The sequence below is a fragment of the Cibotium barometz genome, chromosome 55, assembly GCF_041138505.1.
Source record: "Cibotium barometz isolate CiBa-2024 chromosome 55, ASM4113850v1, whole genome shotgun sequence".
NCBI lineage: Eukaryota > Viridiplantae > Streptophyta > Polypodiopsida > Cyatheales > Cibotiaceae > Cibotium > Cibotium barometz.
Genome location: NC_141100.1, coordinates 11,982,806 through 12,054,894, shown reverse-complemented (window position 1 = coordinate 12,054,894; position 72,089 = coordinate 11,982,806). Strand labels below are relative to the sequence as shown.

The window sequence follows — 72,089 nt, the reverse complement described above, 5'->3', positions numbered from 1 at the left end:
GAATATTTTTGGATAGAAAAAATTCTCATCTTATTAAAATAAGTTCCCCTGAAACAGAAGTTCAAAAAGATTTTCAGAAGGTGCATTAGAAATCAAGTATAATCTGTTCAAGAGGCCTTACCCTAGGGGTCCAGATTTTCGAAAAAAATTAAATTAAGGTTTTGAGGGGCCAATCAGATTCATCCAAATGTGTAGAGAAGAAAAATAGAAGAAATAAAGAAAATCCCCCCAAAGATGAGTAAATGCTCACATAAGATGAAGAGTGGACTAAGGACCAAAGGAATTGCTAAAAAAAATGGGGGGATTCCCCCCTCATGAATGAGGCGTCTACTTCACATGTGGAGTGGAAAATCATCAAAAATTGAGATATTTCATCTCTCCTCTCTCATAATCCAAGTCTAGTTCCAAAAAGTAAGCTAAACTGACCTAAAAATGGTGACTCAAAATTTGACCAAACTGATCCACAAAATTCTAGAATCAATTTGCTTAGTTAGGGGCTCATTTTTTTCCTACAAATAGAGCCTCCCCCTTTGTTAAAGCTTAATAGTGTTTTATGCACTGTTACTCTACTCTTTTCAAGAGCCAAGAACTGTGAATTTCTTAATAGTGTTTTATGCACTGTTACTCTACTCCTCCCAAGAGCCAAGAACTGTGAATTTCTTAATAATTCACTAGTTTTTGGCATTCCCTCTTCTAAAGATTTGGAGGCCACTCTTGTTGCAAACAAGAGTAGAATCCTCAAACCATCAAGCCAAAGGAAGCTCCCAGAATTCATGTAAGTTAGTAATTTTGCCGTTTCCTTATTCTTTTAATGGGTTTTCTAGTTTTTGTTTTGTTGAAATGATAATCTAATGCTATGCCTTGCTGGAAAGGCTTTCCCCCTCTCTCATTCTTAAAATCAGCCCTTCTTTATCCTAGTGAAGTGACCTAATAGTGGAATTAAACTTTTCATATTGTTTCTCTCTTAAAAGTGAAAATTGATTAGTTTAGAATGCTTAAAGTAAATTGGTGATTTTTAATAGAATTAAATTTTATGCATAAATAGATGCATAAAAGAATTTTTTTAAATTATAAAAATGTTAATTACATCAAAATGAATTTTTATGCATAAATAGATGCATAAAAGAATATTTTTTTATTATAAAAGTGTTACTTTCATCAAAATGATTTTTATGCATAAATAGAAGCATAAAAAAATATATTTTTTATTATAAAAGTGTTACTTTTATCAAAATGATTTTTATGCATAAATATATGAATAAAAGAATATATTTTTTTATTATAAAAGTGTTACTTTCATCAAAATAGATTTTATGCATAGATAGATGCATAAAAGAATATTTTTATTATAAAAGTGTTACTTTCATTAAAATGGATTTTTATGCATAAAATGATGCATAAAAGAAATTTTTTTAATTGTAAAAGTGTTACTTTCACTAATATTGATTTTATGCATAAAATGATGCATAAAAGATTTTTTTTTATTACAAAATTGTTGCTTTCATGAATATTGATTTTTATGCATAAAATGATGCATAAAAGAATTTTTTATCAAAATAAGAGTTCACTTTAATCCTATGCTTAAATCCCATGAATATTAGAAAAGTGAATAAGTAAATACTCAGTGAAGAAAAATTATACCGTTTTATATTCTCTAGGATGGTAATGAGAAAATTCAGTAAAGCTATCGAAGTCGGAATTCTAGATAAATGATTAATTGATTCCTCATAGGAATTTGTGACCACTTTTGAATTCAGCTAGGCAAAATATCAAAATGAATGTAATTCAATAAAGTAGTAATTGAAATATTACCCCTCGAGAAAGATAGTTTATAGAGAACCTTTTCAGACTCAAACCCTGAATCAGAATATGACCAAGACGTAACTCCGTCAGTTTCAAGAAATGACGAAGTGACCAGTTCACTAATCTACACTCAAATCACCCACCGAATCTGAAACTAGTAGTTGAGACCTTTGATTTTGATCTGAGGATCAAGATTACTGAATTCGAGGAATTCTGCTTGGGAATCCAGACCTGTGATCTAGAAGTCTTGGTATACGGAATTAAGATATACTCATTGTTTTCTAAAGAAAATCAAAACTGAAAACTTGCATAGAAACCCTGTTTTCTTAAAGGACTGTCTTACGCTAGAATGCTGGACGGAGCATTTGGTATATGTGTGTTCTAAGGGAATTTTTGTTGAAGGACTATTCTATGCCAGAATGCTGGAGGAAGCATTTGGCTTATTGTTAATCTAAGGAGAGTTTACGTTTGTAATAGCTGGCAGGGAGTCATCAAAGGACGTCTCTTGTGTGGCAAAGCCTGCCAAGGTCTTGACCAGCCTCGGTACAGTTAAAAATGGTGTGTTTCTAGTACGATGGGTGGCAAGGGCTGATGAAGCTATCTGCATCATATGGAATAATCGACGTCCCGAGCTACCCATATCAACATAGAGAGTCATAAGTGTCTTAATGAGTCACATATGTCCATCCATAAACAATCAGGTTGACTATATAAATCACATAAAGTACGGAACTAGAGAAAGAAATGCCAACAAAGGAAGAATCCAAATTTCCTTATCCGAACACAACAAGATAAACTTGTTTGAACTCTAAAGAAAGAGATTTCAACAAGTGAAAATGTCGACGAGATTACCCTCATCAAAACATGCAGGCTATAAATAAAAGAAGTTTATCTAGAGAATGCCCACACTATAACTTCTAGTGAATTTAGAAAATGAGATTGTCTTTGAATGTTGAGGCCAACATGCTAAGTGAGGTAAGCAAAGCAACAATCTTGAGCCCAAATTATCCCATAATATATGTGAGCGATCACTAGCGTCCCATACCACCATGATACCACCCATACATACCTAGCGTCCCATACCACCATGATACCACCCATACATACCTTAACAATTTGAAACTCCCTAGTATGCCGTCTAGGAAAATATGAATAAAATCCTGTATAAAAGGGATAAGATGGCCTTATCCAGACTTTCACATACTAAAACCTGTCTCTATAGCCTGAGACTACATCAAGGAATAACTCCTTCCGAGTACATCATTAGAAAAGAAATTAAATTATTGGCACCTTTCTAATGATAACTACCCAAAACACAATAAAGTTAGGATAGAAAAATAACTCACCTAGATATATAAGCAACTAGGTATCCGAGTTGGAATATATACAAGAGTATAAGAAATATACTCCAAAATTATGTGCAAAAAACGAAGGGAAATGCTACCTTCAAGGCACATGAAATTATCCACAAAAGATCAACAAAAGATCCTTATAAAACCATGGATAAATGCATAGAAGCTCCTTAAATCCATGAAAACCATAGTTGATCATAAAAATCAATGCATACCATCTAATGGACATAAATCATGCCAAAAGAAGCATTAAAATTGGTGGCCAACTCATCAATCCGGAGTATATGAACGTTGTGTTGTTCAAATAAAACTCCAAAGTAAGAAAGTGAAACACATGTGTGTAATACTCAATAAAAAACCCCTAGACACAAGTGATCTAGGTAGAACCTGATGAGTCCATATAAAACTTGGAAAACATTCAATAAAATCCACCAAAACAAACCGATCAACTAATCCATGATAGAATTGTATTAGGCTTAAGAAATTAAGCACAAACCACACTTAAACAAGTGCAAAATAAGTTATCATGGAAAAGTGTCAAAGGTGAAACACACTTTAAACGCAAATTATAGCCATCAAAAGAAATTAAGGAACATGTCCAAAAAGAATGGCTAAACAATGGTAAAAAAACAATGAATACATCATTTAGAATTAATCCAAATATAAATATCCATTAATACGAGATATAATCGTATTAATAGTATGCGAATAACCCGCATCTATCTAATGTCAGCACGAGAAAACGTACTTCAACATTAAATAACCCTCGAAAATATTAAATTCTCAAGAAAAAGAATTATCATGATTTTTTCCTAATTTTTCCTAATTTTATAGGGCCTCAAAATATGATAATTTTGAATTCCACCAAACCTATCTTATGGCATTCCAAACCTATATTTTTTCAGAAAATTTTTAGCAATTAAATCTACCAAAATACCATTGATATTTTAAAAATATAAATTTTTAGGATTTCTAAAAATAATTTCTAGAATATTCGAGATGATTTTTGGTCTTAGGGAAAAACTTCTCTAAATCATCCAGTTATCCACCACTAAAGAAATGGGAATGGTCACAAGACTTGGCTTAATTTGTGATTCAAGAGATGGGCATGCATCTTACTGACCCACCTTTCTCACATGATCATGGTCTAGCACCGAATTACTTGAATCTAAAGATATTTAATAAAGATATTTCTCCATCACGTAATCGTAAGGGTAAATATCCAAAAATATGAAAATTCATTCTTCCTAGGGCATAATAGAACTATAAAAAATTCTATTCATGAATAATGGAATTACACAAGGATATTTCTTTGTCCAATGATCCATTAATGAATATGCATACATCATTTTATTAAAATATTCACATACAATTATACTAAAATATTCTTTTCTTCATTTGGACCTAGGCATCAAGATGCCATAAATTATCTATGTAGAAATACGATGAAACATTCTTTTTTTGATACCAATATTAATTTATGCATTTTCCTATTTAAAAATATGATGGAATTTTTTTTTATAATTAAAAATTAAATTAAAATCATAAAAATGCTTAATCTCCATCTCTAGCTTGTTAGGCCTAGAGTTTTGGGTAAGAAAATGACATTAGGACTAAGATCTATCCTTCCAAGAAGGATTAATCCATAAAGGTGAGTATTCTTACAAAAAGAGAGATTTACAAATCAAAAACATTACATTTAAGCATAAAAGATTAACATTTATCCATTTAAATAATATAAATCAATAAAAGCATGGTTTTAAGAAGAAACCATGGATTAAAATGCTTCCCAAGCATTAGAGAGGTTGGAAAGAATATTACCATTGAAGAAGAGAGTAAAACACCATTGTTTTAAGCTTACCCTTGGTTTTTGGCTTGATTCTTTAGGGAGAAGTGAAGCCCTCAAGAAGAAGCTTGGCCACCAAGAAGAAGAAGGTAATCTCCAAGAGAAGAAGAGCATTAGTGAAGGTCCAAAGCTTCACAATGGAGAGGCAAGGTAGAGAGATAATGGAAATACACTAAACTGAAAATTATGCTAGCATAGAGTTACTCCAATATGAAAATACAAAGGAATGGGGCTCTATTTATAGGATAGGGAGACCACTAACCAAGTCCAACTAAGATCTAGAGGCAGAATTCCATCTTCAATTCGATCCAATTTGAACAAGTTTTGGACCAGTTTGGCTCACTTTTTTGATCTAGTTTGAAAGAGGAGAGAGGAGAGATGAAATATCTCATTTTTTGAATTAAAAATTGGGGGTAATGATGAGATTCTAGGCGCCTCCTTCATGAGCTCCTGAGGTGTCAAAATTCTAATTTTTTACTAATAAATCCTCATTTTTTAACTATTAAGTACCTGTACTAGTCAACTCTTCATCTTATGTGAGAATTTACTCCTTTTGGGGGATTTCTTTTATTCTTGCATTTTTCTCATCCCAACACTAGAATTAACCGCATTGGCCCTTTAGAACACTCTTTGGACCTAAATCCATAATTTTTTGAAAATGTGGACCCTTAGGCTAAGGTGTCTAATGCATATATTCAATTAATTCCTAATGCATATTAGAAAAATCTTTTTAATTTTCTGTTTCAGGGGAATTCATTTTAAATAAAAGGGATAACTTTGTATCTAAAAACTTTCCCATAGAACAAGAAACTTTGTATTTTTATAAAGAGGGAGTGGCTGGGCGGTTGGATAACCCATAGGCTGGATATCGGTGGATTCCTATAACAAAATTTAGTTAAGTTTAAGTTACCATAGTTAAAGTAAGTCACAAGGAGATTCTTGTTCTATGGGAAAGTTTTTAGATACAAAGTAATCCCTTTTATTTAAAATGAATTCCCCTGAAATAGAAAATTAAAAAGATTTTTCTAATATGCATTAGGAATTAATTGAATATATGCATTAGACACCTTAGCCTAAGGGTCCACATTTTCAAAAAATTATGGATTTAGATCCAAAGAGTGTTCTAAAGGGCTAATGCAGTTAATTCTAGTGTTGGGCCCATGCATCGCCTGGTCAGAACGCCTGGTCAGAACCCTCTAGGATCCTCCATAGGTGTCCTAGCACTTTACTTAGGGACCGCTTCGTTAGCCCTCGCCCATCGTACCAGAAACACACCATTTTTAACTGTACTGAGGCTGGTCAAGACCTTGGTAGGCTTTGCCACACAAGAGACGTCCTTCGATGACTCCCTGCTAGCTATTACAACCATAGTTTTTCCATCATAATTCTCAATATTCCAGTTCCATTGTTTTACAAACAAATCTCATCTAGAGTCTCCCTGTGAAGACAAGCTAGTCAACCAACGAGATCCAATTCCATAGTTTTCCAGCTCACTTAAGTAATTTCTCGCCAATCCATGAATATCTTCCTCGACATACGCATGGGTGTCCTAGCAACCCCACGAGCCCATGCATCGCCTAGTCAGAACCCTCTAGGATCCTCCTTAGGTGTCCTAGCACTTCACTCAGGGACCGCTTTGTCAGCCCTCGCCCATCGTACCGGAAACACATCATTTTTAACTGTACTGATGCTGGTCAAGACCTTGGCAAGCTTTGCCACGAGAGACGTCCTCCTTCGATGACTCCCACCAGCTATTGCAATATAAACTCTCCTTCGATTAACAATAAGACAAATGCTTCCTCCAGCATTTTGGCGTAAGACAATCCTTTACAAAAATAGAGTTTCTATGCAAGTAATAATTTCCCATTGAGTTTGATTTCCTTTCATGAAAGCCATTTCACGCGATGAGAACATTTTTGGTGTTGGTTTCACAAGACCCTCTTTTCAAAACCCGAACTTTCTTAACGAAAATCACGAATCTCGTATCTCGATGATCCATCCATCAATTACAACAAGTTTCTAACTTATTTCTAAACGATTTCTAGTCTTAGGGAAAAACTTCTCTAAATTAGCCGGTTATCCATTCTTCGTACAACTGAAGAAATGGGAATGGTCACAAGACTTGGCTTAATTTGTGATTCAAGAGATGGGCATGCATCTTACTGACCCACCTTTCTCACGTGATCATGGTCTAGCACCGAATTACTTGAATCTAAACATATTTCTCCATTTATCTGATAAAATATTTGTGATTTTCAATCGTAAGGGTAGATATCCAAAAATATGAAAATTCATTCTTCCTTGGGCAAAATAGAACGATAAATAATTCTATTCATGAATAATGGAATTTAAAAAGTGTTATATGCACATTATGAGTGCATATACTAGGAGGCTAACCCACATTAGGCTTGTGAGCATGGGGGCATGGGAACAAGCTCTAGTGGAGCATGGGTTGGGACTAACCTTAAGGGTTAAGGTTAGGGTCAGACATCCAAGGGTCACACATGGGAAATGGAGAGTCAAGCGTCACTTGAGGGTCCTCCTATATAATAGGGGCATGGGGCACACTCAAGGGAGGCTTGGAGGCTTGGGGGGCTTGGAGGTTTATGCTATGGTCTCTTGTGTAGAGGTCCATATCTACTCACCTACCATTTCACACTATAGCTACATGCTATTGGATTGTGTTATACCTCTTGATGGTATGGGACATCAAGGTAGAGGTATGATGTATTTCTTTATATTTCATGTGTGCATCCCCCCCCTTGGGCTCGTCGGGGGTGGTTGGGTGGTTGAGTTTATGTCTGATTTATGCATGTTTATACATAACAATTGTCTAGAGAGATCTTAGGGTTTTAACAGTGGTATCAAAGCAATCTCTATTTAATTATTGTTGATTTTTTAAAATTTAATATTTACTAATAAAAATGTTATTTTATTGATTTGTGTTGATGAATTACACATGGATTGTCGATATGGCGATTGGAATGCATGTTATTACAATTCAATGGATGAATCGACGTTGCGGGGGAGACCCGTGAGTTTAATGCTATTTTTATCTATTTTTTATGGTTTAAAATAAGCATTAATGGAATTTTTACAAAAATACCATATATTTTATTGTGGATATTTTGGTAGAATGGATTCCCTAAATTTCTAGAATTTTTTGGAATTTTTTTCTAATTTTTTAAAAAATTTTAAGCATTTTTTTAATTTAAAATATATTTTTTATACATTTGCGGGGGTATGCGATCAAATTTCTGTCAATTTTCTGCTGAAATGCAGTAGGGGACAGCATGTTGATGCATGAAATGCTCTCTCGTGTGCATGGGGTCCTCTCTGCCTCCTCTCAATTCTAATTTTTACTTCCTTTTTGCTTGAGAATTTCTCTTAAAAATGATTTTTTTAAACATTAATCATAATTAATGTTAATTATGATTAAGTGAAGTTTAATTAAAAACTTTAATCAAAAGATTAAAGTTAATCAGCTGTTAAGAGTTAACAAAGGAGAGAGGGGAGAGGAGAAAGGAGTATTGGATGGAGGAGGAGGGGAGAGAGGGGAGAGGGAGAATTACCTCTCCCTCAATTCCATCAGGCGCAACGCGAGGGGGGTGCCCGGCGAAAAACGCCCCCCCCCCTTAAAAAAATCAAATCCCTCAAAGCTTAATAAAAGCTTTTTTTTATTTTATTTAAATTTTTTTTAAAAATGAGTTTTTTTATTGAAAAAAGCTTTGGAAAATATTTCAAAAAAAAGCTTGGAAAAAAAAGCCAAAAAATGTGAAATTTGAGATAAAAATTCTCTGAAAATTTTTTTGAAAAATTCTTCTTGAACCTTTTTGGCTTTTCATCTTCCAGAAAACCTTTGGCTTTCCGTTTTCCCAAAACCTTGTGGCTTTCCGAATTCCGGAAAATCTTTTGACCTTCCATATTCTGGAAAGTTTTGACCTTTCACATTTCGATTTTTTTTGTCTTTTCATTTTTCCAATAAACTTTTGGTTTTCCGTATTCCTGAAAAAATGTTGGAATTGCAAAATTTTTTGACCGTTTGTATTTTAAATGCGTTCGGGGTAATTTAAAATTTTCAAAAAAATCTTAAAAATTAGTGAAAAATTAGACAAAGGTGTAAGGAGAGGAGGACTCTTGAGGTAGGTGCCTAAATCACACATGTGGATGAGTATTTAATTCAAAAACATTGTGATATTTTTATCTCTCCTCTCTCCTGGATCAAACCAAATAAAAAAGGGAGCTAAGCTGATCCAACTCTTGTCCAAATTGAGTCAAATTGAACCTGGAAAATTCTAGAGCCTAGTTGGACTTGGTTAGTGGCATCCCTCACCTATAAATAGATCCTTAGTCTTTTGTAAAAAAATCTGTGAACTATACCATGCAAGTATTACATTAAAATAATGATATTTTCTATTTTCCCTTAAAAATCCTCTACTTTTGGAGAGATTGGAGCTTCTCTCTCTCTTCAACAATCCTTGGAGCTTTCTTTTCAACATACTAAACCAATTGATTGGTTTTTGGGGGCTTCCTTCTAAGATAAAGAAGCAAGCCAAATCTAGAGGTAAGAAGTAATTTCATGGTTTTCATTAATATTGTCAAAAGATTTCACTTCTCAACCCCTCTCAGGCTTGAGAAGTTTTAAATTAATTGTTTTCAATTCAAATCAAGCTTTCTATAAGAATTCTAATGATTAATCACAAAAAATTTAATCTTTATACTTAATTAGATTGCTTTTTATGTATATCTCTCTCTCCCAAAAGAATAGTCATTCCTATGACTAATTCTTAGCAAATGAATGCTTCTCATTGATAAATTCTTAATTCAAAATCAATCTCTAAGCTTGTTAAGCTAGAGGTTAAGAAAATGGCTTTTTATGCTTTTATGTTAATAAAATTATGGTAAATTTGTGATTTGATTCCATAAATTGGATTTAAGTTCAAAGATAGTTCTTCTATCATAATTGTATTACAAAGTCTTATTCTTTCTAGAAATATTAAAAATTATCAGTAATAGAGCGAAGCTATGGTAAAATTTTTAGAAATTAATACATAGCTCCTTTTTATGCATAATGTGAAAAGAGGACGTCCTACCATATTCTAGGATTGAACATCCTATGCTAAAAGAATGATTTTCATCAAATTGATGGAAAACTAATTTTTAGTATTAATGCATAAATAATTAATTAAAGAAAAGTGGAATTTTTGGTATTTTTATTTTTATGCAAAAAGAGGAACTCCCATGATAATGGAGATCCATGTAATTAAATGGAAAAAGAGAAATTTTGGTATATTTAAATAATGAATATTTTTATTTAATTTAAAGAGAAATTTTAGATAAAGTTATTTTATGCATGAGAAAATTTAAATGATAAAAGAGGAATTCCCATCATAATTGGAATTCAATCATTTAAATGGTAAAAGTGAAATTCTTTGCATATTTGAAATAATGGATATTTTTATTAAAGAAAAGAGAAATTTTAGATAAATTTATTTTATGAGATAAAAGAGAAATTCCCATTACATTTGGAATTCAATCATTTAAATGCAAAAAGAGGAATTCCTATGATATTTAAGATCCAATAAATTAAATGAAAAAAGAGGAATTTTAGCATAATTCAAATTATGTGTATTTATCAAAAGTGGAATTTTGAGCATTATTAATTTTATTGGAAAATATGGATAGAATTGATTTTTGTAAATCCCATGAATCTTTTACTCAAAAGAAGAATACTGAATATATTTCACTTGAGAAATTTGAGAAAGAATATGAAAATATTCATCGAGAAAAAGTACCTCTAAACTAGGCCAGGCAATTGGCAGAAATTTAGAAAAAGACCCATCATTGGTGTCGAAGTAGAAAAAGCTACTAAATGTGATTATGATGTGAATGGATGTGATAAGATGTGAGTGGATGTGATAAGATTTGAATGGGTGTGATAAGATGTGAGTGGATGTGATAAGATTTGAATGGATATGATAAGATGTGAGTGGATGTGATAAGATGAGAATGTGATATAAATGGAGGTAGATGTGAAGAGATGTGGATGGGATGTGATGTGATGTAAAAGGATGTTGATGTGAAGAGATGTGATGTGATGTGATGTAAAAGGATGTTGATGTGAAGAGATGTGGATGGGATGTGATGATGTGATGTAAAAAGATGTTGATGTGAAGAGATGTGGATGGGACGTGATGTGATGTAAATGGATGTGGATGTGGATGTGGATGTGAAGAGATGTGGATGAGATGTGATGTGATGTAAATGGATGTGGATGTGAATGTGATGAGATGAGATTGATATGTGATGATATGTGATGATATGTGATGTGATGTGATGTAAATGGATGAGAATGAGATGTGGTCGTGATGTAATGTGCATGGGATGTATGTGATGTGATGTATGTGATGTGATGGGATTCGGGTAGTGGCCGCCGCTTCTCGGAAGTGGATATAGACCCCGATCCTGCTGATGTGCTCCCGGATTGGCGCATATGGGCATATGCAGTGCGCCCCTTGGCCCGGCTACAGTGGGACCCCGAGGAGTACGAGTGGCATGATCCTTATGCATCCCTTGAGGCCATAGAGATTACCTTTTTCCAGTATACTGTTCGGCTGGGGCGGCATATTTTGACGGCGAGGAGGACGGTCTCTCCAGCGGCGGCGGCAGCGGGGAATTGGCGGCTACAGGGACTCTCACAGGAGTTCCTGGAGGATTTTTGGGCTCGGCTCTGGGCTAGTCGACAGGCCCGCAGGATCTCGACTTTTCAGTGCTGGTCGCCCACAGGGGCTCAGCAGTTGGCACTTGGCTTGTTTACAGCGGTCTTCCGGCGGCCTGCGTCCGATGCAGCCACCCTATGGAGACACAGAGACACTGCCTTTGGGATTGCCCGCAGGCGCAGCAGATTTGGCTGCGGATGCTGCGTATTCTGGCTCCCCTCTCTCCAGAGGGTATGCTTACGTAGGGTGCCGCTGCTTGGTCGACTTCGTCAGGGCTTGCTATGGGCTATGAGATGGAGCAGGGCAGTCAGGTGAGCGAATGGTGTTAGACCTAACTCCTAAATGACCCCCCATAGCTTGACCCCTATGGCCAAACAATCATCACTCCTTTTAGTGACCCAAACTCCATGGCTTGGGGAGACTCCTTTAAGAAAACAATGTTAGGATTAACTCCTGATTCCTCATAGCTTGACCCCTATGGTGAAACGGTCTAGGCCTACCTTACTAGTGACCACAAAGACTACATCATTGGAGGAGACTCCCAAACTCCATGCCTTTCAAAAACCCCTATGGCTAAAAAATCATATACCTATGTCCCTAATGACCCCAAATCCTGCATGGCTTGAAGAAACCCCAAGAATCCATGGCACAAGGACATTGTGACAAGGTCATAAATGCAAGAGACCCTATGGCTACATGGTCATAGGCCTAACTCATAGTGATCCCAAACACTCCATGATTGGAGGAGACTACAAGACTCCATGGCTTGAGGAGACCCTTATTGGCCAAACAATCATAGGCCTAAGTTCCTAATGACTCCAAAAGCCTACATGGCTTGAGGAAATCCCAAGACTCCATGGTGTGAGGACATGGTGACAAGGAACTCCTAGTAAGTTAGAAATTCTACTTTTTCTTATTCTATTTTATGGTTTTCTGATTTTTGCTTTCTTTAAAATGAAAATGGATGTTATGCCTTGCTGGAAAGGCTTTCCCCCTTCTCTTCATTATTGAATTCAGCCTTTCTTTATCCTAGACGTGTAATCAAATTGATGGAATTAGACTTTTCATATTGTTTACTCTTAATAAAGTGGAAATTGATTAGATTAGAATGATTTAAATCATCTTGGATAATTTCTAGTAAATTTTAGAGTGAAAATTTAAAAAAATGATCAGCCATACAAAGGAGGTTATGGCAAAATTTTCTTAAATTTGGTGAAGTAAGTTTTATCTTTTTATTATTCAAAAAGAGTAATCCCCACCGCTTGTGTATTCTAAAATTGTTATTTTTATTCTATGCATATTAAAAATATTTTTATTATTAAAGTGTTATTTTCATTAGAATTAATTTCTATGCATAGAAAGATGCATATTGGGAATATTTTGATTATAAAAATGTTACTTTCATCAAAATTGATTTTTATGCATAAAAGAATTTTTTTATTATAAAAGTGTTACTTTCATGTGATGTGAATAAGATAAATGTGAATGAATGGATGTGATGTCATGTGAATCAGGATGTAAATGAATGATATAGGATGTGAATGCATGTGTTAGCATGTGAATCGAGATGTGAATAAATGATATAGGATGTGAATAAATGAAAAAGCATGTGAATCGGGATGTGAATGAATGATATAGGATGTGAATCGAGATGTGGATGAATGATAAGGGATGTGAATGTATGTGATGTGATGTGGATCAGATAAATGTGAATGAATGGATGTGATATCATGTGAATCAGGATGTAAATGAATGATATAGGACGAGAATGAATGTGTTAGCATGTGAATCGGGATGTGAATGAATGATATAGTATGTGAATGAATGTGATAGCATGTGAATCGGGATGTGAATGAATGATAAGGGATGTGAATGGATGTGATGTGATGTGAATGGGGATGTGAATAAATGATAAGGGACGTGAATGAATGTGTTAGCATGTGAATCGGGATGTGAATGAATGAGATGTGATGTGAAATGGATGTGATAAGATGCGATGTAAACTGGATAGATGTTAATGTATGTGAAGTGATGAGATGTAAGGGTAGATGCAAGTGGATGAGATCTGATGAGGATAAATGAGGAAATAAGTGATGAGATAGAAAAAGATGTGATTAGATGAGAATGGGAATACTTATGAAATGAATGTGGATTGATGTGTGGATAATGTGGATTGATGTGGATGGATGTATGGATGATGTGGATTGATGTGTGGGTAATGTGGATTGACGTGAATGGATGTATGGATGATGTGGATTGATGTGTGGATAATGTGGATTGACGTGAATGGATGTATGGATGATGTGGGTTTATGTGTGGATAATGTGGATTGACGTGAATGGATGTATGGATGATGTGGATTGATGTGTGGATAATGTGGATTGATGTGGATAAATGTATGGATGATGTGGATTGATTAGTGGGTAATGTGGATTGACGTGAATGGATGTATGGATGATGTGTGGATAATGTGGATTGACGTGAATGGATGTATGGATGATGTGTGGATAATGTGGATTGATGTGGATGGATGTATGGATGATTTGGATTGATGTTTGGATGGATGTGGATGGATGTGTGGATAATGTGGATTGATGTGGATGGATGTATGGATGATGTGGATTGATGTGGATTGATGTGGATGGATGTAAGGATGATGTGGATTGACGTGTGGATTGATGTGGATGGATGTATGGAAGATGTGGATGGATGTGTGGATAATGTGGATGTGGATAGATGTATGGATGATGTGGATGATGTGGATGGATGTATGGATGATGTGGATTTATGTGTGGATGATGCGATTGGATGTGATTTGATGTGGGAATGATGTGATGTGATAGGGATTGATGAAGAAAAAAAATTGTGGGAAGATGAGAAAAGATGGGGACTAATGTGAAAGGATGTGGAGTGATGAGAAAAGATGGAAATATTGTTAGAACTGTATTTGTATGTGAAATCTATTTTTAAATGACTGTTTTATGTCAAGAATGCTAGGGAAGCATTTTGACTGTCTTGTGAATGAGGTCCTGTTTATACATAGAAAGATGCATAAAGAAACTTAATTTTATTTCAAAAGAGTTACTCTCATTAATTTTGATTTTATGCATAGAAAGATGCATAAAGAAATTTATTTTTATTTCAAAAGAGTTATTCTCATCAACTTTGATTTTATGCCTAGAAAGATGCATAAAGAAATTTATTTTTATTTCAAAAGAGTTATTCTCATTAATTTTAAATTTTTTTTGCATAGAAAGATGCATAAAGAAATTTATTTTTATTTCAAAAGAGTTTCTCTCATTAATTTTGATTTTATGCATAGAAGGATGCATAAAGAAATTTATTTTTATTTCAAAAGAGTTATTCTCATTACTTTTGATTTTTTTTTTGCATAGAAAGATGCATAAAGAAATTTATTTTTATTTCAAAAGAGTTACTCTCATTAATTTTAATTTTATGCATAGAAAGATGCATAAAGGAATTTATTTTTATTTCAAAAGAGTTATTCTCATCAATTTTGATTTTATGCATATAGAAAATGCATAAAGAAATTTATTTTTATTTCAAAAGAGTTATTCTCATTAATTTTGATGTTTTTGCATAGAAAGATGCATAAAGAAATTTATTTTTATTTCAAAAGAGTTATTCTCATCAATTTTGATTTTATGCATAGAAAGATGCATAAAGAAATTTATTTTTATTTCAAAAGAGTTATTCTCATTAATTTTGATCTTTTTTGCATAGATATTGCATAAAGAAATTTATTTTTATTTCAAAAGAGTTATTCTCATCAATTTTATTTTATGCATAGAAAGATGCATAAAGAAATTTATTTTTATTTCAAAAGAGTTACTCTCATTAATTTTGATTTTATGCATAGAAAGATGCATAAAGAATTTTTTCTTCAAAAGAGTTATTTTTTTTATTTCGAAAGTGTTATTCTCCTTAAAATTGAATTTATGCATAAATAGATGCATAAACGGATTTTTATAAAAGTGTTATTTCCCACTGAAGTTGTTCTTATGCATAAATAGATGCGCAAAGAATCTTTATATCAAAAATAAGAATTCTCTTACATTCTATAAATAGATGTGATAAGATGTAATATGAATCAGATAGATGAGAATGAATAGAGAATGGATGTGATGAGAATAGAAGTGATGAGAATGAAAGGTAAACAGATGTGATATGAATCAGATAGATGAGAATGAATAGAGAATGGATGTGATGAGAAGTGATGAGAATGAGAGGTAAATAGATGTGATGATATGTAATGCGAATCAGATAGATGGGAATGGATGGATGGATGGATGTGATGAGAATGAGAATGAGAGGTAAATAGATGTGATGAGATGTAATGCGAATCAGATAGATGGGAATGAATGGATGGATGGATGTGATGCGAATAGATGTAATGAGAATGAGAGGTAAATAAATGTGATATGAATCAAATAGATGAGAATGAATAGAGAATGGATGCGATGAGAATAGAAGTGATGAGAATGAGAGGTAAATAGATGTCATGATATGTGATGCGAATTAGATAGATGGGAATGAATGGATGGATGGATGGGATGAGAATAGGAGTGACGAGAATGTGAGGTAAATAGATGTGATGAGATGTAATGCGAATCAGATAGATGGGAATGAATGGATGGATGGATGTGATGAGAATAGATGTGATGAGAATGAGAGGTAAATAGATGTGATGAGATGTGATGTGAATCGGATAAATGTGAATGAATAGATGAGATGTGATGTCATGTGAATCGGGATGTGAATGAATGATATAAGATGTGAATGAATGTGTTAGCATGTGAATCGAGATGTGAATTAATGATATAAGATGTGAATGAATGATATAAGATGTGAATGAATGTGTTAGCATGTGAATCGGGATGTGAATGAATGATATAGGATGTGAATGAATGTGTTAGCATGTGAATCGGGATGTGAATGAATGATATAGGATGTGAATAAATGTGTTAGCATGTGAATCGGGATGTGAATGAATGATATAAGATGTGAATGAATGTGTTAGCATGTAAATTAGGATGTGAATGAATGATATAGGATGTGAATGAATGTGTTAGCATGTGAATCGAGATGTGAATGAATGTGTTAGCATGCAAATCGGGATGTGAATGAATGATATAGGATAAGAATGAATGTGTTAGCATGTGAATCGGGATGTGAATGAATGATATAGGATGTGAATAAATGTGATAGTATGTGAATCGGGATGTGAATGAATGATAAGAGATGTGAATGGATGTGATGTGATGTGATGTGAATCGGGATGTGAATGAACGATAAGGGACGTGATTGAATGTGTTAGCATGTGAATCGAGATGTGAATGAATGAGATGTGATGTGAAATGGATGTGATAAGATGCGATGTAATCTGGATAGATGTTAATGTATGTGAAGTGATGAGATGTATGGGTAGATGCAAGTGGATAAGATCTGATGAGGATAAATGAGGAAATAAGTGATGAGATAGAAAAAGATGTGATTAGATGAGAATGGGAATACTTATGAAATGAATGTGGATTGACGTGAATGGATGTATGGATGATGTGGATTGATGTGTAGATAATGTGGAGTGATGTGGATGGATGTATGGATGATGTGGATTGATGTGGATGACGTGGATGGATGTATGGAGGATGATGTGGATTGATGTGTGGATGATGCGATTGGATGTAATTTGATGTGGAAATGATGTAATGTGATAGGGATCGATGAAGAAAAAAAATTGTGGGAAGATGAGAAAAGATGGGGACTAATGTGAAAGGATGTGGAGTGATGAGAAAAGATGGAAATATTATTGGAACTGTATTTGTATGTGAAATCTGTTTTTAAATGACTGTTTTATGTCAAGAATGCAGGAGAGGCATTTTGACTGTCTTAAGAATGAGGTCGTGGAGACCTATCTGTTAAAGTTTCAACTGCTACTGACAGAGAGTCAACGGAGGAGGTCTCGCGTAGCAAGGTCGGCCGAGGTCCAGGCGAGCCTCGGTTTGATTTAAATGGTAAGCTTCCAGTACTATGGATGAGGGACCAAGGAAGCGGCCTATGAGTGAAGCGCTAGGTGACCGACGAAGGATCCTAGAGGGTGCTAACCATACGGTGCTCAGGCTCTGGGTCGTCGAAGATACCCACACATACGTCGGGGAACAAGGAGTAAGAGTTGTTTTCTAAATTCGAGCATGGATCTGGTTGCTTGACCTTGCTGGTCCTCAACACGGATGAGTCCATGGCTCTTTTATATGGATCCGTTGGTTGATCTTGCTGATCTTTAACAGAGATTCCATTTTGATATGTGAATATATTGCGGGTTACTATGAGCTAGGAACTATCGAAAAGGCCCCTGAGTGAACAGGTGGTGAGCGTTCTGGTTGCCAATGATGCCATAGGTACACCGATGAAGGAATGATTGGAAATAAGGATTCAACCAGAGATTTTGAGGACTGTGATCAGTGACACAATGGTTTCATTAAAAGATAGATGATGCTGAGAAAAAGGCAATTTCATATTGGGTGTGTAAGTGGTGTGACTAGTTTTAAGTTTGCATGAATATCCGGCTAGGGGGCCTGGGAACTCTTTTCCCTGGTACCCGGGACAAAACCTAACCAAATTCTTAATTGGATCCCATCACTACTGTTACATTCCCGTAACGCCGCTCTACGGGCATTACCACAAGAGGGGACGGCCTCTGGCTCACCACCCAGCCATAGAGGAAGAATGAGGATTGCCCCTCATCCCCCAGGCTATATAGTGTGTGGCCTGCCGTCCACACTAGCCTGGCCGCCCATGACTCCGCATGGGCGTCCTCTCCCACTGAACCCCGGATATAGCCATACGGTCTGCCGTCGGTCACAGGCATTACAGCCTACGTGACATTACCCCCCCCTTAAGAAGAGTTTTCGTCCTCGAAAACAAACTGGGGAAACCTTTTGGAAATTGCACTACGGCATTCCCAGGTAGCTACCTCCTCATCCCTATCTATCCATTTAACAAGTACCTCCTGGTACACTTTATGTCGGGTTTGTCTGTCTCAATACCCAAGAATCCTTTCCGGTTCATGTGGTATCTTTGGTGGAGTGATCAATTCCACCAAAATATCTAGAGAAACTACGTTCTCTAACCCGTGAACTGATTTCTTCAGTTTACTAACATGGAAGACAGGATGAACTTGAGAACTCTTCGGTAACTCAAGTTTATATGCTACGTCCCCAATCTTCTTAAGGATTTTAAAAGGACCACAATATCTCGGAGAAAGTTTATCACACTTTCCCGTTTTCATGGTTTCTGATTGCGCAGGAACCTTGAGGAATACAAAGTCACCTTCTGCAAAGGTCATCTTTCTTCGTCCTTTATCCGCATATGTTTTAGCGCGATCCTGAGCGCTACGAATGCTCTCTCGTGCGGCTCCGAGCATATCATTCATATCTTCAAGGAAATCCTTGACAGATTGAATCTTCTCCTTTTCTAGGCCTACAGCCATCGGAGATCTCGGCTGGAATCCATACATTAACATGAATGGTGTAAATCCAGTCGTCGCTGAATGCTTGGAGTTGTTATAAGCAAACTCCAATATGGGCAAATATTCTTCCCAATTTGATTGCTTCTTACTTACATAAGAACGCAACATATCCTCGAGTATTTGGTTAACTTTTTCAGTTTGACCATCAGACTCCGGATGATCTACCATACTCATACTCAGAGTAGTATCCAATTTTTTTTTTTTGGGCCGTTGCAGCGCTGGTTGGCTGCTGCTGATGGCGGGCCGGTCCCTGGCTTGGCCGGCGTTGGCTGGCCGCCGCCGCCGCCGCCTGGCTGGCCACGCAGATGCTTCAACGCCAGCACGTAGGTCTTCACCCAGGCGCAGCAGCTTCAAATCGTGAGTCGTCGCCCAGCCAAACGACGCATTACAGCAACGGCGCTACACGACGGAGCTCTGATACCAGTGTTACATTCCCGTAACGCCGCTACGGGCATTACCACAAGAGGGGACGGCCTCTGGCTCACCACCCAGCCATAGAGGAAGAATGAGGATTGCCCCTCATCCCCCAGGCTATATAGTGTGTGGCCTGCCGTCCACACTAGCCTGGCCGCCCATGACTCCGCATGGGCGTCCTCTCCCACTGAACCCCGGATATAGCCATCCGGTCTGCCGTCGGTCACAGGCATTACAGCCTACGTGACAACTAGAGTGGTTGGGCAGTTGGCTACTAACCCACAGGACTGCTAGACTGATGGATCCTTAAATTGAGACTCAATTTTGTTATGGTACGATAGATGAAGTAAATCCCAGACAAAAATTGTTCTATGGAAAAGAATCAACGGCTGTGCCTCTCAATGAGGAAAAAAGCGTTGGTCTCTATGATCCAAGTGCAATCTTTTCCCTGATCTGACTTGGGACTTACGGGTTTGGTCAGATCAGTTTAGTTAGTTAAGGCTTTTGACTACGTTAGAGAAAAGTTATCCTGGAGGAATCGCCCATGCTTTCCGGGCAAGGGAAGTTTTTCCAAGATCGGTTTTGGAAGAACCGATGGATTAGTTTCTTATCCCCGGATATCCGTGGGCGAGGCCCCGAGTGTGGGACCCTGTCCCACGTAAGAAGTGCTACTTTCGCCTCCTAGAACCCCTGAATTCGTTGCGCGGTGGGGACAAGGACCTCACAGACATTTACTCTTTTCTGGATGGGTTCATTGGGTATAACCAAGTGCAGATGGCACCGGAGGATCAAGCTAAAACCGCATTTATTACAAACTGGGGAGTGTTCATCTGTACCGTTATGTGGTTTGGACTCCGGAATGCTTCATCCACCTTTGAGCGGGACATGCAAGAAATTTTTGGAGATTACTTGTTGGAGTTTGCGGGTATTCTTGGATGACTTCAGTGTTTTGAGTGAATTCTGTAAGCATTTGCGGGGGTTGAACCTCAACTTGATGAAGAGTGTGTTTGCGGTAAAAAGTGGGCCATATCATTTCTAAGGATGGCATTGGGGTGGATCCCAGTAAGGTGGCGGGTATTATGCAGGTGCGTGCACCATGCAACCGAGGGGAAGTAAGTCAAAGGCTCCGATGATGATGCCCTCGGATTGGGAGTAAGATTTTCATGTTTTTGTGGATGCCTTGGATACTGCAAAATAGGCAGTGTTTTCATGCAAAAGAATGTGGATGGGTGGTTCCGGTATGTGTTTTACGCCAGTCGCGCCGGTTATCCAATGCTGAAAAGAGTTATTGAGTGACAGAACGGGAGTGTCTTAGGATGATTTATTTTGGTGAAGAAATTCAAGCATTATTTACTGGGACATCCGTTCATTTTTCATGTGGATCATTCTACATTGTTGTACTTGGTGAAGCAGCAAAATCTGATGAGCAGATTACCACAATGGGTGCTGTTGTTTTGTAGGAATTTGAGTATACTGTGGTGCATTGACCAGGCAGTCAGCATGTTATAGCCGATTATTTGTCTAGATTGGATAATGGAGAGTTGTCAGTAGGGGTGGAAGATGAATTTCTTGATGCACACTTATTTGCCATCCAGTCAGGCGGAAGATATAGGTGTGAAGATTCCCTGGACATGGTATGATGAGATGCTGCATTTTTTGGTTTCTGCAGAGATGCCAGCTCATCTATCGGCGGAAAAGATTGGCACTTCGGAGCTAGAATTTTGAAGTCCTATTGGGACAATTATACCACAGGAATCTGATTGGTGTCTTGCAGAGCGGTGTGTATTGCCAATGGAGCAGGAAGCAATGTTGGCTGAAGCCCATGCGGGAGTAGCTGGTGGTGGACACTTTGCAGGCCCAACTACTGCTAAGAAAGTATTGCAAGCCGCACTGTGGTGGCCGTCTATACATGCAAATGCACAGAAGTTTGTCAGGAATTGTGATGTGCCTGTTAAAAATTAGGGCAGCCAACAGCTAAGGATCGGATGCCACTAATAACCAATATTACCGTTGGAGCCTTTTCAAAAGTGGGGATTGGATTTTATTGGGCCAATTAAGCCAATAGCACAAAGAACTGGGAACAGGTATATTTTGACAGCCACGGATTATTGCACCAAATGGGTTGAAGCTTGGGCATTGCGAGATAATACCGCAGCATCTGTAGCCAAGTGTTTGTATAAGGATGTGCTGATGCGGTACGGCTGTCTGGTTGATCTTGTCAGTGACACGGGCACACATTTTGTCAATAAGGTGGTACAAAGTATGATGGCATTTTTTATGGTAATTCACAAGAAATCTTCTCCATATCATCCACAGGCGAATGGGTTGGCAGAATCTACTAATAAGACATTAGGGAAAATGTTAACCAAACAAGTAGCTACTCATAGGAAGGATTGGGACAGTAAGCTGCCGCTGCATTATGGGCATATCGGACCGCATTCAAGGTAGCCATAGGATTGACACCGTTCAAGTTGGCATTTGGGATGGAAGTAGTCACACCTTTAGAGTATGTGGTTCCAAGTCTTCGGATTGCAGTCGAAGATCACTCACTTCCAGAAGAATCTTTACAGTTTTGGCTGGCAGATTTGCAAAATCTAGAAGAAGACCAGTTTTGCGGAGTTTTTATTTGTTGACACAATTACATAACTGCAAGAAAGCTCAGGTGGACCGGTTGTCCAAGAAACGTATTTTCGAAAGAGGACAAGAAGTATTGGTCTTCAATACTCGGATGGGCAAGCTGGCGGGAAAGGTTGGCTATTACCGCATATAGTTAATGGGTTTTGGTCGTGGCCCTATCATGTAAAAGAACTACGGTATCCGTTTCCCATTAATCAAGAAGTGGCGGCAAATTGGGTGGCTATTAAGATGCCAAGTCATCGGGAGTACCTAGTTCAAGAACAATTATTAGGCATTCAATTTGGGTTTAATACACGCCAATTATGGCCGGAATGTAGTTATTATGCCAAAGCGGGTGTAGTTGGTATGATGTGGCACAACATGCAAAAAAATAAGAAAAGTAGTTTGAACATTCACTTGCTTTGACGAGTTTTAGCACTTCTCTCTCTTGCTTCCCAGACCTTGCTCTACAACATACAACGTTCTCCTTACAGTTGCAAACTTTATACAACGTGCTCTTGGTGATGGCGCCCATCTAGTTCATCCCAAATGAAGCTGTTGAGAGCCCCAGTGGTGGATGACCAGATGGCAATGTGGCTGCGCGACAAATGCGCTTATGGGAGTTCTCCATGCTGGATTGGGCAACAATCCCTGTGCATCCCTTGGCTATTTTGCTCACACAGGAGCTAGCTGTTGGTGATGAAGTACATACTAAGAGGGGAGCGCCGGCTGATGAGAAGAGCGGGTGCACCACGCCTTGTTCCTACGCCTTCCATTGGATGGCACCACCACAGTTGCCCATACTCCTTCTAGGGAAGAGATGGAGAGAGTTTTTGGAGCTAAGTAGGGTTCCAAGTACATGCTTATGGGATGATCCTCAGAGTATCTGTGCAAGGGGTATCGTTCGTTTTTAGAGGCGATGTGGATGCAGGCCAAAACTTATACAATTTTTGTTAAGGCTAAAGGATATTTGGACACAGCAGAATCCAGGCATGTGGCATGGGCCAAGGTGCTGAAGCTGAGGATCCAACAGGATGCAACCACGGTAGCGGAGTAGATAGCCAGGAATGCTACTGGGAACTCGCAGCTGGGTCAAATTCTTACAGTCCTATTTTTGGACCTAGAACACTTTATGCCAAGGAGTAGATTGGCAGACCCAACTCCTGAGGTGGTGGTGGCAGCCACAATAATGAAGAGTTGACTGAGTACAAGGTTTATTAGTTAAAAATTAAGAGATATTAGTAAACAAAATAAGATGTTTAGAGGAAATGATGCATTTTTTACACCTCAATGGAGAGAATGCCACATGAAGGAGGCATCTTTTTCTTCATGATTACTTGAGTTTTTTAATCTAAAAAAATGGGATATTTTTCTCTCTCCTCTCTCCTGGACCAAATTGGATCAAAAAGGGAGCCAAACTAGTCCAAATCTTGTCCAAATTGAGTCAAACTGAAGCTGAAAAGCTCTTAACCTAGTTGGACTTGGTTAGAGGCCTCCCTCACCTATAAGTAGACCCTCATTCCTTTGTATTCTCATCTTTGAGCTATACCATGCCAGTATTACATTAAAATAATCATATTTTCTATTATCCCTTAATTTTCCTCTACTTTTGGGGAGCTTGGAGCTCCTCTCTCTCTTCAACAACTCTTGGAGTCTCTCTTCTCCTCTTGCTAACCACTTGATTGGTTTGGGGTTTCACTACTAAAGAAAGAATCAAGCCAATCTTAGAGGTAAGATGAATTTTATGGTTTTTTTCAATTTCCTCAATAGCTTTCTTCTTCTCAACCCCTCTCAAGCTTGAGAAGATTTCTAAATGATTGTTTTAATTCAAACCAAGCTTTCCCTATAAGAGTCTTAATGTTTAATTAAGAGAAAGTTAATCTTTATGCTTATTTGTAATGATTTCTTTAAGCAAATCTCTCTCTCAAAAAGAATAGTCATCTCTATGGCTAATTCTTTAACAAAAGAATGTTTCTCAAAGATAATCTCTTATTCCAAAACTAGACTCTAGGCTTGATGAGATAGAGATTAAGAAAATGATATTTTCATGATTTTGTGCTATTAAAATGGTTAATTCTTTTAGATTGTTTATAAGTAGTCAAATAATTACTTTAACTCATTCTAAATGAGAAATGGATTATCGTAATAAATTGGAAAAAGAGGAATGTTGAACTTAGCTTAATCTAGTGGGATAATCATAATTATGGTTAAAATTATGATTTAAATTCATAGTTTAAATTTAAGCTTAAAAGTAGAACTTCTATCATATTTTCATTACAAGCTTTTATTCTTTTAGGAAATTTGAAAATTATCAGTAATAGCAGCAAAGCTATGGCAAACTTTTCTGAAAAAAATACATATCTTATTTTTATGCATAATACTAAAAGAGGAACTCCTACCATATTGTAGGTTTAGAAATTTAAAACAAAAAAAAATGATTGTGACCATATTTAGGAAAGAATACTTTTTTGTATTTAGGCATAATTATTTAATTAAGAAAAAGAGAAATTTGTGATAAATTTATTTTATGCATAAGAATTTTTTTAATTATAAAAGAGGAATTCCCATGACATTTGGAATTCAATCATTTAAATGCAAAAAGAGGGTTTTTTAACATATTCAAAATAATGGATATTTTTATTTAATTTAAAAAAAGAAAATTTTGATAAATTTATTTTATGCATAAGATCTTTTAAATGATAAAAGAGGAATTCCCATGACATTTGGAATTCAATCATTTAAATTCAAAAATATGATTTTTTGGTATATTCAAAAAAATGGATATTTGTATTTAATTTAAAAAGAGGAATTTTCATGGTATTTTAAGTAGAAAAAGGTTTAAATTAATTTTGATGACAAAAGAGGAATTTTCACCATAATTCCACCTAAAAAATTTAGGGTTGATAATTAAATTGGTGGAAAGAATATTCTTAGATATTTTTATGTGGATAAATCACCAAATTAATATATACCCAAAATTGGATTAAGTGGAAGAAGAGTATTTTTATAAAAATCGATATTCTCGTATAGAACCATTTCTTAATTCTCTTGTGGTTAGGAAGGAATGAAATTTATAAAGTTAGAATTTTCCTTACGACGATTAGAAGTTCAGTAGATTTTTATCTGAAGAAAATCCTTAGGAATCAAAGTTAGAATTAAACTGAATAATTTTGGTTAGACCACGACTGTGAGAATGGCGGCCAATAAACTACTTGCCCATCTCTCGAATGAATCAAGCAAAAACCCCGTGACCAATTGCAAATCTTGACACAAAGAATAGACTACCGTTGAATTAGCGTAGTTTTCCTTTAACTGAAATCACCAAGAATAAAGTTGGAAGTATAGTCAAATGATGGGTAGATTACCCTAATGAGAGATCAATGATCCTCATTAAGAAAATCTGGATTATGGAAAAAGGGTTTTGTGGAATCAAACTTAAACCAAGAATACTACTTGCATAAAACCTCTGTTTTCTTTAAAGGATTGTTTTTACGCCACAATGCTGGAGGAAGCATTTGGTATGTGATTAACTAAGGAGAGACTCGTTCCAACAGCTAGTGGAGGGACGTCTCTAGCGGTTGAAAAAATCAAACTCAGTGACTCTTTTCATGATGCATCTACTAGCCATGATGATAATGGCAGGAATCAAGCTTTATATTCACAAAGGGGATTTAGAGGCAGGGGGAGATTCGCATCACGAGGTTGTGGTAATGGTCGTAAATGGCAGGATAGGTCACCCACAATAGAATTTTCAGCCTACATATGGTGCTATAGGTGGTCATGGATATACACCTCAGAGAGGCAAAGGTAATCCTCATGGAAGAGGACGTTGGCAAGGCCAACAAACGTCTATGCAAAATGTGGAATGGCATAACTGTGGGAAGTTTGGTCATATGGCACTTGATTGTTACCACCGCAAACAAAATGATTTAAGAGGGGGTAGAATACAACATGGTGGACATTTTGCATAACATGGTGGAAATTATACAAATGGTGAAAATTTTGCATCAAGCAGTCATGATGGCAGTGCAAATCACTTGTTTGCCCCATGAAACATGTTGTGGAATCTATGATGACAAATGGTGACAGTGATGATACTTGGTATATGGACTCTGGAGCATCAAACCATATGACTTGTCATGGCAAATGGTTTGAACATATGAAGCCAATGGATGTGAAAGGCTATGTGGAGACAGGTGATGATTCCCAACATGCTATCACTCATGTTGGAAGTAAACCATTGGTGATGCACAATGGTGAAACAAAGTCTATGGCAGATGTCTTGTATGCGCCTTCTATTACAAAAAGTTTGGCCTCAGTTGGTCAAATGGTTGAACAAGGTTTACAGGTCCATTTCAACGAGCATGGTTGCTTCGTTGAGGATTTCATAAATGGATGTATAGTCATTGCCAAAGGTAAGAAAGAAGGCAAGTTATTTAAGTTGGATGCTTGGATTCCTGAGTTGAAATCGGCCATGTTCTCTAAAAGCCAAAATGTGGTACAGGACATTGACATGTGGCATAAAAGGATTGGACATGGGAACATACAAAGGTTAAAGAACATGCAGGCAGCAAGAGGCTTTGTTGGTCGGCTACCTAGATTCAAGTATGATGGGAATATGCAAGTCTGTGATGCTTGCCAGTTTGGAAAGCAAGCAAGGTTGCCATTTCCTAAAGAAGGCAATATGAGTAGCAGGCCGCTTGAGATTGTTCATAGAAGTGATGTATGGGGTCTTGCACAAAACCCATCCATTAAAGGCAACTTGTATTATGTGACATTCATTGATGATTTCAGCAGAATGACTTGGATTAACTTTCTTAGAGGGAAAAGCAAAGTGTTGGGAAAGTTTATGGACTTCAAAGCTTTTGCAGAGAAGCAATATGGCTCTTGGATAAAATGTTTAGGATAGATGAAGGTGGTGAATACACCTCACATGCTTTTGAAAATTTCTTGAGAAAGCATGGCATAAGAAGGCAGATAACTTGCAGGTACACACCTCAGCAAAATGGTGTTACTGAGAGGAAAAATAGAGTCATTGTTGGTGATGTGGCTAGAGCAATGCTCAATGAAAAGAGCATGCCAGACTATTATTGGGCAGAAGCGTGTGCCATAGCGATGTATGTACTTAATAAGACACCCACAACAGCCATACATGGAAGTACGCCAGAGATGCATCTTACAGGTTTTAGGCCAGACATTGGACACCTCAAAGTGTTTGGTAGCATAGCTTATGTGTATGTGCCAGATGAGAAAAGGAAGAAGTTGGATCCTAAGGCAGAAAAGTGTATTTTTGTTGGGTATGCATAGGATTGCAAGTGGTTATCTCATGAGATGTGGTGTTTGATGAACTTGCTAGAGTTGGTACAAGGCAAAGGATGAGGATGTCATTGATTCCGTTGATGTTGATGTGCATGTGAACTTGCCACCACAAACAAGTTCTATTTCTATGTTTGGGCCAACAGAGTCTGAGAGTAGTACTATAAGTCCATGGTCAGGACGCTTGAGACATGAGAGTGTGACCACTGGGAGTAGTGCTATGGATAAAGGGAAAAAGAAGGTTGAAGGAATTGGCATTACAAGTTATGAGTCATCAAGTTCAGAAAGTTTGGATGAGGAACTTGGCATACCAACGCACACCAGTGCAAGGCAGGATAGATATGTGCCTCAACATGCTAGAGTGGCAGGTGTTCAGAGTGATCCGCATGCATTGCGGAGATCCCAAAGGATCAGGTATCCAGCTGACAGGATGACATATCATGACTTTGCTATGCATTATGCATATATGACCTCTTTGGTGAAGCATGTGGAACCTACATGCTATACATAAGCTATTAGGAAGCATGTATGGGAGAAGGCAATGGATGTTGAGATGGACGCATTGGTTCATAATGAAACTTGGGATTTGGTTGCCTTACCACAAGGCAAAAATGTCATTGGTTACAAATGGGTTTATAAGGTGAAATGCATATCAAATGGTTCCATTGAGCACCATAAAGCACGGCTAGTAGCTAAGGGTTATGCACAAACCCAAGGCTTGGACTATGATGAAACATTTAGTCCAGTTGCAAAGATGGGAACAGTGAGAGCAGTCATTGCTAAAATGGTTGGGAAATGCATCAAATGGATGTGAAAAATGCATTTCTAAATGGTGATTTACAAGAGGAGGTTTATATGGCACAGTCAAAAGGATGTGTACATCCGAGATACCCCACTCATGTATGCAGGTTAAAGAAAGCATTATATGGTTTGAAGTAAGCACCTCGTGCTTGGAGTGATAAGATAAGCCGATATCTTATCTCTCTTGGATTTCAGGTTTCTTCAGCAGATTCTTCACTCTATGTGAAGAAAACAGATCATGGGATTGTCTTGCTTGTCATCTATGTGGATGACTTGATTGTCACAGGAGATCATGCTACAGATGTTATGCATGTCAAGAAGGCATTGAGTGGGCAGTTTGATATGAAAGACTTGGGTGAATCGAGATATTTTCTTGGGATTGAAGTGATCAAAGACCATGTAGGGACATGGTTAGTGCAATGCCAATATGCATTGGATATGTTGGCAAAATATGGGATGACAAGGTGTAAGCCAATGAGTACACCTTTGGAGCAGAATGTGAAGCTGCGGACTGATTTTGGTGGAGTTTGATGATCCATCTATCTATAGAAAGATGGTTGGCAGTCTTATTTACATGACTATCACACGACCGGATCTCAGTTATGCACTGTGGGGCTAGTAAGCCAATTTATGCAAAGCCCCAGAAAACCTCAGTTGGATGCAGTGAGATGCGTTATGCACTATGTAAAGACCACTGCACATTATGGTCTTCTTTATGAGCATATTAAAGGCTTGGATGTACACGGGTACACAGATGCAGATTGGGCAGGTAGCTCGTATAATAGGAGGTCTACTAGTGGTTGCCTTTACATTTGGAAGTGCAGTGGTGAGTTGGAGCAATAAGAAGCAACCTATTGGGACAGCCATAGCTACATGTGAAGGAGTATGGTTAAAGAGTCTCTTGGCTGATTTGGATGAGCCTATTGATGGCAAGATTTTCATTCATTGGGACAACATGAGCAGCATATAGTTGGCCAAGAATCCAATCTTTCATGCATGGACCAAACATATAGAGGTCCACTATCATTTTGTGAGAGAGAAAGTGTTGGATGGTATAGTGGATTTGCAGTATGTGGACTGAAAGCAAGTGGATTTGTAGTATGTGAAGACTGAAGAGCAAGTGGCTGACATCTTTACAAAGCCACTTAGCGGGGAGAAGTTTGAGTACTTCCGTACTATGTTGGGAGTACATGGGATGAGCTTGAGGGGGAGTGTTGAGAGCTTTGATAGCCCAAGCTCATCTACATCTTCATCTATGGTAGTACATCATGAGCTTGAGAGGGGCTGTTGAGATTCAAGCTCAATGTCAGCTTGTGCCAGTTGCACTATGTCGTCCTGGCATGTTAGGTAGTAACATGTGTGAGACATAAATGACCGCATCTAGCTGGTGTCATAGTTGTGTGGATCCCTAAGCCACAGAACTTAAGGAGCAGTTAAGACAACTGTTAGAGCAGGGATTCATCACACCCAGTGTTTCACCTTGGGGTACGCCCGTTCTCTTTCAGAAGAAGAAAGATGAAACGTTAAGACTATGTATTGACTACACAGGATTGAATCAGTTAACAATTAAGAATAAGTATCCTATCCCTAGGATCGATGAACTTCTGGATTAGTTAAGTGGAACCCAAATGTTCACAAAGATAGATCTCAAATCCGAGTACTACTAGATCCCAAAGATAACATTCAATACTTGCTCTATGGGCATTATGAGTTCACAGTCATGCCGTTTGGATTGACTAATTCCCCAGTGATGTTTAATAGTCTTATGTAGGATATTCTCAGAGAATAATTGGATGATTTTGTTCTTGTCTTCTTTGATGATATCTTGGTGTACTTGAAGAATGCAGCTGATCATGAAGATCATGTGCGCAAGGTCCTGGAGATCCTAAGGAAGCACCAACTCTTTGCAAAAAAGAGCAAGTGTACTTTCTCTGTTGACCAGGTGGAATACTTAGGATTCATAGTGTCTAAAGATGGGATTTCTCCTAATCCCGCAAAGATCCAAGCACTCGTAGAGTGGCCAGAACCCAAGACAGTAAAAGAAGTCAGAGGATTCCTAGGATTAACCAGATGGTATAGGATCTTTATACACAGCAGGTATGCTCAGATATCATCCCCTTTAGCTAACCTTCTCAAGAAGAGTACCCTATTTCAATGGTCTGCTATGTGTCAGAGTGCCTTTGATAAGCTGAAGACAGTCTTAGTAACCAACCCTATCCTTAAATTTCTAGATTTTACCAAACCTTTTGAGGTAGTTATTGATTGCCACTAGTTTTGCCTTAGGCAGTGCTCTTATGCAGGAAGGCCATGCAGTGGCCTATGAATCCAGAAAGCTAAGAACACATGAGAGAAATTATGTCATCCATGACTTGGAGTTAATCTTAGTAGTTTATGCTCTGAAGTTGTGGAGACATCATCTTTTGGGATAGAGGTTCACCTTGATGAGACAGATCATCAAAGTCTGAAGTGGATCTTTACCAAAAGGGATCTCAACATGCATCAAAGCGCTCAGCAGAAAAGCCTCCTTACTTGCAATTACATTGGTGTCAAATCTATTGATTAATGAAGCAAGGGAGAGAATCATGCAAGACAATTTCTTTGCCCCTATTGGTACCGTTCTGATGGAGAAAAGAAAGACTCCTCAAGGAAATGAGTCGAGTTCTTGGGTACAAATTGGATGAAGGATGCATGTATTATAATAATTGGCCATGCATTCCCAATGATGACGGAATAAAGGAAAGGATTCTAAGAGAAGCCCATGATAGCCTAATAGCTGGACATCCTGGGTTTATAAAAACCTACATGTCTGTGAAGAAAAGTTTCTTTTGGCCAGGACTCGAAAAGGATGTACTTGATTATGTGCGGCAATGCTTAATGTGTCAGAGAGTCAAGGCAGAGAGAGTCAAGATTCCAGGAAAACTGCAGCCCCTAGACATTCCACAAATGAAGTGGGAATGTTTCAGTATGGATTTTGTCACTGGACTACCTTCAGTGAGGTTACAACTCCATTTTTGTGGTAGTTGACAAACTAACCAAAGTTGCCCATTTGATTCCAGTGAAATAAACCTACACTACTGCAATGGATGTTGCCAGAGTTTTCCTCAAAGAGATCTTCAAATTGCATGGCTTACCCAGGAGGATAGTAAGTGACAGAGATCCCAAGTTCACATCAAAATTTTGGAATGCATTCTTTGAAGTAGTAGGAACTTTCTTGGAAAAAGATTACCCCCAATTTGCGAGATGAGGACATCTTGCATTTTTCAAGTGGGAGAGGATGTAAGATTCCTCCTCAGCCTAAATAATGAATAAGCTTTTACCTCAATCCCCTGTAATCATTCCCTATTTCAGAATGCAAGAAAATGTTGTTTTTCCTTGTTTTGCCTAGAGAGAAGAAAAATACTAGAGAGAGGTAATTCAATATTGAGATATTTTTGGATATAAAAATTCTCCTAATGTATAAACTATAATTCCCTAAAATAGAAATTCAAAATAAATTCTCTAATGTGCATTAGAAATCAATTAAAAATATGTATTAAAGACCTTAGCCTAAGGGTCCAGATTTTCAGGAATTTTTGGATTATGGTCCAATTAAGGTTCCCATGGGCCAATAGGAATAATCCAAGTGTTGGGATGAGATAAATCCAAAGAATAAAAGAAAATACCAAAAAATGAGTAAATTCTCACATAAGATGAAGAGTTGACTGAGTACATGATTTATTAGTTAAAAATCAAGAGCTATTAGTAAACAAAATGAGATATTTAGAGGAAATGATGCATGTTTGACACCTTAGTAAGGAGAGAATGCCACATCAAAGAGGTGCCTTTTTCTTCATGATTACTTGAGTTTTTTAATCCAAAAAATGGGATATTTTTCTCTCTCCTCTCTCCTGGACCAAACTAGATCAAAAAGGGAGCCAAACTACTCCAAATCTTGGCCAAATTGAGTCAAACTGAAGCTGGAAAGCTCTAGAACCTAGTTGTACTTGGTTGGAGGCCTCCCTCACCTATAAGTAGACTCTCATTTCTTTGTATTCTCATCTTTGAGCTATACCATGCTAGTATTACATTAAAATGATCATATTTTCTATTATCTCTTAATTTTCCTCTACTTTTGGGGAGCTTGGAGCTTCTCTCTCTCTTCAACAACTCTTGGAGTCTCTCTTCTCCTCTTGCTAACCATTTGATTGGTTGGGGGCTTCACTACTAAAGAAAGAATCAAGCCAATCTTAGAGGTAAAATGGATTTTATGGTTTTTTGCAATTTCCTCAATAACTTTCTTCTTCTCAACCCCTCTCAAGATTGAGAAGATTTTTAAATGATTGTTTTAATTCAAATCAAGCTTTCCCTAAGAGTCTTAATGTTTAATTAAGAGAAAGTTAATCTTTATGCTTATTTGTAATGCTTTCTTTAAGCAAATCTCTCTCTCAAAAAGAATAGTCATCTCTATGGCTAATTCTTTAACAAAAGAATATTTCTCAAAGATAATCTCTTATTCCAAAACTAGACTCTAGGCTTGATGAGCTAGAGATTAAGAAAATGATATTTTCATGGTTTTGTGCTATTAAAATAACGGTTAATTCTTTTAGATTCTTTATAAGTAATTAAATAATTACTTTATAACTCATTCTAAATGAGAAATGGACTATCCTAATAAATTGGGAAAAGAGGAATGTTGAACTTAACTTAATCTAGTGGGATAATCATAATTATGGTTAAAATTATGATTTAAATTCATAGTTTAAATTTAAGCTTAAAAGTAGATCTTCTATCATATTTTCATTACAAGCTTTTATTCTTTTAGGAAATTTGAAAATTATCTGTAATAGCAGCGAAGCTATGGCAAATTTTTTTGAAAAAAATACATATCTTATTTTTATGCATAATACTAAAAGAGGAACTCCTACCATATTGTAGGTTTAGACATTTAAAGAAAAAAGAATGATTTTGACCATATTTAGGAAAGAATACTTTTTTGTATTTACGCATATTTATTTAATTTAAAAAAAGAGATATTTATGATATATTTATTTTATGCATAAGAATTTTTAAATGATAAAAGAGGAATTCCCATGACATTTGGAATTCAATCATTTAAATGCAAAAAGAGGATTTTTTGACATATTCAAAATAATGAATATATTTTTTTGTTTAAAAAGAGAAAATTTTTATAAATTTATTTTATGCATAAGAATTTTTAAATGATAAAAGAGAAATTTCCATGACATTTGGAATTCAATCATTTAAATGCAAAAAGATGAATTTTTGGTATATTAAAAAAAGGATATTTGTATTTAGTTAAAAAGAGATTTGTTCATAGTATTTTAAGTAGAAAAAGGTTTAAATTAATTTTGATGACAAAAGAGGAATTTTCAACATAATTCCACCTAAAAAAATTTAGGGTTGATAATTGAATTGATGGAAAGAATATTGTTAGATATTTTTATGTGGATAAATCACCAAATTGATATATACCCAAAATTGGATTAAGTGGAAGAAGAGTATTTTTATAAAAACCCGATATTCTTGTAAAGAACCATTTCTTAATTCTATTGTGGTTTTAAGAAGAAGTGAAATTCATAAAGTTAGAATTTTCCTTACGATTAGAAGTTCAGTAGATTTTTATCTGAATAAAATCCTTAGGAATCAAAGTTAGAAGTAAACTGAATAATTTTGGTTAGACCATGACTGTGAGAATGGCAGCCTAGTAAACTACTTGCCCATCTCTCGAATCCGAATCAAGAAAAAACCCCGTGACCAATTCCAAATCTTGACATAAAGAATAGACTACCGTTGAATTAGGGTAGTTTTCCTTTAACTGAAATCACCAAGAATCAAGTTCAAAGTTCAGTCAAATGATGGGTAGATTACCCTGATGAGAGATCAATGATCCTCATTAAGAAAATCTGGATTATGGGAAAAGTGTTTTGTGGAATCAAACTTAAACCAAGAATACTACTTGCATAAAATCTCTATTTTCTTGAAAGGATTGTTTTACGACAGAATGCTGGAGGAAGCATTTGGTATGTGATTAACTAAGGAGAGACTCGTTTGCAACAACTGGCGGGGAGTCGTCTCGTGGGACGTCGCTAGCGGCAAAGCCTGCCGAGGTCTTGACCAGCCTCGGCATGGTTAAAATGTGCGCTTCCAGTACAATGCGAGGACCAAGCGATCCCTGAGTGAAGTGCTAGGACCAGGTGATGCACGGGCTCACGGTTGCTAGGAGACCCATGTGTACATCGAGGAAGATTCGGATGAACTGAAGGGAATTACTTTTGTGAACTAAGTTTTGATATTGGATCTCGTTGGTTGACCAGCTGGTCTTCAAAACGGACAGACCAGATGATATATTTTTATAAAACAACGGACTCAATATTTTAGAGGATTATGATCTTTAATACTATAATTTCATTGAAAGATTGTTTTAAAGATAGCCGAATCTATTATAATGGCGATTTCATATTAGGTGTGTAAGTGGTATGCCTACGTTAAATTTTGCTTAAAGTACCAGCTAGGGGGCCTGGGAACTCTTTTCCTCGGTACCCGAACAAAACATAACCAAATTTTTATAAAGGAGTCCCACCATTACAGTGCTTGGGCGGTTGGCTAACCCATGGGCCCGTTGGGGTTAGGCTAGATCAGGGGATTCCTATGATAAAAATAGTTACGCGATTAAGTTACGTTAGTTAGATTAAGTCTTAGGAAGACCCTTGTTCTATGGGAGAGAATCAACGGTTGTGCCTCGCTAAAGGAGGAAAAAAGCGGTGATTCTATGGACCAAGTGCAATTCTGTTCCTTTGATCTTGCCATGTGACTTTTGGGTTCGGTCAGATGAGTTGATTAGTTAAGACTTTGACTCATTAGATCAATTCTCCCGTTAGATGGTTTTCCTCGTGGAATCACCCGTGGCTTCCGGGCAAGGGAAGTTTTTCCGGGTTCGGTTTTGGCGGAGGAACCGCCGGGCTAGTCTCTTGTCCAGATATCCATGGGGGTGAGGCCTCGAGTGTGGATCCCTACCCGGCACGAGAGTCTCATGCTGCTTCCGCTGCCAGCGCCCTCAGAGGGGGCATCGCGTGGAGGGGACAGGGGTCTCACAAGTGGCCGTAGGATCACTTATTGCTCTACCACACAAGGCACAAATGTCAAGGCCTTCTGAACAACCCTATTACCATATCCCCAAGACTCCATGGCTTGAGGAAACCCCAATGGCCAAACGGTCATAGGTCTCACTCAATAATGATCCCCAAGACTTCATGGCTTGGGGGACCCTATGACCAAATGGTCATAGGCCTTACTCAATATAATGTTCCCCAGGACATCATGGCTTGCGGGACCCTATGGCCAAACAATCATGAACCTCACTCATTAGTGATCCCCAAGATTCCATAGCTTGGGGATCCTATGATCATAGGCCTCACTCATTAGTGATCCCCAAGACTCCATGGCTTCGGAAGACACTATGACCAAATGGCCCCATAGGCCTCACTCATCAATAGTAGTGATCACCAAGACTACTATCTTTGTAACTTATAATTGTTACCATTGCCTTTTGCAAAACATCCCTTCCCTCATAGTGATCCCCAAGACTCTGTGGCTTGAGGAGACCTTTATGGCCAGATAATCATAAACCTCACTCAATAATTATCCCCAAGAATCCTTATTTAATGCAAGTCCGTCGAGGCTCTATAGCTTGTGGAAACCCTATGGCTAAATAGTCATAGGCCTCATCTTTAGTGATCCCCAAAGACTCCATGCCTTGGGGAGACCCTATGTCGCCAAACAACCATAGACCTCACTTAATAGTGATTACCAAGGCTAGTTTCATTGGAAGAATAATTGCTAACATCTATAGCCTTTTGTAAAATATCCTTTCCATCATAGTGATCCCCAAGACTCTGTGGCTTGAGGAGACACCTATGGCCAAACAATCATGTAGGCCTCACTCAGTAATGATTTCCAAGATTCTTTATTTGATGAGAGCCTACGACTCTATGGCTTGTGAAGACCCTATCTCCAAACAATCATAGGCCTCACTAGCTAGTGATCCCGAAGACTCCATGCCTTGGGGAGAACCTATGGCCAAATGGACATAGGCCTCACTCACTAGTGATCCCCCAAGACTACAATCATAGGCCTCACTCTCTCCTAGTGATGCCCAAAACTCTATGGTCTTGGGAGAGACCCTTGTGGCCAAATGGTCATAGGCTTCACTCACTAGTTGTGATCCCCAAGACTTATGGCTTGAGCAGACCCCTATGGCCAAATGGTCATAGGCCTCACTCACTAGTGATAGCCAATACTCCATGGCTTGAGGAGATACCTATGGCCAAACGGTCAAAGGCCTCACTCACTACTAATGATCCTCCAAGACTATTTTCATTATTAAAAGAATAGCTGCTAACATCCGTAGCCTTTTGAATAACGTAGGCCTCACTCAATAGTGATCCCTAAGACTCTTTGTTTGATGAGATTCTAAGACTTCATGGCTTTGGGATACCCCCAAGACTACATTCATAGGCCTCACTCACTAGTGATGCCCAAAACTCCATGGTCTTGGACTTGTGTAGCCAAATAGTCATAGGCCTCACTCACTATAGTGATCCCCAAGAATCCATGGCTTGAGGAGACCCCTATGGCCAAATGGTCATAAGCCTTACTCATTAGTGATCCTCCAAGACTACTTTCATTAAAAGAATAACTACTAACATCCATAGCCTTTTGAATAACTTAGGCCTCATTTAATAGTGATTCCTAATACTCTTTGTTTGATGAGACTCTAATACTTCATGGCTTTGGAAGACCCTATGGCCAAATGATCATAGGCCTCCCACTTAACACTAGTTCTATAATTGGACACTAAAGTGTCCTGAGGACACTTTAGTGTCTTGTTTCTCACCAAAACTTTGGAATTTTTTGGTACCTAGAAACAACATTTCTACACCTTGTTTCAACCATAGGTCGGTTAAAAGTCAAAAAAATAAAGGGGATTTTTCATGATGTCAAAACACAAGCTATATTAGAAATTTGACAAAAAATTCTAACTTGAAATTTTCATTGAAATTTGAAGCTGTTTTGTCAAAAATCCCATAAAATGCCTATAACTTCTTGAATAAATCATGTTTTTCATGTTTGTAAACGTCAATTGGTCAAACTTGGGGTTTCAAAACAACACAATCTCCTTTAGGTCCTAGTTCCTAAGCTACTTGTGAACTATAACAAAAGTCTCATAATTACCAAGATGCTGAAAAAGATGAAAATTTTGGCCTTCCAAAGGTACTTCCATAAAACTAGGGTTATGTTAGTGCAAATTGGCAATCGGAAATGATTATATAGTTCAAAACCAAGTTAATACATATTTTTTGGGGTCCCAAGCTCAAGTAAATCTTGCTACTTGAGCGCTATCTTAGTTTTTCAATCGTGCTACATTTTTTAAAATTTCTAAATTCTCTCTCAACAACCATGAAACAAAGGTTTTAGGTGCCCAAATTATGTTTGTACAATGTACCTTAGTGGAATTATTCTATACAGACAAAATGTTGCAAGTTTACTAAGGAATGTAATGCGTATGACTCAAGAATCTAAATCCAGAATTTTTGTTGTGTGCAATTTTGACATTTTGAAACAATTAATATTTGTAGCTTACTAAGGGGATTTTACATATAACTTTAAGATCTCAATGGATAGAGTAAGCATTGTATCACCTTAAAAAACTTGCACACATTAAAACCATGTATTGGTTTGGATACAAATGGATGCTAAAAAGTGGTGTATCAAACACACACAACTTCCTACTATTTTAGACACTCTCAATTGAATTTTATTTCATGTGAAACTTGGCAAAATCTTTGACACAAATATGAAATAATTACTTGGAATTTTTCAGGGGCTTAGTGATTTTTTTCTCTAAGCTTATAAGGCGGTTTTCTCAAACCTGAGTTGCACTCTCATGCAAGTCCTATTTATGGGTGTAATTCCTTATCGTGCCAGCATCCAAATTGCAAGGTTATCTGCAAGCGTTAGCCTCACAAACAATCTGCTACATCCGACACAAATTATCTGCTACAACCCTAAATAGCACCTTTTTTAGGTCAATTATGCTACCCTAAACCACACCTTTCCAAGACCAGTCTTCATATACTAGTAGATACCACACGAATTTCTATTATGTCCTCTCCATTAATTACTTATGCTGGTATAATTGTTCTAAGGCATACAAAGAATTTTCGGAATGAAACGCGATTTCAATGTTCTGTCTGCAAAGACATGTCAAAATCGCGTTTCCCAACCAAAATATTATCTACTGTTCTGATCAATACCGATATATTATGTGCATGTACAGTTTTGGATAATGCTCCTGTCAAGAGAACATTGGACTTGTCAAAATACTCTATCAAAGATGAGGAAATTCCATGTGAGAAATATTTGAAGTTACTCCTCTTTATTTGAGAAAATTAGAATTATTTTTTATTTCTGCTATTGTATTTTGCATTACAGCTAAGAAGCCGAGTAACAGTAGCAAAGGAGTAATCAAATCCGGTGAGCCAAGGAAGCTTCTGGAAGAGCAAAAGTCACCAGACCTACAGCTTTTGAGTTTCTCCAGAAGTCCAATGCCCAAAAGGAGTATCCAACATTTCACAGGATGTTCAACACTCCTTTCAAATTGACTGACATTGTGGCTTAGCGCACAAACACTTTTTGGAGGAACAGTTTGAGGTGTTTAGACAGATGACAGCTGAAGGAAGGATTGTGAATAAGGATGAAGCTTTTGTGCATATCAAGGACCTATGCCAAAGTGATAAGCTACGGTATCAATTGAACAGGAGATTTGATGTTCTACCTTGCTGCTTCAAGGGTATTCGCAATCTCCACAAGAGGGGCTATAGGATATTGGAGGAGAGCTTTGCATTAGCCATTTATTTACATTATGTTGAGCTTGGTGTTTCTAAAAAGTCTACTCAACAACATGACTTGGAAGAGTATGAGGAAAAGGAGGAGGAGATGGCAAGTGAGCAGAGTGAAGAACTTCAAGATGAGGAGCAAATCATTAATCTAGAGGAGGAGAAGTCTGCTATTGCAGCACTTGACCTTATATCTCTGAAATCAGAGACTTTAAGAGATGTAGTTACAATGGATAAAATTGAGCTTGATAGTTCTAGTTATGCTGTTCCCATCCTTCCATCATTCAAGATAGAAGGTAGACAATATGTTTTCCTAAACGACATATTGTGCATTTTCAATCTAAGAGAGGACTATGCACTTGGCCTCATAGCTCAATCATGCAAGGTGGACAAGGAAGTAATGATAGATGATGATCCCTTGCTGGACCTAGAAGACAAGTTCAATCCTACATTGGAACTTTCTACGTGTTTTAAGGAGGCAAGTAATTTTCAAGAGGTGGATGATGAAGTCTTTAAAGAGGTACAAGCCTATATGAATCTCACTGGAAGCTCAGCTCTGGCACATCATTCTGAGCAGACATCAGAACATAGTATCTCATTGTGGAAAGAGAACTTGCTTGAGTAGGATGAGAATATGAAGGTAATGGCATCCTATTTGTGTACATTTGTGATATTTCAGTCCCTATTTTTGAGTTCTAGTGACCATTTAGGTAATCTGACAATATTGTCTACATGAAGCTAGATATTGAAGATGAAACCTTCCTCTTGAGGTCCAAAGGAAGCAGAGTTGCTGGCTTGGGTAAACTGTCAAGTCTTTCCCATTTCCTTGCAGACTTATGTACTGCCAAATTGTTAATATACCATGGGACAATGAGCAAGAATGGGGAAGCAATAATTCTTTTTTTCAAGTGTATATCAGAGGCCCTGGGTGGCCATTCCCTTTCATGGTCTGCAGACAAAGTGATATTGATAGAGAAGAGGTCTGCCTTACATATTTTTGGTTACTATTCCGAAAAACAGTGCTCTAGAGCAGGATATTTTTTATCATATACTACCTATGCGCTCGCTGCTGGTGTAAAAAATCCTCTCAGTCTCGAGCCTTATGGCAAGCACAAACTTATACGGAACCGAGAGCCAGCACTATTGGGATCACCAGAGAAATTGGAGGAAGGAGAAAGTGCTTGAGAACCAACCTCACCAGAACAAGGAAGATCTCAGAGCACTGTGGTGTCATTGAAGAAAAAGAAGTCTCCAAGTAAAGTGAAAGGGAGGGTTCCCATTGGTAGACCTTGGGAGAAACCCTAAGGCCATTAGCTATAAGATGATTGTCATTGTATATTTAGCATAGAACAACAGTTTATTTCTGCTGTATCTTTTGTATTCTGTATTTTCTATGCATCAAAATTTGAGAACTGTTTTCAATTATGTGGTACACAATTTTTACACTTGTATTCTTTTGCATCCACCACAAAGGAATTGTAAACACACATTTTGTATTTCTATGCAGCATAAAAATTTGAGAAGTGTTTTCAATTATGTGATTATGAGATACACAACATTTACACTTGTATTCTATCCACCCATTTGTGATCTACAAAGACCTTTGATTTTCTCCATTCAGCATGTCTCTCTTCTGAATTTGAACTCTCTAAAATTTTCTGTCTTCTTTGCTTCTGAGCTACTTGAAAGGCTATCTTGACTTGAGATGCATTGACCTTTCTCTTGGTTTCGATCTTTTGAAGTACGCCTCAATAAAACCATTGAAAAACTTCCTTTAAGCTGTTGCCTTTTTGTTGTCCTCCAAAATGTTGTGTATGTCTAAAGAAAGCATTACGGGCCACGTAGTGTGATTTTTCCATTCCTTGTGTAGACCAGATTGCAGGGCATCCATACTTTTTTACAAAGAATGGAAGATGGTTGTAGATAATATGCTGTTTGGACACAGAAAGAGTCTAGCATTAGAAAACACAGAAAATACAAATCATTTTGTTCTCAAAATTGAACAATTGGGTGGAAGTTAGTGTTGTCACCATGTAATGGGTTATGTTGCAGGTTGTCCATGCTTCCTTCATTGCCTTTCCGAAATTCTTAACCTCTTTCTCAAATGCCTGTTGATCATTTTTGTTCCAAGAAACTTTGTCACAATAAACAAATAGCTTGTCCAACGATTTCCACACCTCAGCCTTGACATCTCGTGCCATCCCATCTGCCTGATGATCTTTTACTGCATTGTGGACTTGCTTCCACACACTGTATTTTATTCTGGATACATATTGTGATTGTCTACCCCCTTTTCTTGTTGTATTTTGTGGACGTGATAAAAACCTTCGGGCCTTTACTCCACCAATGGATGGCTTGATAGGTACCTCTTTACCATTTGTAGATTTCTTTAGATCTTTTGTTATATGAACATCTCCACCATGTAGACCAATTTCTGATAATACCGCTTCCAATGATTGTATTGCCTCTTTTCTTTTCACCTCAGGCCGAAGTTTCCAGGCAAATCCAATATATAGAAAAACAAGTTTCTCAATAATTCTACACAATGCATGCAATGTGCAAATGTGAACATTGCATAATGGAATATCAAGAACTGCTTTAAAATTTGGATCTTCCTTGTCCCTATTGGGTGCTCTTCTCCACCATTTGAAATCCAAGACATGGGCTGGTTGTTTACAATATAAGCAAGGAGATTTGGAGTTACCCCCTTTATTGATATTGTACATACATTTCAATGTCTTAAGATCGCCTGCCATATGCCATTCTACTTGAAAATTACCTTTGCCTAGAACATGAAGATGACCCCCTAAAATTTGACTCCTTACAGTTGAGGGTATATCTGTCGGTTGAAAAACCCAGTTAAGTGTTTCATGGTCCTCTATATTCACCTGCCATTACAATAGAATGATATATGGTAGAAGTTTATTAAAAAAATATACATGTATATTCAACAAATACTAACACCAAAATAAGATAATCCATACCTCAAATGATCCCAACCACCGTACATGTTTTTCTGATTGAACGCTAAAGTACTTTGAGCTGGTCTTTGTGATTGATGGATCAAGTGCCCGATTCATCAAGGTAATAGTCACTCTTTCTATCTTCTTTTCCTTTACAATTTCACATTCATCAAGCTTAACAACAAACTTTAAAACTCCTTTACATTCCTCAAGTATGATGTTATAAAACTCCACCATTCTTCTCTGTAATTGTTGCAGCTCCACAAAAATATTATTCAAAGGATCATATACAGTCCTTCCTTTGGCCCCTTCATATACATTTTCGATATGTAAATATTGTCCAATGAAGTCGAGAAGACCTCTTTGGCGCCACACTGCTGCATTGCTGGGGTGGGTAACAATACACGTTTTATCCGATGAACTTTGAGAGTAGAAGAAACGATGTAAATATTATCCAATGAAGTCGTCTATTTCCTGATTTAGAAGACCTCTTTGGCGCCACACTGCTGCACTGCTGGGGTGGGTAACAATACACGTTTTATCCGATGAACTTTGAGAGTAGACGAAACGATGTTAAAGATTGAGGCATATCCTTTTCTACTCACCCCACTCATATCTAGGGCTTCTTGAATTTTTTTGACACTTTCTGATATAAACTTTTCCACAGCATCACGTTTCACCCTTTTGAACTTTTTTTCATCTATCAAGCTCTGCACGACAACTTTAGAGACTAAACCTTTCATTTGCTTCACTGGAACAAGATTGGAATTTTCATTTACTTCACCAAGCCTTAAAATTTCCCTACAACAAGAAAGAAACACATCTACAATTATACAATGAGACAATTATAACTCACCTTTAAAAGTTCATTGATTTACATTGAAATTTTTTGGAGCTTCTTCATTCGTTTAAACAATTTGGATGCTCATTAATGGAAGTTAACAATGAGATATCGTCATACCTTGCTTTTTGAATTCTGCGCTTCCATCCTCCAAAGCCAGCCTTCAACTCTGCAATGTTCCGGATTTTTCTATTCCGTAGTCTCTCTCCTAATACAGTGCCTTTTCTCCTCGCTTTCAATAGCATTGCCTTTGTCTTTTTATGTTCTTCCTTCTCATTTTCTAGAAGTTGCTTCAATGCCACACACTCTATCTTATCTTGCCTTCTGTTTGCCTCCTCTCGTAGATATAAATTCTTGTACATATTTGCATTAGCACATTGAGCTAAGACGTATCCATACAATCCATTTACTCCATTGCCTACAGACTTCAATAGAGTTGTTGGATTAGAGAATGGAGGTGTTAAATTTCTAATGATGAATGTTGGATAGATGCCTCCGTCACACCACAAGTCTATATGTTGCAAACCTCCTTTCCGCAGCATGTCTCTTTGCTCAGTGCATAGATGCAAACTCTTTTGGCGCTTCAATATTGGTGCATACTGTTGTTCCAAGTTGACATGGAAATGATGAAGTCGTTTCCTACTGGTTTCTCCTTCTACCATGTTTCGCAACAATGCGATGTATTCATTCTTACTATATATTATTTTGTTTGTTGAAAGTTGAAGAAGGCACTAAATATTTTTAAATTCGAAATGACAGAGATTAGTTATGTAATACTAACAGAAGAATCGTTTGTGAGCAACAGTATATTTATTGCCTCAAACTGACAGTTTTGGACCTGTTGTGACTATTTTACGTAGTTTAAGAGGAAGATAAATAAGAAAATAGTGAATTTCTTACAGGGCCCCAAAATGAGCTCCGAATTCTTCTAATGACAATCAGGGAGGTGGGTAACTGCAGATCTTCCAGATTTCAAGGACGACGATATCTTCCTAAATCCTAAACCGCAAGAGGGAACCCAGCCATACAAGTTGGATGCGGATGGGAATCCCATCCGATATGTTGTTGAGCGTAGCAAGGCTTTCGCAAGGTAAGTAGAATACTCACTTCATTATAATTCGTTTCAAGTAGTGTAATCGTTATATATTCATTGCCTTTTTTATTGTTGTTTGTCCATTTATATATGGTAATGAAAGATTTTACTATGGGCAGGTGGTTACTCGGGACATTCACTGATCAAGGGGATGCAGTCCTAGATTGCTTTGCCGAAATTGGGACCCTTGCTAGAGCATGTAGGATACTACATCGGCATTCCATCAGCATGGTGAAGAGCGACGCAATGTGCTTTAGTTCTTGTATACAACCAATTTTGCACATTCCCAATGATCTAGGTCAATAGCGTTTCAAGGGTGACATCAGTGATACTATGTTTGATGGGAGCCGCAGAGGGACATGAGGACCTCCCAAGTTCCTCCACCACCCTCGTCCACCTGCCCCAGTAGATCCTAACAAGGTCAAGTGCCTCGTCATGGCCACCCACCAGTGTTCCAAGGGATCCACCATTTCGGCCTCTTATGGCACATATGTCTCCCGTGGCTTCTTTTATGATGCCCTCATCATGGGCACCACGTCCAAAACTTGCGAGGCCTCTAGGCTTCCCACGTGCACACCTACTCCATTTGATAGAGCTCCCTACATGCAGCCACCTTCCTTCTTCCACCAGCACTGCGGGCAGCGCTCTTATTGATGTATTTAATCTATTGTAATGACAGAAATGTATTGATTTACACATTATTGTGATGTACTTTTACACACTCATATTACATCTACGGCATTGTTTTATGCTTTTGTTGTAACTGTTTAGATATTTGAATTAACAATAAAGAGAGATGGAACAAGATGGATAGAGAAGGAAAGGCCACGAGAGAGAGTGTGAGTGAAAGAGAGAAAGTTTGAGTGAGCAGGAGACTATGTTGTTGTCTTTGTAAGACGTAGACATTTGATATTTTTTATTCTTAAAAAAATATTTTTTTATTTTAAATTTCTAAGAGCAAGAAGCTCATAACAGAGAAAGTGGTAGACCTTGCAGACAAGAACGTGCTAGAGGTGAAAGTAGCAATAGCCATTGGGATATGGAGAGCCTTTGGCATCATTGAAGAGGCAAAAGAGGGTCCTCTTTGAGGAGAAGTTGGCACCTTCATTGCAAATTTAGGATACGCGGAGAAGGCCAAGATGATAGTTGAGGTCCCACATGCTTTCATGTATTGTTTCTTGTGTTCAACATCTTGTAGAAGTTTGTCTGCATTATTGTAATTTTGCTTTGAAATATAATGGAATTTTGATCTCTCTATGGTGTCTTTTTGAGGAAGTAGCAATGAGAGTGGTCCATGGAAGTAAACAACAAAATGTTCACACATGCTTTCGTGTATTGTTGTGTGTGTTCATTATCTCAGAGGTGTTTGTCATAATATGTTGTAGTCTTGTAATTTTGCTTTGGAATATAATAGAAGTTTTATCTGTCTATGGAGTCTTTGTAAAAAAGTTGCAATGATAGTGTTCCATGCTCAACATCTCGTAGGTGTGTAGAAGTCTTGGAATGTATTTCACAAAAATGAAAGTTTCATCATTGCCCGCTGTGTTTTTTAAAAAAACATGCTATGAAATCGGAGAGAGAAAGAGTAGATAGAGACAGAGAGACTAGAGAGAGAAACCTCTCACCTCAAACTTACCAAAAAGCGCTCGCTCGAAAATGCTTGCCAAAAAAATACACCCCCATTGGAACATGTAAATCCAGGATTGGCTGCCATGTCCGTCACGTCATGGAAGTCTTTGCAGGTCATCAAGTCCTGTAACTCCTTGCCTTTTAATGTAAGACCCAAACCAATCATTCTATCCTATTGGTATTCAACCATGTTAAATTCATCCATTAGGATGATTCAGAGATCAAGTTGAAGAAGAGATCGCCAAAGAGCAGGACTGGAACTGGCTAGCCCAGATGCATATAGCGTGACTAGATACCAAGAGAATTTTGTTTCTATCCTGACAGCTATCCATTTATTGGAAGGATAACAACAATACTTTTGATAGATTTCTCCCAATTCTTGTGGATCCCATTGGCAATGCCTCCACTGCCTTGGCTGTGATCAATGTGGTGAACCAAATATGCTCTTTGGAGACTTTCTCAAGGTTGGTCCTGAGGTGGTGACCTGTAACTTTGACCTCTTAAAGACAAACAATCAATGGACAATTTCTCCTAAAAAGTCCAATTTTTGATCTTATAGGCTTTGTTGGGGTCTGTGAGTCCCTTAATGTTAAATGAGATTATTGATTTAATCATCAATTTCTTTGGGTTTTAGTAAACTTCTGATTGGGTTTTTTTTTCCTAAGACTGGTGAGTCAATACTATCACCCACCTTGGATATTCTTCTTTTTGCAATGGAGAAGTCTTGATGGGGTAAGGCGAGACTAAGGTTAGGCCAATTAGCCTGTTGGTGCATGCACGATTTATTAGTAAGGGGGGGTTCTCAAGGCGACCACTTCCACCTTTTCAGTATCTAAAGATTTTGGTAGCCTCTCTTCCTCTGGGGTTAATGATGTTGGGGGGGATCATCTTTAAAATCCATTTTATTTACCTCCCTTTCAAGTCGCAGTGAACATGTTTTGCTGTGAGTCTTGGACAAACTCATCCTCATCCTGTTTTGCTGTGAGTCTTGGACAAACTCATCCTCATCCGAGATTTTACCTTCATCTTCTACTGGCTGCAAGGGATCTGCCATGTTAACAAGTAGAGGAGTGAAACGATTCTGTTTCCTACCTCTGGTGTCTGAGGTCTGTCAAGGGTCACCTCTGTCGTGCGAGACTCGTGCCTGTTGAGGTGGCCGAACATTCGAAGCGTGGACGGAAGCCATCTCTGTATGCCGAGCTTGCATCGATGTGACATCTCCGTATTTATTCATTTAATAATAAGTATTTCATTCATTAATTAAGAAATACAATTTTACTAACATTTATTTTATAAAAAATTTGTTTTAAAAAAATAAAATTTAATAATGATTATTTAATTTTTTTCGAAATTAAAAAACCAAGAAAATGACGAGTGCTTTGTCACATGGCAAATATTTGATGACATAGAATCTCTATGTAGGCATTCCTCACGCTCAAAGGTGAGGTGGCAATGCCATGCATGTATATGATGTGGCATGCCATGTAGACAGAGGTAATCAACCAAGTTGACTGTGTTGAGGTGGCAAAATGATATGAACATTCTTCATTACACGTGGCAAATGGCATACATGCAGGTGATGTGGCATGTCATGTAGGCTTTAGGGAGTCAACCTTGTTGCGGTGGCATGATTATAGAGCATGATGAGATAACAAGATGCTTATATGGCCTCTCCTCCATATGATGTGGCATGTGCATATAAGACTATGACTATGATACCATAGCTCAGTGAAGGTGATGCCTTTCTCCTTTAAAGATGTGGGTTGGACCCCCCCCCCCCCCCCTTCCCTCTTCACAAAAGGGTCAGTGTGTGTGTTTTTCCTTAGAAAAAAACAAACAAACAAAAAGGCGTGGTGTCCCCTAAGATTTGAACCCAATATGCCCAAGCTCAAGGCCTAAGATATCCAAGCTCAAACCAACAGGCTAAAACCTAGGGGACAAGTGACATGGTTTCTCTAAATGGAAAGTTCAACCGTGGTGGTCCATTATTTGTTGGGTGGAGAAGAGGTTGATGGTCCATCAACTCTTTGCCAGACAATGCAGCAAACGATCACCAACGCAGCAATTAAGTGGCTGAAACCCGTCGACTGGCTGAAGCGGTCGAGTTTTCCGCCATGGACTTCTCCCTCTCTTGCATCAAGGTCAACCGCTTTCAAGATTGTCGATCTCTCACTCTTGCTTAATGGTCAACCGCTTTCACCGGCAAGAGGTTACGCAGCTGCATCTATTGATGAGTGCAAGCTCCGATTCTAGAAATGGACCTAAAGGCAAGCGTAGTGAAAGGCTTCCCTGAAGGAATACATGAAAATTGTAGCTTATAATTATGCTTCTTGCTTATAATAATTCTCCAATTTTTTGCTTTAGTGATCATTAGAACAAGGTCAGTTAGACAGTTCCAATTGAATGGTAACGATTGTACACATCTATAAATTCTTAAGATTCTAACAAACACTGCAACCATGCACATTGAGCTCGATAGCCACATTGTTCGTTAAGTGTGGAATTTGTCCAAGGTGCAACTAACACATTAAAGTCTTTTAGTTTTAGTTGTGGCATTACTTTGTGTGGTCTTTAATCATTGTCACATAATCAAAGATTGGGGCACCAAATTTTTGCCTTAGTGGTCAGACCACACATATAGTTCCAATTGAATGGTAATGGTTGTACACATCTACAAATTCCTAAAGTTTCATATATTGCACAAACACCACAACCATGCACGTTGAGCTCAATAGCCACAACCCTGATGGTGAGTTTTCTGGCGTGCAAATGTAGGAGGTTAGGTGTGGAATGTGAGGTCATCGTTGTCCAAGGTGCAAGGAGCAACCTCAAAATCTTTTAGATTAAGCTGTAAAGAGCTTTAATGCATCTCAAGGATAGATATCACAGAGTGAAAAGAAAGGTTTTCTGAGGAATTAAATTTACTAGTAGCTTTTTAGGTTCTGGAATGACATGGGCATATCATCAGAATGTGATGGATTTTCAAAGTTTTCCATCTGACTGGTCGTGTGCTTGTTCTAATGGTTGCTAGAAAGCTTTCACCAAGTGTTTAACATTGGTTGCCAGGTACTTGATTGTGAAGACCGTTCCTACCCATGGATGCATTGAGGAGCTGGTGAAACCATTCGGTTCATATAGACCAATCAAAGAGCATCTCTGCTTACTTGACAGCCCTTCATTTGGTATGTTTTCCTTTTAAAACTTAATGCCTTATTGCAGCCTGGACAGTTCTTCTGGACAAATGAATATGCCCCATGCACACATGATTCAGTCTTCTGAATCATGTGTCAAATCCTATGAATGCATCCTCGTAGTTCACACAGGTAACATAAACTCAGACATAATGCACTACATGTTATATTTGTTGAGATCTTCAAAAACTTATCTGTACAGGAATTTTCCCTTATTTTTAAGAGTTCTAGTTGGAACTAACCAGAGATCCAAGTGGGGATATAATCAGTACAATCACATAGATGGCTTGTGGAACATTACACACCACTACCTTAAGTAGGAGGCTCTGCATAAAACTTGATGAAGATTAAAGCTTTTCAAACAAGATGGGCATGCCAAATTGGGGCTGCAAGGTCAGGACAGTGGTGGGTGCATGACGATAAGTGGGAGACAGGCGAAAGCGGTAGTGCTGCAAGATGGTAGATAGCACCACTTTCGCCTCAAGGATGGCAAACGTCTGCCCTATGCAAAAGCGTGGCCCCATTGAAAATGGCATAAAAGCACCAGCCACTGTGCATGCCTTGGCAACACCTCCACTAAACCTCTCAGGCCGAAACTCATTGGCATCAGGACCCCAATACTTTTGGTCATGGTGCCAAGCAATGATTGGCACCAGTAGCTCTGTCCCTGCAGGAATCAGTATCTTGCCAAGCTGCATATCAGTAACAGCTTTCCGGAGCATGAGCACTGCTGGCGGATATAGTCGGAGTGCTTCATTCAACACCATGCCCACCTGCAAAGAAAAGAAATTTCTAAGCCAAATTTGTGCAATCTATTATGTATGTACATATGCATGTATGCATGTGTGTTTGCATGTCACCATCTGTAGCCAAATCTGAGTAATCTATTATGTATGTGCATATGCATGCATGTATGCATGTGTCTTCACATGTGACCCTCTGTACTTACAATTTTCAGATGGTTTACTGACTCTGCTATTGGCATATCTGTCTTCCCACAAACAGCCTGCACCTCCTCCCTCGTGCGCTCCTGCCATTCCGGGCTAGTGGCAAGCAGTAGAAATGTCCATGTGAGCAGTGTTGATGTTGTTTCATGCCCTGCAAAGAAGAAAGTCTTGCATTCGCCAATGATATCATCAATCCCCATGCTCAGGTTCTTCTGATTCCCCTGAAGCTCGCCCTTGTTTGCAGCCATCATCAGGCCAAGCAAATCATTGCCATATGAGTCTCCACGACCAACCTCGATTGATTCCAAGCGACTGTTGATTAGTTGGCGAAGGACCCTGACGATGTTATTGTTGATCTTCCAACGATACCGATTGAATGCAGTAGGAATAAACCTGCCTCACACAACGCCAGTTCCAGCTAAGCAAATCCATACATACATACAGGGTGGGGGTACCTTTTTGTTAAGAAAGCACGTGCACGCGCACACACACAAAAGTGGGGACACCTTTATGTTTAGAGATAGCAAACATACATAAACTAACATTTGATCAGTAAACATTTTCTGACCTTGATCCTGGAACGTAAGCAGAGCGGAGAACTTCATTCAAGAGGATTTGCTGCTTGTGCTGCATTTCAAAAACTAGCTTGCCTTCAGCGAAGCTACTTCCAAATGCTGTGTGAGCAATGATATCAGCAGTCAAATCTCTGAACTCTTTATGAACATCTATATCCTGCCCTTTCTCAATTGGAGCGTCCCAATTCTCTATCATTGCAACCGTACATGACGCCATTGTAGGAGTCATGGCCTGCACAGTTGAGAGTCAAAACAGAAAGCTTCAATGTCCAAGAATAGAGGATTGGTGTGATGATCACACATGCTTGAATTGAGTACAACTATTTATGTCTATAACTCTACCCCCCTCTGGGCACATGAGCAGAGACATAAATGCACAGCAAGATATCTATCCCCCTCCATGAATGCATGTGCATGACGCACGCGCAAGCACACGCACACACCTCTAATCCCCCTCCTTCCATGCGTGCACACACAAGCGCGTACACATACACACGTGCTCTCTCTCTCTCTCTCTCTCTCTCTCTCTCTCTCTCCCCTAATGTTTGTAGGCATGATTGGCATGGGTACATGAAATTGAGTATCTTGAAAGAGAAACCCACCTTCAGCTTCTCAAGGAAGAAGGCTGGGTTCATCATGCGCCGATGCTGAGCCCATTTTTCACCCTCCAGGGCCGCCAGCCCATTACCAATCAAGTCTTGTGAATCAGGCCTTCGATCAGCCTTTCCATAATGGCCAAACTTGGTGGACAAGATTTCTTTGGCCTGCTCTGGGTGGGTGAGATTGAAGCGGGCTTGAGATCCAATCCAGTATACAAATTGGTCACCTGCAGGTATCAATATAGCAATGAGCTATCCATAACAAGAAGCCAGCTTCAAGGGCACAGCAAGACTAAACAAAACGTGGAAAAACAGCATGATAGAACGCTTACCATATTTCTTGGACCATTGGTAGTGATGGGGGAGAATTCGGGGTGTAATATCATGGGAGACCTCTGGCATGGGGAGGCTGCGGGCCTCCTTGCTGATTGCAACAAACTCAAGTAGGTTGCCATGGTGGAAATGATTGGCCATGCATGGGATGCCCTGGGCTTCAAACACCTTTTTGATCCGGCGTGGTCTCCACCACATAGAGAGGAAGGCCTTCCAGAGGTTGTAGGCCAAGGGTGTGGCCAGCAAGACCAGGACAGAAACCAGCACATCTTTGGACCATAAAACAGTGGCGAGCTCCATATTTGGAGCAAGGTGTTCTTTCAAACACAAGGTAGTGAGTTGTTCTCTCTCCTCTCTCAAGCAAGGTACAGTGGGTTGATCTCTCTCCTTCCTCAAAGACCAGGTAGAAGGTCGGTTCTCTCTCCTCACTCCAGAAACAAAACGTATGTCTTCTCTCTCCTCACTGCAGAACCAGGAAGTGGGTAGTTCTTTCTCTTAACTGCAGAACCAGGAAGTGGGTGGTTTTCTCTCCTCCCAAAAACCAGGCAGCGGGTCTCTCTCTATCTCTCTCCTCAGTGCAGAACCAGGAAGTGGGTAGTTCTCTCTTCACTGCAGAACCAGGAAGCGGGTCTGTCTCTCTCTCTCTCTCTCTCCTCAGTGCAGAACCAGGAAGTGGGTAGTTCTCTCTCTTCACTGCAGAACGAGGAAGTGGGTGATTTTCTCTCCTCTCAAAAACCAGGAAGCGGCTCTCTCTCTCTCTCTCTCTCTCTCGCTCTCTCGTTGGTCTCTCTCTCTTCTCTCTCAGAAACTAGGAAGTGGGTTGTTTTCTCTCTACTGTCAACAAGCAAAGAGAATGTGGGTTGTTCTTTCTCCCCTCTCAAAACCGGTGAAGGGTTCAAAACCAGGTGAAGGGTTTGTAGTGGGTCATTGGGTTCTCTCTCTCTCTCTCTCTCTCTCTCTCTCTCTCTCTCTGCTTAATGAAAAAATCACAATCTCGATCAGTGACAAGCACTGCTCTGCACAAAAACAAGGATCGGTAGTCCTTAAAAGTGCGTTGCACCCTCTGCCGCCCCACTACACGGCTCTCAATTTCGGAAAAAAAAACGCTTCAAATTTTTGCTTGCCGTGTAAGTTGTAACCGATAGATTTGGAGAGTTCGAGTTCGAACCTTCCGAGGAAAAACCGTGCAGACTTCTAGAACTCCAAAGGAATCAATCCAAGGCTTCACGTCACTGCTGAGGCCTACTTAAATTAAAAAATAGAATAGTGCACCAAAATATTGTTTTGCATTTCTATTAAATATATTCTTTGAGTTTTTCAAGCTACTAGTGCCGCGACTAGTCTCCGACGGGCAAGAAGCATTTTGCATTTAGGCACATGCAAAAAAATATGTGTAAAATCACTCTTCCTTTCCTTTTAGAAGCTAGGCACATCGAGTTACACACAAACACGCATAAAGATGTACGTATGTATGTACATGTACGTATGAGTACGTGTATGTGAAATCCATTGAAACCATACATGCCACAACTGGAAGATATATGTAAGTGTGTGCGCGCCTATGAATGCATGTGTGCATGTCACATACACACATGTGGATATGTGTCTGTGTATGCGCACGCACCCATAATATCCATAGATACTGGTCACACTCATACATATATGTATACATCGCCCTCAACTTGCCAAACTAATATATAAAAACACCGTGATTGCCATATATATCCATATAGAAGCTCCTAGCATTACAAACCCATAAAATGATGAGTATCTTAACACTAGTTCTGTAATTGGACACTAAAGTGTCCTGAAAGTTAGCATTTTTCTTGAATTTTTGTGGGCAATCTATTAAGAGTTTTGAAATGCTTAACATCCACAGATGTTCCTCAAGACCCAAAAAAAAATTGAGATTTTTTAAATTGCACTTTTCTTAGCTATTGCAAGGCAATATTTTAATTTTCTTAGACACGTGCTGATAAAACGCATGATTTTTGCTGTTTTCAAAAAAATAGTAATTTGTACATAACTTTTAGAAGGGACATAGTTTGATCATGAAACTTGGCTTGATGGAAAGCCCATGATGCAAACTAAATCTTGGAATCATCAAACGATAATTATTGGATAACTTTTTGACTCGCTAATATTGAAATGATGTTTTTTATACAAGTGGAGCATGAATTTTTCTCCTTCCATATGCAAGCTAATAATGTAAAACTTGAGGTGCACCCATGTTATATAGGGTAAATACTACTTTGTTTTGAATTTTCCAAAACTTTAGAGCCACTTTTTGGGCCTCTTCTCATACATGGCCTTTTGCGCAACCTGTTTTTTATACGTAAAATGTCTAATTATGAGCCTAATTTTGATTTTCATCAAAGGGGAAAGCTGTGTAAGTGTATTATTTGTTGTAACTATAGGTGTAGACTACTTGTGCAAGCATAGTTATGATTAGTTTTTGAAAAAAGATGATCAAATTTTGTATTTTTGTTTTTTACAGTTTTTTTAGAACTAGGCGATAAGAACCTACTTAAGTGGAGGCTAAGTTAGTGTCATACACATCAAATTATGGCTTATTTATCTCATCTCAAGCATGAAAACCAATAATCAACATTCTCATTGATAGGGCTACAATTTTTTTTAGTGGCGTGATTAAGTTTTGATAATACGCGCTACTTTTGCTGATTTTATACGACTTTTTTGAAAAAAATTCTAGGAAAGGAAAATGATTTTTTTGGTGAACTTCTACCTCCTTGGACTGATGTATGCTATCAAAATATCTTGGGAAAAATGCTATTGATACCATTGGATTTTTTTTTTGAGAGAATGATGCTTGCATATTTGGAAAAATCCTGAAAAATCCTGAAAAATGTTCATTTTCAAGACATATGCTACTTTGTTGCTTATGTACTTCCAAATAAAAAGGCATTTTATATGTTTAGCATTTTTTACATAAGCATAGGGTTATGTTCTACATGCCCAATGAAGCATTTTGGTTTTTAAAGCCTACATTAGGAGTTTGATTTTTTTTCGCAACCCCCAAAAAAGGACACTCAAGTGTCCTGTTTTGGTACCAAACTAGTGTTAACACACATGAACACAACCTCAAAACAATCTTCGGACAATAGGATTTTCTCTCCTTGGTAGCCTATATCCCGCGCCTCCATCTGGCAAAATGTATGCCATAAAAAATATTAGCATTGAAAATATAACTCTCGTAGAAAAAAGTTGGATAAAGATAAAAGCTTACAAAACTCATTTGGTGGATCAATATTTGAGACGAACGATGAACAGGCTTATAAACAACAAATCAAAAAATTATGTATTGTCCGGTGCCTATGCACCGAAAATCTAACTTATCAGGCTTTTTATAATCCACAAACATTACACGTACATGAAGCTGATCTGCAACCTTCCACAATCGTAGATTGTAAATTCCTAGGAGCCCAAAGCTCTTGTCATCGTAACTATCTCGACCATACAAACCCAACAATAATCTGGGTTCTAAAAAGTGAAGATATTCCCTGTTTGCAAATGAATGTTTCAATAAAAACATAAATTAATCAAACAAAACACAAAAGCTACATAAAAAGAAAGTTTGTATATATACCATAAAACACCAGTTCTCTCTAACAGTTCGATAATTAGAGAAGTTGTTGCTTGGCCTTCCCAAAATGGAGGGTCTACAATTCAGCCATGAATATTAAATAAATCATGGAAAACAATAATACCTAAATTATAGCAAACATCTAAAACATTTACCTTTAATATCTTGTCCACCACCATAAACGAACATCTAAAACATTTACCTTCAATATCTTGTCCATCACCATAAACGAACAAAAATGATATCCTTGCCACATCCATCCTAAGCAATATATCCCTGGTATCAAATATAACATTCTCTCTCTCTCTCTCTCTCTCTCTCTCTCTCTCTCTCTCTCTCTCTCTCTCTATATATATATATATATATATATATATATATATATATATATATATATATATACACACACACACACACACACACACACACACACACACACACACACAATATAAGGACATTGTATATAAAAGCAATCCAATAGCAAACAAAGACTACACTTGCACATCTTCAGAAACATTCTCCAATCAAATGCTTCCTTCATTGCACAAAGATAGGTATAAATGTATACATTTGCAAACTACCATTTACATTTAAATTCTTCGACATGCCATTTGCAAAACCTCCTTGTAGACAACATTGGTTGTGAAGAGTTCATTTGAACCTGCTATGCCACTATCATATTCCATAATATGCTTTACACACACTTTCACTGCATTGGATAATCTAACACGTGACATAGTGACGTACAGTTGTCCATGTGTGAATACTTGCGTCGCTAGATAAAGTCCCAATACACTCAATGTTTGTCCTTGGGACTTATTTATTGACATACCAAAAGCTAACCTGACAGGAAATTGCCTCCTTCTCATGTCAAACGGCAATTGAAGCATAGCAGGCACAAATGTTATCCTGGGAATAAAGACTTTGTCTCCAATGTTTGTACCTCTAAATGATTTCTGCTTCTATCACCTTTGAGTTAAATTGCTTGCATATCAATCTGGTACCATTACAAAGTCCCCATCGAGAGTCCAAATTGCAGAGCAAAATGATGGACGCATTAATCTTGAGAAGTAAGCGGTAATTGAGGAGGGTAACCACCACCTAAGTTCAAACTGTTCAAGTACTCAATTGGATACAATATTGCGTCATTCTTGCAAGAAACAATAGAATCTGCACTAAGGTATTCTCTTTCAAGACCAGGCAACGAACTCAAGGCTAGTTCATTGATCTCATCAACCTCTAAATTTCGTGGTGCAAGAATAGCACGGTCTTTGAAGAAGCATACATAATCCTCAACTCTATGAAGATCTTTGTATACCCATTCTACCAAACTCAAAATAGAGTTGCCATGGATCAACATTTGCGATGATGGAATTACTACTTTGCCTTCATTGTTTGGATGACCTATAGTGCCATCCCCAATTCATAATGTCCATTTGACAAATTCATGTTCTATACCACAGTAAGCACTCTATCTAACCCGCATGTTTTAGGTGAGCTTTAAAACACTCACATATCTCCAAATATGTGACCGGCATAACGTTGCATCAACAATGTCTTCGCGCGATCCCTTTGGCATAACTGGTAAGATTTGCCTAAAGTCACCACCAACAAGCATAACTTTTCCACCAAACACTGTATCACTTTGCATAATGTCCCTCAATGTCCTGTCCAGTGCTTCATATGCGTACCTATGCAGCATTGGAGCCTCGTCCCAAATGATTAACCTTGCAAGCTTCAACACCTCGGCCAATGGGCTTCTCATAAAAGACCCGTGCAATCAAGTCGGGCCGATCTTGGGCAACCTGACCCGGCAATAAAGCATTGGTTATTTCATCCCACTTAGGATTGCAAGTAAAGGTGATAAATAGGTCAGGTTTACCCAGCTTTCTAACAATAGCCATTGAATCTTGGTACAATTGATGCATATATCTAGGCCCCCCAGTATATGTAGATGGCAGCACCACCCTGCGTCCAATAATGCCTGTAGAGACTCTATTAACTCCATCACTTAAATTAACCATATCTGCAAGACCCTGGTATACTTCTGCATGCAATGCTTTCTGGTATTGCATATCCATACTAATCTAGATTCTTCCATGCTACTAAATGCATCAACAATGTACTGTTGCAAAAGACTACCATTGCGTAGAAGGCATGCATTTGTATCTTCCCTAATCTGTAAGCATAATATTATCGTTGAATTACAGTCTTTGTATCCTCATTTGAGCCTTTTCTATTGAGTGGAATTCCAACATGCCAACCATCCTCTCCTTGAGAAAATAGAAGAACATATAATAGAGGCATATATGAGCGATGCAAGTTAGATATTTTTTTTATAGCACCTGTGTATGACATTATTTGAATGTCTCTATGCCCCACATGAAAATCATCTCCTTGAGCCGGCATGATGGTTGCAACCTCACTTCCTGTAAGAACCAAGTATTGCCGCGCCGTGAGGTTGATCGAGCTTCAGTGTGATGACCATTCTCAAATCTGCATGTGGACTTGACAGCAACATTTCTCTCATTGAACGAAGTGCACAAGCGTATGGATTATACATCATTGTTTTCAATAATGTTATGATTTAAAGAGGGCATCCCATGAAGTCTATTCTCTAATTCATGCTCTGTAGTATCATACACATAAAGCTGAGCAAATCGAGGAGCCGCATCTCGAGCTCCATCAGGTATGACAGAACCAACACGATGATAGGTGGTACCATGGATTCGAAAATTGAATACTCCTCCTCCCCTTGTGAACTGACTATCCAAGTGAGCACCCAGTGAAACAAATGCCAAGGCATTATTATAAGAGCAACATTTCTCTCATTGAACAAAGTGCACAAGCGTATGGATTATACATCATTGTTTTCAATAATGTTATGATTTAAAGAGGGCATCCCATGAAGTCTATTCTCTAATTCATGCTCTGTATCATACACATAAAGCTGAGCAAATCGAGGAGCCGCATCTCGAGCTCCATCAGGTATGACAGAACCAACACGATGATAGGTGGTACCATGGATTCGAAAATTGAATACTCCTCGTCCCCTTGTGAACTGACTATCCAAGTGAGCACCCAGTGAAACAGATGCCAAAGCATTATTATAAGAGCATATATTCTTTCTGTATTCCTCACTTGCATTATCATTACCAAGCAACAACTCGACCAATGTAGGAGGTGGATTTTCCAATGGCAATAAAGAGACCTTCCCACTTCCACAATAGTGTTTGCCCATATATTCTCCAAGCTTTATTGTCGCCTCACACTTCCAAATCATTGCACCACAAAAATGACACTTGCAAGAAAGGGCTCCTAATGAGTGAAGAGTACAATCTCCAGAATATAACACCATAGTAGCTGGGTGCTTGACATTCCGAGAGGCAAAGAAAACACCCGCCTTATAGAGTGACATTCAGATTTAATATCTTTCACATAACCAACAACAAATGTTATAGAATGTAAATTATCATCCATAGGTAGATCAAATAAGAAAGGGCCCCGCGCCAAATGTCTATGTGTTTGAGCATTGTGAGGTTCATTGATAGGTTCCTGAAGAACCGTAGCATTGAGAATAGTTCTATTTCTTGAATCCAAGTGGATTCCGCCATGGGGTTCACTATGCTCCTCATTTTCAACCCTTCCAAATGTTTCAACCCTTCCAAATGTTGCAATTCCAGCTATGGCAAAGTAATCCGTAAAATTAGCACCATTTTGTTTTCGAATGCAAGTCCTTGTCTGTGACCGTTTACGGTGAGTCATGCATGTTGCATCCAAAATTCAAAGCCGATAAACTTGGTTCGAGCTCAAGTATATACAGCTCCTAGCCATCTTTAATGTCCTTCGAAACATAAAATTACAAATACTATTTTCTTAACTTCAAACAACATAATACTTGAGATAGATATACATACATACATACATACATACATACATATATATATATATATATATATATAGAGAGAGAGAGAGAGAGAGAGAGAGAGAGGAAGGTAGAGTTGAAACATGTTGAGAGATAGAAGAGAAAAGTATTAAATTTGAAAAATAGAAATTTCATATATATCATCAAAATTTCTAAAAGTCGGAACACAATTTGACCCTTGATAAAAAAACATCATCCCTCTCACAAAATCTCTAAGCAACTACCTTGGCTTCTACAACACGGCACATCTTTTTCATAATTGCATTGAGTCGATTAATAGATATCTTTAGACTTAATACCTCCATGCCTAATGCACGCACTTGATCTTTTAGAGAGTCTACATGTTCTTTACATTGCCCATTACATCCACGTAGACATTCCCCAATTTCAGATTGCATGTTCTCCATGAAAGAAATCATGCGTAGTTGGTTTGCCTCCATGCGACCAGTATTGTCATGGACGCGATGGAGATCATGAGTCAACTCATCTCTCAACGTATCTCCCCTTTGGCTGCCACTTCCACGAATCTCATCCCAAAGGGCATCTAAGTACTCCTTACAAGAAACCGAAGTTTTCTCAGTGCGGTCGCATGTATCCACAATAGTTTGAAGATGTTTAGAGCTTGTTTGTCCAGATGGAGACCTTGACCAAGCAAGGTGCTTTGCAGCTTGAACATTCATCAACTCATATGGCGCTAGACAAAGCTACTTCTTCATTGCAAGAATCATCCAGAGCTACTACATCTTTGGAGAGGTTATTATCATTTTGAAGCTCCATTTTGCTGAAATCCAAAATTAAAATCTTAATGATCTACAATTATCTCTATGTATCTTTGCCAACATAAACCCAACATAAATCTTAATGATCTACAATTATCTCTATGTATCGCAACAATAGAAAGAAGTACATAGCGATACATATATTTCTCTATGAAAGTTTTTTTTTTCTTTTTTAAGTATGTTAATGTACACAATTCTCCCAACTTTGATTCAATCGCCCTTGTGCTTGCTTCTACACATAGACATACAAAGATACATAAAATAACAAATTTATGATCTCTCTATTTTTTTCATCCTCTCCTAAATATATTTCACACCAAAGCGAATAATAAGCATTGGTTTAGAGAGAGACAGAGACAGACAAACAATCAAACATACAGAAGAGGAGAGAGAGAGAGAGAGAGAGAGAGAGAGAGAGAGAGAGAGAAGACTCATCCATCAATAATCTTAAATCTTATTACATTATCTTTACCAACTTTTTTCAATGGGATGCATTTCAATATTTTCCTAAAAGTGAAGCACTTTTCCTCGGAGCTTCTACATCTACTACCCAAAATGTAAAAGCCATCTAATAATCCCAATGCCTCTTTGATTAAAAGAAGCTTAAGATTGTCATCTAGCCTATGAGGATCTAAGACTATATAAATGTATGGAGGATTAATATCATCCCACCCATCAAAGCCAAGAATTTTCCATTTTGGGCTACAATGATATCCAAAAAAGCCCAATTGTGGCATCTCCTCAAAGAAGATCGTATCCAACAATTTGTTATTGTCATAGGTCAACTTCAAGATATTTAATGACATTTCTCTGCATGAAACATAATCAAGCTATATATTAATAACAACCATAGAGATAATAAGAAACAATAAAAAATACTTATACAATCTACCACCAATGGTTACTAAATATAACACAACCATGTTTATTTTCGAAGAAGCTTATGCTTTGGGACACATTTGATGACCTCATCAAATACTTGTTTAGCTTGATCTTCATCACCATGGACATTATGGTCTATTTCATAGCGATCAATCAAGCCAAAGTTTTCTTGAATAATCATGAGTGCAATATTTTCATCTAATTTATCTGAATCTAATCGTATAGTAATTTGGAAAACATCATTCCAATTAACAGCAGAAACCGGCCATGGCCCAGACCAACTTGGAACATGAAAATAACGATGCTCAAACTCGGCAACCAAATTCACCCTTTCCTCAAAGCAAAGAGTGCTTTGAATGTGCTAAAAACCAATGCTAATCACCTCTTCCATCTGTCAATCATACATACAATTATATAAGTAGAAGCATGAATACTATATACGTCGAGGTGTGTCAAATATACTAATGTGAATACATTGTGTGTGTAAATGGATGTTTGGACCTATACATTTGGGTGCTTAACATTTGTGTGTGTACATGTGTGTTTTACTCACACACACACAACAACAACAACAACAACAACCACACACTCACACACAAACACACACACACACACAAATACACACAAATACATATATATATACATGATTATTTATATATATATATAAGATAAAAATATATCTAGATATATACACATGTGTGTGTATGTACACATCTGCACATCATGTTTGGGTGTGTGCTTGTGTGTTTGTGTGTGAGTACATGCACACACTCACCTACACACACACACACACACACACACACACACACACACACACACACACACATAGTTAATGCATGAAAAATAATAGCTCATTTAAGATTATTAAAACATTTTTACACCATGTGTGTCAGTGTGTGTGGGTAGGTTAGTGTGTGTGTAGGTGTGTGTGTGTGTGTGTGTAGGTGAGGGTGTTTGTGCCATGTGTGTGTTTGTGTGTGTGTGCGCGTAGGTGTGTGTGTGTGTAGGTGAGTGTGTAGGTGTGTGTGCATAGGTGTGTGTGTTTGTGTGTGTGTGTAGGTGAGTGTGTATAGGTGTGTGTGCATAGGTGTGCCATGTGTGTGTTTGTGTGTGTGTGTAGGTGAGTGTGTAGGTGTGTGTGCATAGGTGTGTGTGTGTGTAGGTGAGTGTGTGCACGTGTGTGTGACAAATTCTACTCTCTCTATCTCATTTCATTTTTCATTAAAAACAACACATGGGTATATGTAAATAAATACACACACACACACACTCTTTCTTTCTCTCTCTTTCTCTCTCTCTCTCTCATGCACACACACACAAACATTTGTGTGTGTACATGTGTGTTTTACTCAGACACACACACACACACAACAACAACAACAACACACTCACACACACACACACACACACACACACACAAATACATATATATATATATGATTATTTATATATATATAAGATATAAATATATCTATATATGCACATGTGTTTATGTACACATTTGCACGTCATGTTTGGGTGTGTGTGTGTTTGTGTGTGAGTACATGCACACACTCACCTACACAAACAGACACACACACACACACACACACAGTTAATGCATGAAAAATAATAGCTCATTTAAGATTATTAAAACATCTTTTGCATCATGTGTGTCGGTGTGTGTGTATGTGAGGGTGTTTGTGCCATGTGTGTGTAGGTGTGTGTGCGTGTAGGTGTGTGTGTGTGTGTAGGTGAGTGTGTGCATGTGTGTGTGACAAATTCTACTTTCTCTCTCTCTCATTTCATTTTTTATTAAAAACAACACATGGGTATATGTAAATAAATACTCTCTCTCTCTCTCTCTCTCTCTCTCACACACACACACACACACACACACAAACACACACACATAGTTAATGCATGCCAAATAAAATAGCACATTTAATATTATTAAAACATTTAAAAAGTCTCTCACGTGAAAAAAACACATAAACACACACACACTCTCTCTCTCTCTCACCACACACACACACACACACAATTTCAAAAAGCCTCAAAAAACCTTTGTGCGTAGGTGTGTGTGTGTGTGTGTGTGTGTGTAGGTGAGTGCGTAGGTGTGTGTGTGTGTGTGTGTAGGTGAGTGTGTGCACGTTGTGAAGGGAGGCGGAGAAACACAGAACACCTCTATAGCAATGCCTTTTCACAGTTTGGAGTACACACCAACATCAAGAAAAAGGGGCACCAGTCAACTTCTCAATGAGCTGACACAACATTGAACATCTCAAGCATGAGACTTTGTCTTTACCCTCATTCAATTTTTTCAAGCAACTGGGGGAAGCCTACATACATTTGATCAAGACATGCAAGGGGAGATGGGCACATCAACATCTGCCACCCTTTACTCAATTGATACATATGCATATAGGGGTGCACCCTTATTATGAAATAGGCTCACGGCCGTAAGAAAAATGATCACCACAGAGAAATGGTGAGAGAACCACTTGACATAGACAAGGTTACATTCCATCAAATATGAGCTTTATGCAAAACTTCAGTTTCCCAAGGAAAGACAATATCAGTAAGTAACTTCAATTCTCCCAACCTGGCAAGCAGTGTGTGGCTGGAGACACAATCACTTTATGATCTTCAGCCTGTTTGTTGAAGAAGCATACCACCATACATACATACTCTCCTAAAGCAAAACCAGAGGGCTGTCTTTCTCATACACATGAGCTTTCCACAAAATCAGAGATTTGGTTATCATGTACATGGGTTCTCCAATGCCACAAGCTGGTGATTCCTCACATATATAGGAGTTATTTCACAAAAGAAAGAGAACACAAAAGCTGGCCAGCCGTCACTTACATTGCATGGGCTATCATCATGACAGAGATCCGCTCTCTCAAGGCGTGGCACCTTCTCTTTATTCATACAAGTAGCGTTGCAGCTTCTCCTTCTCTCCCAACTGGAGTGCCGTGGGCTGTTCTGAAGGTACTTCTCTTCCAAGGAAACAAGTTCATCCCCTTTCTCTCTCAAACACAGAGGGAGCAGCTTCTTACATACAAGGGAAAAAAAACACCCAGGCTTTCACACTTCGAAGACGGTGCCTTCTCACACAAAGGCTACACTTCTTCCCTTACTCACATGGGCTGCACTCTCAATGAATATTATAATTACAATTCCCCTTCCCATACTAGAACCTACACGCTCTCCCTCACTCTTATAATCCTAGATTGCGCAGCTTTCGAAGAGCATTATAGCTACGCAATCTCATTTTAACTCGTGGGCTGCAGCTCTCCACTCACACCCTGGAAACTTCGCAACTCTCTGAAAAAACTGGAAACTACAGCTCCCCTACATTAGCTGCGTAGGTTCTCAAGCTCTAGAGTAATGAACTCTCCCCACATACTCTGCGCTACAGCCATACTTCCTTTTTTCTACACAAAGAGCTGCGCCTCTCACACCCATAAAACTATAGCAGCACTCTTCCACACTCATGGGCTGCGCCTAGAGCATTGAAGCTGCGGGTAACATTTCTACCACCTATTCAGCTGCGCAGCGTTTCTAAGCATTTAAGAGGCGAGTTCTCCACACACTGAAAACTACACTGTGCCTTCTCACTTCTACACACCTGGTCTGCTACAGCTCCCCTTGTACACATTAGCTGCGCCTCTCTCTGAGAGCTACAGAACACACAGCTCTCCCCACACTCATTGAAAACACTGAGAGCCTCGCAGCTTCCTCACACAAAGGGCTGCGCTTATTTTCATTAAAGCTGCGAGTACTACCTCTCTCACTTTTTGAGCTTGCTCCCCTCCTCTCTTTATACACCATCGTGTGCTGCCCATTCAACCCAAGAATATCATATTATTCATAATACTCCAACGTGTGTCAGAGAGCTCACCCCACCTTCACGCGGCTCCTTTTGAATTTTGAGGCTAGTTGAGGAACTTTTGAAACCATCCAAGGCCACCTTCTATTTTAAGCAAACCTTGCATTAAATCCCAAGGTGACTCTTTCATTCAAGGAAGACTTTGCACCACACACACCTTTGTTTCCCATGAAATGCCAAGGACCGGTACTGTAGCTGACCTCCTCTAACGGGTCCCTATCCAGTTTTTTTAAAAATAATGCTTTGCATGCTCACATTATTTGTCAACAACCTTGTCCATACATGATAGTGCCAACATCTGTCTTGTGAAACTGATTCTTATCTCTCACTTCTTCCATTTATTATTTATCCAGGTAAACCAATAACTAACTGTACACATTGCACATTTTTGTTAGATCCGTTCACATGTGGCCTTATACCCCCTTTGGCCCTTGGAGATGGACATTCTTTATTTGTAAATGCCATGCATAAGTGTGTACATATGCCAAGAAAATATTACCAAAAAACACCTAACATAGTTTGCCCATCCCCTAGCCTGCTAGATCATTCATGGTCAGCAGAAAACAGTGTCGTGAGGCTCAATGCATCTGATATTACCATGTTCTCAAAGACACTGCTTTTTACTTCTTCAATTCTTTCATCCTTGTCTACCATCATCAGTCGTGCATGATATAACTTGAGACGTAAACCATTCACCCTTGATACATGTGGGGTTCCATCAAGGTCAGCCAATTGATATGTGCCATTAGCAAAGCAATTCATTACTCTGAAGGGCCCCTCCCATTTTACTTGGAACTTCTTTTGAAAGGTTTTATCCAGCTTACTGTTATAGCGTAGCACCAAATCACCTTCCTCAATACCCTTCTTTTTAATCTTCTCATTTATCTTTGTCAATGCCCTATTTTGCATCTTCTCATAATGTTCCAAGGCACTCATCCTGTCCAGCTGAACCTCTTGTAACTGTAAGAGTCTCTCTTTAAATGTGTTGCTAGATGGCCCTAGCAGCTTTTCTAACATTTTTACTGCAGGCAACTCAATTTCCACCGGTAATAAAGCTTCTTTGCCATACACTAAGTGAAAAGGTGTAAAACCTGTGCTTGTCTTTACCGATGTACGATAAGCCCATAAAGCACTGAACAGCTCCAGATCCCAATTCTTGCCCTGATGTTCTGTCACCTTTGCAAGAATGTGTATAAGTTCACCATTGAATCTTTCATTCAAACCGTTGCACTGCGGGTAATAAGGAGTAGTAAAATTATGCTTAATCCGCATTTTGGCACACAAGTATTCAAGCAAGTCAGCTCTAAAACCGGGCCCTTGATCTGAAAGAAGCTCCAAGGGCACCCCAAATTTACAGCAGATGTCTTCATAAACAAACTTTGCAACATCTCTTGCCGTAATTTGCTTCACTGCTCTAGCTTCTGCCCACCTGGAAAGATAATCCACAGCTGTCAAAATATAACTCTTCCCCCTGCTGGTAATGGGTAAAGGTCCTACTGCATCAATTCCCCACTTCTCAAAAATGTCAAAGGCCAAGATTGTCTTGCGCAACTCTGGTTTTAAAACTCGTTTTCCAAATGCCTGGCACCTCTTGCATGAGCTACACCAGTGATGCACATCTTTTTGTATACTTGGCCATATGTAACCTTCCTGTAAGATTTTGTGCAATGTGATTTTAAATGCAAAGTGGCCACCGCATGCTCCTTCATGATTCTCCTCAAGCACTCTGTACAGCTCTTCCTTCCATGGTACACGCCTTAACACCAAGTCAGCCCCTTGCATGTATAAGGTGTCACCAATGAGCTTGTATTTGCAAGCTCTGCATACAAATCCATATTTCTTTGCCTTCTCAATGTCCTGGGGAATGACTCCTGTCAACAAAAACTCTTCTTCCAGTGTCAGACTTTCACGACCCCGATAAAGTGGCAGATCTGCTTTTAACACATATAGCTCACCAATCATTCCCTGTGCTGCTTCATGTGCTTCTGTATTAAGAGAACGCTCCACATGCCGAATGCCCCATGCTTCAAACTCCTTCAACAAGCTCTTGATTTTGAGACACTTGTTCCTTAATGCAGGGTTTTTGCTCTTCCATACTCCTAGTATTTGCTTTACCACCAGTAGAGAATCACCTCTTATGCATAGTCTCTTTACACCATGCTTAATGCAAATGTTTAGCCCTGCTTCCAATGTAGAATATTCTGCTTCATTGTTAGTATGAGCATCAACTTTGAATCCCTTTTTACAAACCAGCTTACCTTGCTGGTCATAAAGACCTATACCACCCGAAGCTGCATCATGGCTCTTCCTGTATGAACCATCAAAGAACAAAACATGAGCATTGCTTACTTCTGCCACACTTTCTACCCTTCTAACACTTTCCTCTTTGACAAGTAGAGGGTTTTCCTTTTAAGTTAACAAGTCTGCCAAAGTAGCTCTGTTACTTTCTTCCACCAAGAAAGAGAACTCAAACTCCATTACCAACTCTATTTCTGACAATCCCCTCTCTGCAACTGACTTTACCCTACTAGCACAATAGACGGGGTGCATATATTGGCTCCCCTTCCCTTTTTGCAGCAACATAGCACCAATAGCATCCTCTCCTACTGAAGGATTCACATAAAAAACCTGTTCCCAATTTGGAGCCTGTACCACTGTCATCTCCCCCAAGACTTCTTTGACTCTTCGAAACTCCTCTTCACACTTGTCATCCCATTGCAAAGGATCGTGCTTTGCCACCTGTTGTAATGGATATAAAAGTTGTGAGGACAATGAAATGAATCTTGACATGTACTTTACCTTCTGAATAAATGTTGCCAACTGTTTTGTAGACTCTGGAGAAGGAAGAAGCATGATTGCCTTGACCTTGTCTGGATCAGCCTCAATGCCATTTTCTGACACCATATGACCCAACAATTTTACCCTTGGTTTTGCAAAGAAACACTTCTTGGGATTGAGTTGGCCACCACAATCATTATATCGTTCCAACACCATCTCCAGCTTCTCACAGTGATCCATGCGTGTGCTGTAGACACAAAAATCATCAATGAAATCCTGTACACATTTTCCAATGAATGGCAGAAGCGCCCAATTTGCTCTCTTTTGATAGTGAGCCGGACCATTTGTTAGCCCAAATGGTAGTACTGTATAGCAAAAGCAGCCCCATGGCGTAATGAAAGTAGTTTTCTTCTGATCCTCTGGAGCAATCTTCAACTGGAAATAGCCTGAAAACCCATCACACACACTGTATCTTTCATGACCCGCCACTGAATCTAGGATTTGATCAATGAAAGGTAGTGGGTATGGATCCTTCTTTGTAGCTGCATTCAAAGGTTTGAAATCCACACAAACCCTCCATTTTCCGTCCTTTTTTGGAGTGACCACGACTGGGCTTACCCACTCTGTTGTCTCCACAGGGCATATAAAACCAGCCTTTAGTAGTTTGCCCACCTCTTCTTGCAAAGCCTTCATCTGTTCTGGACCCATTCTCCTTAGTCTTTGACGTACTGGCTTGGCTCCTTCCTTTAGCTCTATGTGCAAATCTTCCCCTTTGAAGCCCCGAACTTCTTCATACGATGTGATGAATAAATCTGGATATGTTGACAACATCTTTAAATACTTCTCCTTCTCCATGACTGAGAGATCTGTGCTAATCATCCTGGCCATCAATTCGTGCTTCTCGTGTGGCTTCACCTGAGGTTGCATTAGCTCTTCAATCACTTCGTATGGGCCCTTGGACTCATCTTCAATCCCTTTCATGGATGCGACTATGCTGGTCTGTTCAAAGACCCTGTCCACCATCAGAAATGCCACATTTACCTCTCCCTCACTACTAGTGGTGGTGCTACTGTCTTCATCTGACACAATGGAAGACTCCTCACTACTTGAACTCTCCCCTTCTTCATAATCTTCATCTAGTGGTTTCCTGCTACTCATGTCAAATAATCTTTTGCCCCCTTTCTCCCCATATAAGCTGATTGTTCCGTGTCTCCAATCTTGAACGGCCCGCACTGCACGTAGCCATGGCCTTCCAAGGATGATAGGATAAGCCCCTAATCCTGCTGGCATTACATGAAAATCCACTACCATTTTGACTGCATAGGCTTCGATTTCCAAGCTCTTCACTACCCCTAAACACTTGATCTTTTGATGGTTTGCCAGTCGTATGCGGAATCCTGAGACTCCTTCTACTGTCAGGCCCATCTTTTCTACACATGTTTGAGTGATTACACAAATTTGTGCACCACCATCCACGTATCCCTGCCCAAGATTCTTCCTCTTATGCCAAACATCTACTATGGGACAAATGTCTGAAGACTCATCAATGGCCAACACTCTTACTGACCCTCTGTTGGGCTCCTTCCCCAGCGGGCTAACTAGTTTCTTCCATTGGCGCTTCAGCTTCGGTATCATTTCCACTAGTTGTCCAAAGGTCACGTCTGCCTTCCTACTGCTCAGGTCCTGTTTTAAGTCATAGCTATCCTGCACTTCCCCTAGTGGAAAATCTGAGATGTGAAATTTTCGGCGGGCTCTCCTTTTCCTTTTAACTTTCACATCTTCACCCTCATGACTCTTCCCTTTTTTTCTACTGGGACCTGCTTCATTTCTTCCTTCTTTATCCTCTGTAGTTCTCTTCCCAATAGGCATTACTAATGTATCTTCCAACATTGCTGCCTTCTCCAAGGTGACCACACTTAACACTTTTGTCTTTCCCTTGTCCTCCTTGGTCAGTCCACTAGGTCCTGCCTCACCCTTAATCTCTATGCCATAATCATTTGACCGGTTTGGCAACTGTGCAGGCAATGGATACATATCTCCAACCATTCTTGGTGGTTTATCACATTGTGGGCTGATGTGGCCAAGCTCTCCACAGTTATAGCATGTGGGCAATTGCCTCCAACCCCTGCCGTTATTCTGTCCACCAAAACCATTCTTTGGTTGTCCTTCACCTCCTGGCTGATTTGCAAGTCTCATACGACCTCGATTATTTCCCACATTGCTTAACATATTTAGACTAAGATTCTTCATCAAATCAACCACTTGCCTCAAGTCCTGCCTTAGTTCATCATCTTGTGCTGCAGTAGTGACCATTGCTGGCGCAACTTGAGTAGTTACTGAAACCGCATCTGCCGAATGAACCTCCTCTGGAACCCGACCTTGCATGGAATCCATTTGCTTCATCTCTGACACCATAGGTAGTGAGCTTACTCCCAATTGAGTTAGTCTATTCAACTTCCACTCTTTGTTCCTTGCCACCTCCAATGCATCCTCGTATGTTCTTGGCTTCTTCAATTCTACCCTCCAACGCAGGTTTTCCTTGAGGCCAACCAAGAACCGATCCTTTTTCATCATATCTGGTGGGGGCACTTGTGGCTGCAAGGCTTGACACAAGCTCTCCCATAATATGGAAAACTTCTTGATGTAATCCTCAATGGGCTCTGCTTTTCTCTGTCTCAATTCCTGTATTTCATGCCAAACTTTGTCTGGATCTTTCACCTTCACAAACTGTGCTGTTAAAGCCTGTCGGACATTATCCCAAGTCAATGGCATAGGTGGATCAGCCCTCTGCAACTCCTCCTCATAACCCTTACACCAGCTCCGTGCATCACCCTTCAAACAGATTTGCAAAAGGCGTAACATTTGAGCGGGTATCTGGATATGGTTGCTTATGCACGCAACTTCCATGTTTTCTAAGAATTCTTCCACACTCTCATCATTTTTTCCATGAAACTCTGGATAAGGGAAAGCCATTGTTACCCAAAAAAAACTTTTTGACACAAGCGAAAGCAAAACCTTCTACTAACTCAATCCTCAGAAGAAAACTTCAAAACATTTCAGGTTTAGAAGAGGATGAACACATGCACATCAAACGAATTTGCATAGTTAATCATTGGAATTACCACCGGCAAAGGAGACTCCAATATTTCCCTCAGTCTTTCTGGCCCAAACATATATGCCACCTGCTGTTGAAAGAAAATTTTTCTGTCCACATGAACATTTATCTGAATTCTTTGGGTAAAATGGAAGGGAGTAAATTGAGGTCCATTGTGATTATCCATTGAGAGTGGCCATCCACCAACTCCCAAGAGGCACGACTGGCTGATTACCCAATTCTACCAGAACTTTTAGGCAACAAATCAAATGTGAAATAGCACCAATATCAAGAATTTCAGCCTGCAAACCATACTTCAGTTGACTGTCAAATCAAGGTAATATAGCACAATTTTAGAAGGCATCTGTCACACAACTGTCCTGGCATAGCAGTCATTCACTGAGATTAATCACATGCACATGTTTTCAGTCTTGTAAACTGCAGGCTCTTGGAATGCTCCTCAGTGGGGGCACCAAAAACTGTGAAGGGAGGCGGAGAAACACAGAACACCTCTATAGCAATGCCTTTTCACAGTTTGGAGTACACACCAACATCAAGAAAAAGGGGCACCAGTCAACTTCTCAATGAGCTGACACAACATTTAACATCTCAAGCATGAGACTTTGTCTTTACCCTCATTCAATTTTTTCAAGCAACTGGGGGAAGCCTACATACATTTGATCAAGACATGCAAGGGGAGATGGGCACATCAACATCTGCCACCCTTTACTCAATTGATACATATGCATATAGGGGTGCACCCTTATTATGAAATAGGCTCACGGCCGTAAGCAAAATGATCACCACAGAGAAATGGTGAGAGAACCACTTGACATAGACAAGGTTACATTCCATCAAATATGAGCTTTATGCAAAACTTCAGTTTCCCAAGGAAAGACAATATCAGTAAGTAACTTCAATTCTCCCAACCTGGCAAGCAGTGTGTGGCTGGAGACACAATCACTTTATGATCTTCAGCCTGTTTGTTGAAGAAGCATACCACCATACATACATACTCTCCTAAAGCAAAACCAGAGGGCTGTCTTTCTCATACACATGAGCTTTCCACAAAATTAGAGATTTGGTTATCATGTACATGGGTTCTCCAATGCCACAAGCTGGTGATTCCTCACATATATAGGAGTTATTTCACAAAAGAAAGAGAACACAAAAGCTGGCCAGCCGTCACTTACATTGCATGGGCTATCATCATGACAGAGATCCGCTCTCTCAAGGCGTGGCACCTTCTCTTTATTCATACAAGTAGCGTTGCAGCTTCTCCTCCTCTCCCAACTGGAGTGCCGTGGGCTGTTCTGAAGGTACTTCTCTTCCAAGGAAACAAGTTCATCCCCTTTCTCTCTCAAACACAGAGGGAGCAGCTTCTTACATACAAGGGAAAAAAAACACCCGGGCTTTCACACTTCGAAGACGGTGCCTTCTCACACAAAGGCTACACTTCTTCCCTTACTCACATGGGCTGCACTCTCAATGAATATTATAATTACAATTCCCCTTCCCATACTAGAACCTACACGCTCTCCCTCACTCTTATAATCCTAGATTGCGCAGCTTTCGAAGAGCATTATAGCTACGCAATCTCATTTTAACTCGTGGGCTGCAGCTCTCCACTCACACCCTGGAAACTTCGCAACTCTCTGAAAAAACTGGAAACTA

General features: G+C 38.7%; 1 protein-coding gene across 1 annotated transcript; it reads right to left on the bottom strand.

Annotated features, from left to right (window-relative positions):
* Positions 1-49,171: 49,171 nt before the first annotated feature.
* On the bottom strand, positions 49,172-52,507 carry LOC147607375 (cytochrome P450 CYP72A616-like). Its single transcript, XM_086790402.1, has 5 exons — positions 51,482-52,507; positions 51,153-51,376; positions 50,544-50,782; positions 49,978-50,368; positions 49,172-49,801 (listed from the first exon to the last, which is right to left on the bottom strand). Exons 1-5 carry the CDS (start codon positions 51,780-51,782, stop codon positions 49,376-49,378), a joined length of 1,581 nt encoding a protein of 526 aa, XP_086646528.1. The 5' UTR covers positions 51,783-52,507; the 3' UTR covers positions 49,172-49,375.
* Between the last annotated feature and the right edge of the window lie 19,582 nt (positions 52,508-72,089).

Excerpts from the sequence above, each read along its gene's own strand:
- LOC147607375 (XM_086790402.1), bottom strand. The coding sequence starts at position 51,782 with ATGGAGCTCGCCACTGTTTTATGGTCCAAAGATGTGCTGGTTTCTGTC. Across the intron at positions 51,377-51,481 it reads CCAATGGTCCAAGAAATATG|GTGACCAATTTGTATACTGG; the intron begins GTAAGCGTTCTA and ends TGATACCTGCAG. Across the intron at positions 49,802-49,977 it reads CAGTAAACCATCTGAAAATT|GTGGGCATGGTGTTGAATGA; the intron begins GTAAGTACAGAG and ends TTTTCTTTGCAG.